This window comes from Jaculus jaculus, chromosome 7 (assembly GCF_020740685.1).
Source record: "Jaculus jaculus isolate mJacJac1 chromosome 7, mJacJac1.mat.Y.cur, whole genome shotgun sequence".
Taxonomy (NCBI): Eukaryota; Metazoa; Chordata; class Mammalia; order Rodentia; family Dipodidae; genus Jaculus; species Jaculus jaculus.
In genome coordinates, this window is record NC_059108.1 from 97,778,519 (window position 1) to 97,850,607 (window position 72,089).

Sequence of the window (72,089 nt, forward strand, 5' to 3'; positions counted from 1 at the left end):
AAGCTTAGTCTGTAATATAATAGGTCTAATATAAATTCAACCACTAGCTAGTGATATAATCTTAATATTGGTGTAAATATGGACAAACAGTCTATATCAGGGTAGTACAGAAACATTGCAATTACAGTCCTTGTTTCTGTAACTGGTCACATGGCCTTGGCTGGTATTTGTGACTACCTTCTTCTACTACCCATTTCTGTATTTCCTCCACCTTCATTAAGCACCTCAGCAGGTCTTGGTTCTTTACCTGGAGGGGTGACCCATCCCTTCATTCCTGAAGGATCTGGGCCATTTATCACACTACCTCTATTGGGTTGTTGCACTTGCCCATTGACTTTGATAATAGGGCATGGTAACACTAAGAGACACCCTAAATAATCTCATGCACTCCAGACATACTCTTCTTTACTTCCATTGTGGAGCAGCAGTCCTATTTCCCCATTGTAGTCTGAATCAATCACCCCTGCTATCATTGTAACTACTTTCTCAGCCTGTTTATTCAAGGGAACTTTGTTGATGGGCCCATTGGGAAATGACAGGGATGGCTGAGCAAAGAGGGTGACCACTACCACAGAATGGGTCACTTATCTACTTGATTATTAAAGTCATCCTCTGATTAGGTCACCTTCTGATGAGCATTAACATGGGACAAAAGTATCTTTATATCCCTTGCCCATTCAGAGAGTTCTATCCACATACCCCTTCCTCAAATGTCCTTCTCACCAATTTTCCAATTGTGCTCCATCCAAACCATTGGTCACAGCCCATGAATCAGTATATAACTGTACATCTGACCATTTTTCTTTCCAAGCTAAAAAAAAAAAAAAAAAAAAAAACAAAGACAAAAACATGTGCACTGCCCAAATTTCTTCCCATTGTGAAGACTTCCCTTCACAGTCCTTCAGAGTTATCTCCGAAGGGAGCTGTAATGCTGCAGCTGTCCACTTCTGGGAGGTGACCACATAACATTCTGAGCCATCTGTAAACCATGCCCTTGTCTTCTCCTTTCAGCCAATTTATCATAGGGCACACCCATGATGCCATAGGTGCATGCTTAGGAACAGAAGGCAATGTTACAGGAGTAGACACCATAGGCATTTGGGCAACTTTCTCATGTAACTTACTTCAGGGCTGACTCAAGCCCAATCACGTATATACCACTTCCTCTTGATGATGGACTGCTGCTGCTGTGCACATCCAACTTTATGGCCTGGTGGGTCAGGTAACTCCCAGCTCATAATGGGCAGCTTAGATCGCAGAGTAACTTGATTCTCCATTGTCATTCAGTTTCCGCTAAGGTCCAATAGAGGCCAAGAGCTGTCTTTCAAAGGGAGAATAATTGTCCACAGATGACAGCAGGGCCTCGCTCCAAAATTCCAAGGGCCTCCATGTGATTCCCCTATGGGTGTGTGCCAAAGGCTCTAAACAGCATCCCTATCTGTCACTGACACATCAAGTACCATCACATCTACTGTATCATATGGTCCAAGGAGCAAAGCAGCCTGCACATGAGTCTGGACCTTTTGAAGAACCTTCTTTTTTTCTGGCTCCCACTGAAAACTAGTAGCTTTCTGAGTCAGTTGATATATGGGATGGAGTAAGACACCCAAGTGAGGAATGTGCTGTCTCCAAAATCCAAATAGGTCCACTAGATGTGCATCTTTCTTAGTGGTAGGAAGGGCCAAATTCAACAACTTACACTTCACCTTAGAAGGAATATCCCTGCATGCCCCACATCACTGAACTCCTAGAAATTTCACTGATGTGGAAGGTCCTTGAATTTTGGATGCATTTATTTCCTATCCCCTGATGTACATATTCTGTACCAGCAACTCCAGAGTGGTTGCCACCTGCTGCTCATTTGATCCAATCAGCATAATGTCATCAATATGATGAAACAATGTGACACCTTGTGAAAGGAACAGGTGATCAAGATCCCTGTGAACTAAGCTATGACACAGGTCTAGAGAGCTAATATACCTTGAGGGAAAACAGTAAAAGTGTATTGCTGACCTTGTCAGCTGAAGGCAAATTGCTTCTGGTGGTCCTTATGGACAGCTATGGAGAAGAAAGCATTCACAAGATCAATAGCTGCACAGCAGGTACCAGGAGATGTGTTAATCTACTCAAGTAAAGAAACCGCATCTGGTACAGCAGTTGCAATTAGATTCACCACCTGATTAGGTACCTAATAATCCACTGTCATTCTTCAGGATCCATCTGTCTTCTGAACAGGACAGAGAGGTGAGTTAAAGGGAGATATGGTGGGAACCAACACCCCTTCATCCTGCAAGTCCCTTATAGTGGCATTAATTTCTGAAATCCCTCCAGGGATGTGATACTGTTTTTGATTCCCTATTTTCCCTGGTTGTGGGAACCTCAATGGCTTCCATTTGGCCTATCAAACTATGATAGCCCTCACTCTACAAGTCAGGGAACCAATGTGGCAGTTCTGCCAACTCTTAAGTATATCTATCCCAGCTATGCATTCTGGGACTGGGGAAATAATCACAGTGTGAGTTCAGGGACCCACTGGACCCACTGTTAATCTAACATTTGCCAAAACTCCATGGATAACCTGACCTCCATAATCACCTACTTTAACGGGAGGACCACAATGCTTTTTGGGGTCTCCAGGAATCAATGTCAATTCAGAGCCAGTGGCCAGTAGGCCCTAAAAGGTCTGATTGTTTCCTTTTCCCCAGTGTACAGTTTCCCTAGCAAAAGCATGTAGGGCCCTCTGGGGAAGGATAGGAGTAACTTTAATATTGAAATTTTGGGTTGTGAGAGGGTCCTTCCTCAAGGGGACCTGGCTACAACTTAATTAATGGGATCAGGATCTGTAAACTGTCTCAGGTCTGGAAACTGATTAAGAGGCCTTGATTTTGTTGCTGTGATGCAAAGTGGCTTTATATTCCTTTGTTCTGGAACTTTTCTACTTATACAGATCAAGGAGGAACTCAGTAGGCTTCTTATCTATTTGACTTCTGAGAACACCATGATTAATCAGCCAATGCCAAAGGTCCATATGAGTCATACCTTTAGTGCATAATTTTGCCTATGCTGTCTATTATGAAAAACACATTCACCCCGCCTTTGGTGGTTCAGCATTGCCACATGGCCCTTGTTACCCTGAAATACAGTTAGACCCATTGCATCCAAGTCACCTAATGAAGTAACTACAGTTTCCACCATGATGTCATCTTTACATAAAATACCAAATGTTGGGGGACTTTAAGTATGTTGGTGCTCTCCTCACAAATCTATTTCTTATAGTCTTAGTGAAGGGCACATCTTCTGTATTCTCCCATTGTGGGGGCAAAAATGAGTTTACATGGCAAACCCACTCCACAGCATTTTAAATTCACTGAGATTTTTAATCCCTTCATTAACATTAAACCAAGGGATATCAGGCAGCTCAAGCTCATTCACAGCAGGCCATCTTTGGATCCATACTTCAGCCAACACATCAACTAAACTCTTAGCTCCTTTTTCAACTGCATGAGCTGCAGTGTTAAATCTAAAATCTTTGCTCAATGGGACCATTTCAATCAATTATGCCTGATTATTTTCCTTCCTCCATTATCTGACACCCTTAAAATCCATTCCCACACATATTCCCCATGCTTCTGCCTGTACAAGTTAGAAAACTCCTGAAGATGTTTAGGGGTGTACCTCACCTCTTGTGTCATACTTTCTATCTCTCTTTTAGGGGACTGCCTAGACTTTTGTCTGGTTATAGGCTTAGAGGTGAAAATGGGTGGGAACTGAGAAGCATCAGCACCTCCTGCTAATTCCTCAGACAAGAAAGGATTAATTTCCTCAGGCAAGGGTGGGGAGGGTAATACTTCAGGCTATGGATGTGAGGATACAACTGCTGCTAAGGGAGAGCAGGTCATATTTTCATACAAAACAACTTCTTCAAAATCTGACACTTCAATGTCCCCAGATTCTTCAGGATTTCCCACACATCACCATCCCAAGTCACAGGATCCCACTCTTTTCCAATCAGTGCCCTCACTTTAACTTCTTATAGCTGGTGAGGGGGGGATTTGAGTTTACATTGGAAGTTAGCCAATCTTACAATAAAAGCTTGAATTTGTTTTTCTGAAATTTGATCCCTGTTCTGAGTAGAGAGGACACTCCTCCAGAGCATCCTTAGAAAACTTCAGATCATGTATGTGGATCTTAAGCTTGGAATTTGCCTTTTTGAGCATCTGTTGCTCCCTTACTAGTTTGTTGAAAGATACAAGAACAACCAACCAGCCTCATCATTTCTTACTTGTCCACAAAGATTCAAATGTTTTAAATACAGAGTCACTAAATTCCTTGCTCTTCACAAGACATGACTCAAGATCACCAAATATATCTATCACATGGAGTTCTTTAAATATTTCACACCATGGATTATTAGTGCCCTCCTTATTTTCAGTAAAAGTGCTCTCCTTATCACAAGTAGAGCCTTTAGTAGCATTGAAGTTGGAAAGCCAACCCCATATAGCACAAAGTACACTAGAGAAATCTATCGTTACATTTCTGTTTCTCTAGACCCACCCAAAAGGACTTTTTGTGGATTACTAAACAGATCAAGTTGACAAAACCATAACTATCTCAAGTCTTTACTGTTGCAGTCAGGTTCACATTGCATGTAGAAATCACCTGACCAAGACCAGCTTGTGGGAGAAAAAAGAGGTTTGTTTTTGTTTACAGGCTCGAGGGGGAAACTCCATGATGGTAGGGAAAATGATGGAATGAGCAGAGGGTGGCCATCACACCCTGGCCAACATCAGATAAACAATAGCAACAGGAGAGTGTGCCAAACACTGGCAAGGGGAAAGTGGCTATAATCCCCATAAGCTTGCCCCAACAATACACTCCCTCCAGGAGATGATAATTCCAAATCTCCATCAGCTGTGAACCTAGCATTCAGAACACCTAAGTTTATGGGGAACACCTAAATCAAACCACCACAAATAGCAAACATTAAAAAATCAAATAAGGAATGGGGAGATGGCTTAGCAGTTAAGGCATTTGCCTGCAAAGCCAAAGGATCTTGGTTCAATTCTCCAGGACCCACATAAGCCAGATGCACAAGGAGGCACATGCATATGGAGTTTGGTTGCAGTGGCTGAAGGCCTTGGTGTTCCCATCCTCTCCCTCTCTCTTTTTCTCTTTCTGCCTCTTTCTCTGTATCAAATAAATGCATAAAATATATTTTTTAAAAACTCAAATGAAAACAAATTCTGGTGAGGGTGTGGAGAAATAGGAACCCTCATTCACTGTTGGTGGGAATGTAAGATGGTACAACCACTGTGGAAATCAAGGTTGACTATAGAGTCACCAGTAGACCCAGTTATTCCTTTATTGGGTATTTACCCCAAAAGCTCCATGCCTCAGTTCAGAGATATTTGCTCAACTATGTTTAAAGCTGCCCAATTCATAATAGCTAAGAACTGAATTTGTTCCTCTTTTTCATATGGACAAAGATCCTGAGGAGAGAATCAGCCCATTGTACCACACCAGGGCCCCACCTGAAACCACAGAGTAATTAAAGAAATGAGTACTTGATGACCCACTAAAGATTAATGGCAAAACCATATTGCTAAAGACACAATATGCTGTTGTTACAGAACAGGGAGTGACTTGGCTAGAATCGGGAAGAAAGTCTGTCCCCAGTTAGCTTGTCTAGTGCCAGAAGGTGCTACATGAGTGACTAGGGAAAATGACCAACATCTGTCCAAGCAACTCATGGTGTAAGCTACTCAGCAGCAAACAACCTAATGTGCTGCTCACACAAGGCAATAGTGGTACACAGCCATGGTGGGTAACCAACGGCTCTTGATTTGGCTAATAGAAACCATAGCTAGATCTGGGAAACAAGTCAGAACCATACCAAAAAATGAGTCTGCTCTCCATTATCAAGCTCCCACTAATCATGAGCTACAAGAGGGCCTACACCTATTAAATTCTCTCTCTAAAATAATAATGGTTTTTGCATTTATCGGGTGCTGATTTCACTCTCCATTGGAGAATTTGCTTCTCTTTTTCATATGGATGCAGATCCTGAGGAAAGAATCAGCCTGTCACACCTCATCAGGGACACAGCTGAAACCATAGAGCAACTGGGGAAATGAGCAATAGTGCTGCTTTCTTGGTGAAGCTAGTACCAGTAAAGCCTAAGAAGAGAACCACCCCACCCATCACACCTCAAAAGGGCTCCAGCTGAAACCGAGAATAATTAGGGAAATAAGCAAGAGTGCCGTTTTCTTGGTGACTCTGGTACCAGCACAAAGGTGCAAGAGATAGACACAGAGAACACTCCTACCAAACTAGATATCCAGAGACACAGAGGCTACCAAGATCTCATCAAGAAGCAGACCTAAAATGAACCCAACATGGCTCAGGGATATTCACAGAAGAGGGGGTAGAAAGATTCTTAGAGCCACATGTTGGGACATTATGCACAGAGACATTGCCTCCTCCCCATAACTGATGGCTAACCCCACAATGCATGACCCACGTTCCCCAATGAGGAGGGTCCCTTCGGAGGAGGAAGGGCAGGGAGGAGGGTAATGATGGTACCAGTTTGGCTGTATATACACTGTGTACATAACTAATAAAAATAAATAAAGCAATGGGGAAAATAATTCCCAAATCAATTTGCTTTTGTTAGGAATAAATTTTCCATATTTAACAGAAAAAAATCTTCAAGAATCCTGAGCTTCATAATTAACAATATTTTCAGTCTTTCTAATCATGAATGGCCATGAAATAAGTACTTCACATTTGTAGGAAAACATTTGATATCAGTGATGTCAAAACACATGTGAAGCTATAAGAAGAGCAACATGCATACTGACTAGCAGAATGTAAAGCCAGGCATGATAGCACACATCTTTAATCCCAGTCCTCAAGAGACTGAGATAAGAGGATTCCCATAAGTGTGAGGCCAGTTGGGGGCTACAAAGTAAGTTTCAGGTTATCCTGGGCTAGAGTGAGTCTCTGCCTCAAAATGCAAGTAAAAGGAAGGAAGGGAGGGAGGGAGGAGCAAAAAGAAAGAAGGAAAAGGGAGGAAAGGAACAAACTAGTTGCCATTTTATATGAGGTAATTCAGATTAGACTTAGAGGACAGAGAGCAAGCTGGGCTACAAGACAGTCTGGAGATGACCAGTACTCTTCTCCAGCCAAGAAAAAAACAGGACTTGTTCACTCCCTAGGCACCATTTGCCTAAATTCTCTATATTGTTTGTTTTCACCTTATTGACTTTATTGACTAAAGATATATTTTGATAATTTAGGGCATTACTGAAAAATAACCTATTTATTAATGTATCAAGGAAAAGGTAAAGCATTTCATGTGAACTGTTTAGTTACTCAGTGTCTACTGAGTATTCTAGAAAGATAATGGCCCACCTGAAGAGGTCTATGCCCTGATATCCAGAACTTGTGAACATGTTTGCTTACATGGCCAGGGAAAATTAAAGTTGTGTATATATAATTAAGATTGCTAATCAGCTCACCTTGAGATGAGTGGTTCATCTAGGCAGGGAAAAGTATCCACAGAACTTTTATATATGGGAAGTGAGGCACGAGAGAGAGGTTTGAAGATGCTATGCTGGGAGCTTTGAAGTTGGAGAAAGAAGACATGAGCCAAGAATTAGAGTGGCCTGTAGCAGCAACCAGAGAGAGACATAAGCCATTCATAGAGCCAGGAGAAGTAAAACAGCCCTGCTTGCTCTGATTTTAGCCCAGTAAAATACAGTTCAGGCTTTTAGAGCTTACCTATATTTACATATATTTTCTTTATTTATTTTCAAAGGGAGAGAGAGAAAAAAAAATACAAGCTCACCAGGGCCTTTAGCAACTGCAAATGAACTTCAGGTATATATACCACTTTTTTTGGGGGGGGCTGTTTGATTATAGTTTTAATTATATGATTGTAATTGTACAATTTCTACCATTTAGTATTTTTATAAAACCATTTACAATTATGTAAGATTTTCAAATGCAACAATATATATCAAAAACTACATATGTATGCAAAGTTTACAAGCCATTACAAAGCTTTATCTTAAAAATACCTTCAGGAAAATAAAACATTCAATCAGTTCTCTCAGCTTTAAAAATATTATTAAAAAATATACATTTTAATAAAATATCAAGACGATCAAATACTGATTGATCAGTTAACATTTTAAAACTTTTACTAATCTGTACATGAGTGCACATTACATAAAGTCTGCAAACTATTAATATAAAACTAGTACTCTGATGGACATATCTGCTGACAGTGGGTTGTACTGGATAATTAAGGAGGTAATATCCTGCACAGTATAGGTAAGTCATCCAGTCTTTCAAATACATCTGCACTATCCCCCTCAGTGATATGGAGAATGCTCAGATTTAGGGAAAAGGGAAGGACAGCAGCTACCCTCACTAGGACATTTCAGTGTTGTGGGAAGAAAACTCAAAGAAATAATCTATTATGGATGTTTTGGTTGACCACTGCTTTCCAAAATACAGTAAGAACTTTTAGAAAACATACAAGGAAAAGCTGTTGAGTTACTTCTAGAACTCACACCAAAGGAGTCCATTACTTATTGTCACTAGAGCAATTCAAGCAAGGGAAGGCTTGAGGAATTCCAGGCACAAGTTAACCATAAAGCTCCAAGGTCCACCACACTTTTTGCATCTGACTTCACTGGGGACTTGAACGTGAGCAAGCAGGCTTCATAAGCCAGTACCTTTATCTACTGAACCATTTACCAACTCCCTAGTTCAGACTTCTGACTTCTGGAGGTATAAGAGAACACATTTGTATTAATGCATAAAATCTGAAGTAACTTATCAGTGCAATAATAGGAAACTACTTCATCATACCTTCTATTACAACAGTTAATACTTTCAAAATGCTACGTATTCTTATTACTATTGCTATTTATGAAAGAACTTAGTATTAGAAGATTTAGATTACTTGTTAAATTCACCCAGCTAGTAAGTGCCTGAGTGGGGTTCAAAGCTATTCTAAATTCAAAATACACTCACTTATATTATACTATCACCCTTCTTACATGGCTTTATGTGCCTATAAACTCAATATTCCAACTCCCTACAATGTATTTATGCCAGTAAAAGCTTCCACTGATTCTAAGCACTTGATCTCATAGAAATTAGGGATACAAGCTGAGTGTGGTGGCACACACCTTTAATCCAAGTACTAGGGAACAGAGGTAAAAGGGTTATCATGAGTGCAAGGTCATCCTGAGACTACAGAGTCCATTCCAGGTCAGCTTTGGATAGAGTGAAACCCTACCTCCAAAATACCAAAAGAAAAAAGAATCCCTTTTCTTCAGCTTTTTCTGCTTTCTGTGTGCTCTTGGTGCTGGTCATCTGCCCTGTCAGTGCTGCTGTGCCATGCCTCAGAAAACTGAGGAAATCAAGGAATTCCTGCTCACAGCCCGGTGAAAAAAGATGTCAAGTCTGTCATGATCAAGGACCATGGGAAATTCAAAATATGCTGCAGCAGATACTTGTGTACCTTGGTCATTCCAACAAGGAGAAAGCAGAGAAGTTAAAGCAGTTCCTGCCCCCTGGTTTGGCAGTGAAGGAGCTGAAATGAACCACACACTACATTCAGACTTATTAAAATTGTGAAAAGCCAAAAAGAAATTGTGAATACCACAATTGTTACCAGAGAAAACAGAACATAGGAGAGGGAGCAGTGAGAAGTCTGGAAAAGTTAGAATCAGTAGAAATAAGTTATGGTGCTCAGTTTCACAGTAGGTTAACTATAGATACTGGACTGTTATTTTTTTAAAGGCAATAAAAGAAATATTTTTAAGTGTTCTCACCATAAATAAATAATAAATGTTTGGGGCGGTAGATATGATTAACAAGAACCTATGCATGTATTGAAAGATCACATGACACCCTATTGGTGTGCAACATATTTATATGTTTATGCATCTGTCAAAAATAAATTTAATTTAAAAGAAAAAGCAAAAACATACATGAAAACACATTTTTACAGGGCTATGTCACTGCAGCTCTATTCTGTGTCTGTACATGATGCAGCTTCCAACTAAGAATGAACAAGAGGGTAGCATAAAGCAGGGAGAGGGTAGCAAAGCAGGCAGACGCTGGGAGCTTTGTCCATGCCATTGTGAGCAATGAAACAGAAAGGCATCTGACAGCGGCTGGTGACAAGCAGATCATCTGCTGCAGCTCACCAGCATCCATAAATGACAACAGGACTTTCAGTAATGGTTCCTACCAGTAAAGGCAACAGACACCATTTTTCAGTGTTGACAGACTTAAAATAAACTTTCCAGGTTTTGATGACTTGTTGAGCAGAGTTACTGTGACATATGGACTGACACCAACTGGACAGAGATTGCTCTGCTGAAGAGCATTAATACATGTTACACTCTTGATATCAATCATTTAAAGTGTCATTTTCTTCTTCCAAATTTTATTGTTTTTCATGGAAATTGGTATAGAATAATACCTCATGGTGTGCATGACTACACTCCACTCCAAGTCTCAAGTTCACCCTCTTTCCAATCATCTTATACATAAAAGACTCAGCAAAATTGTAACTTGTGTTGTAGCTCTGGAACATATAAATTATATTTTGTGCCTGATTTTTCAGAAAGGTATAATAAGAGATCCCTTTATCAACTCCCTGGCTCCCTAATAATGACTTTGGCTAAGAGGGGGCGGAAAGAATGTCAGAGTTACATGTTGGGTCATGATTTTAAGAGACATTTATCATACTAATAACTGGGGGCTAACTCCACAATGCACGACCCATTTTCAATATCAAGGAGGGTCTAATGGGAGGGGGTAGATCACAGATGAGCCTAAATAATGGTACCAAACTGCCTGTATTTACTGAAAAGAAAACTAATAAATTAAATTAAAAAAAAATAAAAATAAAAAAAATCTTGACAAATCTTAAAAAAAAAAAAAAAGAGTTTAAAGGCCTGACCTTAAATTTCTTGTAGGCATGCTTCAGTGCATTTAAAGGAAGCAGTCCCATACACAAATACATTCATCATTATAACTTTGGATTTGGTCAGTAGCTACTAATGCTTTTGATTATTAGACACTTGAACACCATAGAAGATGAAAATTACATTAATCCTGGTTACACTGTCTATCAAGGATTATTATGCACACAGAGCTTAGCACGATACTCAAGCTCAAGGACAAAACAAGGCCAATCTATAGGTCTCATCTTGGAGGGATCAATAAACTTTCACTGTTGAAGATCTATGTCCCAAGACTGCTCTTAGTGTCCACACTAGCTGGAAAACAATCAGGTAACATAAACCATACCAGAACAAAGGCAATGTACAGCTACCTTGTTTTAGACAAGAGAAATGAGAGATAATCATCATAAGCAGCAGCTACTACTCACAACACTTGGATAAGCAAGGAGAGCAGGATGTAATGACTAAAGCTTAGATGCTTACAGGTTGGAACTATATTTCTGAAGATACAAGGCCCCCTGAACCTTGATGCTGAGCAGGGGTACTGCTCAGCTAATTCTGGTGTCTCTGATAATGCAGCTAATTTTATGAAAACTTCAAACTGGAGGCAATCACAACTGCAAGAAGAAACTTCTAGGAAGGAAATCATGCTAAATTAAGAAAGATTTTCTGAGGTAATACTCTATAATAGAGTATGCAATTGTTGCAGTCGGGCTCACATTGCTGTTAAAAAATACCTGACAAAGAGCAGCTTGTAGGGGAAAAACATTTTATTTTGGCATACATACTCAAGGGGAAGCTCCACAATGGCAGGAAAAAATGATGGCATGAGCAGAGGGGTGGACATCAGCCCCTGGCCAACATCAGGTGGACCATAGGAACAGGAGAGTGTACCAAACACTGGCAAGGGGAAACTGGCTATAACACTCATAAGCCCGCTCCCAACAATACACTGCCTCCTGGAGGCATTAATTCACAAATCACTATCAGCTGAGAACCTAGCATTCTGAACACCTAAGTTTATGGGGGACACCTGAATCACACCACCACAGCAACGGAGAGGGAGGATTGTCACTATACCTACACATCTTCTTTTCTACAATTGCAGATTTCTAGTGCTTCCTAACCCAGTCCTAACAAGGAGCTGGACTATGGTGGCAGAAAGCAGTTTTGTAGCACAGTGGATCCATCTGATAAGCAGGTACTAGATAATCACTCTACGATGTTCTATTTGTTCATTTGCTATTGCATTCATTCATTCACCAAATTCACTTTAAATATATACTTTAGTCTGGGCACTTATAAGCACTGAACAAAAGACAAAAGTCTTTGCTTTCATGTAGCAAGGACTTTTCATCCTGGTAGGTAAAGAAAAACAATTTGACAGTATAGAAATATTTAATAATTCAGGTGCTTAAAATGCTTTGAAGAAAAATAAATCAGGGTAAACGGGTGGAGAGAAACAGGCAGAAGCAGTATGGATGGAAGTGGAATAGATAAACCATGGACAGCCAAGCATGCTACCAAGCTTGGAGGCCCAACTCTACTTCTTATTCATTCTGTTATCTTAGGCAGGCTCCTTAACTCACTGCTCCTCAATTGCTTTGTGGCAGAGATAATGATAATTTTAAAAAAAATCTTATGGAAGGATGGTGAGATGACTCAGTCAGTAAGGAACTGTGTTTGATTCCAAATGCCCATGTAAATAAAAAACCAGAGATGATGGTGCATGTTTATAATCCCAGAGCCAAGAGGTAGAGACAGCCAGATATGTCAGGCTTACTGACCAGCAGTCTAGCCCCCTTGGTAAGTTCTAAACCAGTGAAAAGATCCTGTCTCAGAAAACAGTGAGCAGCACCAGAACACCAACACCTAAGGTTGCTCTCTGGCCTCTACATGCATACACGTATACGTGTATCTACACACACACACACATGAACACATAAAAAACAAAACCTCGTGGAACTTCTATGAAAACTAAACATCACTTAGAGTAATATATAGCATGGAGTAAGTGTTAAAATGTTTTTTATAATAATAACTATTACAAATAACCTAGACTGATGGCTATATGAAGGAATAGATAAGGATGGGCAAGTAGCCATGAGTAACAAAAAAGACACATCTCTTCTCCAGGAAAGTAACACTCTTCCAGGTATGAGGGATTTAGAAAACTGCCGCCCTCAAGAGGTCTTCAGGAAATACCACTTTTTCAAAAGAAAGAAATATATGTTACATTAAAACTGAGAAGGTGCAGCTGCAGAGAGAGTTAGTGGTTAAAGGCAAGCTTGGTAGCTTGAGTGTGACCCCCCCAACAAACACATAAAGTGGATACAAAATGGCACATGCATCTGTGATCCCAGCACACCTATGGCAATGGGAGGCAGAGCCAGGAGAATTTGGATGCTCATGAGCCATCTGGACTTGCACACATTAAGCAATGTGGTGATAAAATAAAAAGTAACACGTGAGACCGTCTCAAGCAGAGTAGGGAGAGGACAAATACTCCAAGGCAAGTGCACAGGCGGGCACTTGCGCACACACATACACATACACAGACACACACAACACACATCATGCACATCCACACACAGATACTTTTTGGGGGAGGGGGTTTTTCAAGGTAGAGTCTCACTCTAGCCCAGGCTGACCTGGAATTTACTATGTAGTCTCAGGGTAGCCTCAAACTCACAGTGATCCTCCTACCTCTGCCTCCCGAGTGCTGGGATTAAAGGCGTGCGCCACCACGTCTAGCCTACAGATACATTTTAAAAATGTGAAAGCTGTATTCAGGAAAGGGGTTGAGTTTGCTATGCTAAATGGGAACATTTTAGAGAATGGGCACACATGTGAGAAAGATACATTTACCACTTACTACTTCACTTTTAACAAATATAAAAGCACCACATTAGAATGAACATGCTCTATCTCCTGATGGTAAGAACACTAAAACCATTATTATGTGCAATAATAGGTATTTTCCTTAAACAGCCCAGCTCACAAAATGTTTCCCCATCCACTCTCTTATTTATTGCTCAAAATAAAACTGTGGAAGTGGCAGACAGATTATATCCAAAATCAAAAGTGAAGAGACAGGCAAGCCTTGATTAGTCCAGTCTCTTAAACATGACATTTGCTTGGAGTCTAAATCTCTACAAGAAGCTAATATAAGGCCCTAGAAAAATCATACAGACACTGAAAAGTTTTCATGTTGTGTGTTTGAAACTCACTGGGTTCTGAACTGGTGGTATAGTTAAATTCAAAGGCTCTTAGTAAAACAATGCCCTAGTTAAACCACAAATTACCTGGGCAGACCATGTGGCACTTTGAAGATTCTATCACATGTGCGCTTCACAGAGGTCCTATCATGTTGAAAAGCAGCTTGTAAAACACGACTCTTTTGTGTATCTGTTAACACACTGATAGCTCAAGCTGACTGAGGCTCCAGGAGCATGCCCACTGTCCTCCTGCCCAGCTGTGACTCATAGCATAACGTCAAACTCCTGAGGAATGGCATCACATGCTTCAATCACTAAGAATTCTAGTGTCACAATAGCATTCAAATACAGCCTTTTTAGATTTTTTTTTTCAAGGTAGAGTCTCACTCTAGCCCAGGCTGTCCTGAGATTCACTATGTCATCTCAGGCTGGCCTCAAACTCACTGTGATACTTCTACCTCTGGCTCCCAAGTGCTGGAATAAAGACGTGCACCGCCATGCCCACTAATACAGCCTTTTTAGGATACCAAGATAAAAATTAGCTTCCTGGAGTACTATGGAACTTTTCTCCAGTCTCTCCATTTTTCTGATTGTTAATACTGAAGTAAAGTGACTTAGTCAAGAACACAGATTCATAGCTACTTTGTAGCAGGAGGAAATCTAAATTCTGGTTTCCTGAACACTGAGCCCAATATTCTTTTGAGAGTTCTGTGGGTTTCCTAAATAGCATATAAAGACTTACACAAGGAGAATCAACATGGAATCAAACTGATGTACAAAAGGAAGGAGTGAGCCAGTATCTGTCATAGGCAAAGGCTGCTCATTTGTATATTTAATCATTTGTAAAATGCAAACATTTTTCAAATGATTCCCTAAAAGAATTTAATTTCCACAGCTTCTACTACTTTCACTGGTTATACATTTAAACTAATTTGTGTATTGGATGAAAGGTGGCTCCATCTTCTATGTTTTGGTATTCTCTCAAAGCCAGTACAAAACTGGGGACACAGAAGTTAATAGGTACCACCTATGCATGTGATTACAGTACTTGCCAATTTATTCATTTCAATATACATTTTTTTTTACAAATCATATCAGTTTATTTCTAAAATTTATAGCCTTTATAAATTAGCATTATTATTTTTTTAAATTTAATTTATTAGTTTTCTTTTCAGTAAATACAGGCAGTTTGGTACCATTATTTAGGCTCATCTGTGATCTACCACCTCCCATTACACCCACCTTGTTAAGGAAAATGGGTCGTGCATTGTGGAGTTAGCCCCCAGTTATTGGTATGATAAATGTCTCTGCAAAGCATGACCCAACATGTGACTCTGACATTCTTTCTGCCCCCTCTTCCACAAAATTTCCCTGAGCCATGTTGGGTTCATTTTTGGTCTACTACAGCGCTGAGGTGTTGGGGGCCTCTGAGGCTCTGGCTCTCTGATTTGGTAGGAATTGATTTTTCTCTGCATTGGTCTCCTTCCCCTTTGTGCTGGTATCCAGTTCACAGGAAAACATCACCCTTGCTTATTTCGCCAGTTGTCCTTAGTTTCAGTTGGGCCCATTTTGAGGTATGTTGGGGCAGCTCTCCTCTTATGATCTGCATCTATCTGGAAAAGAGAAGTAGATTCTCCAATGGAGAGTAAGTTAGGACCCAGAAAATTGAGATAACACTTACTTTTTTGATAGACAGTATGATAGGTGTAGGCCCTCTTATACCCCGTGATTGATGGTAGCTTGATATTGTAGAGTGGGCTTGTGTTTGGGTATGGTTCTGACTTGTTTCCCAGCTACAGCTATGGGTCTAGTACCACTGAGTGGATCAGTTAGCCAAATCAAGAGCAATTGGTTCCTCACCATGGCTGTGTACCACTATTGCACTTGTGTGGGCATCACATCCGATTATTTGTTGCTAATTAGGTTAAACAATGTGTTGCTTGGACAGATCTTGGTCATTTCCCCCAGTCGCCTATGTAGCGCCTTCTGGCACTAGACACGCTGACTGTCTGGGGACTGACTCTCTCCTGGCTTCCAGCCATGTCATTCCATTTTATGTGTCAGCTGCGTATGGAGTCTTCAGCAATAGGGTCTTACCACTGGCCTTTGGTGGGTCATCAAGTACTCTGACAGAAGTCTGTCATTGTTTTGGGAAACCTTGTAGGTTTCTCTGATCAAAAGCTCATTGTGGATGGTAGGCCCAAGCTGGAAGTGGGGGTTACAGGTCAGTGTCCACTAAGAAATTGAGGAAAAACATAACTAATATACAAGAGTTAGAGAGGAGACAGATAGAAGGTAGAGGGGGAGAGGGAGGGAGGGAAGATGTAGGAGATTTAGGTCAGTCTTGATCCTACCCTCTCCAGTGTCTTGTGGTTCAGGTGTTTCCTGTAAGGGTCTAGTGAATGTTCAGCCATTTGGTCTGTCTTTTAGGAAGTAGAATTTTATGGTACCCTTGCCATTTGGGTCCGGATTATTGTTTTCCACCCTTTGATTCCCTCCCTGCCCTCCCATCCATCTTATTATCTAGTCCATGAGGTGCTTGCTGGGTATGTAAGGCATCTTCAGCAGATTCAGGTTAGGTGTTACAGATGAGTGAGACTATGTGTCGATTTTTTTTCTGTGATTGGGTAAGTTCACTGAGAATGATCTGTTCCAGGTTCAACCATTTTTCCTCAAATTTCTTTATGTCGTTTTTTCTTACTGCTGTATAGAATTCCATTGTGTAGATATACCACATCTTTGTTATCCATTCTTCTAATGATGGACATCTGGGTTGATTCCAGCTTTTAGCTATTATGAATTGAGCCACTACAAACATGGTTGAGGAAATCTCTCTGGCTTTTGGTTTGAAGGTTTTAGGGTAGATGCCCAGTAAGGATATAACTGGGTCTGTTGGTATTTCTATAGTCAGCTTTTTCAGGAGTCTCCATATTGCTTTCGAAAGTGGTTGTACCATCCTGCATTCCCACCAACAGTGAATGAGTGTCCCTGCTTCTCCACATCCTCGTCAGCATTTATTTTCATTTGACCTTTTGATGTTGGCTATCCTTATTGGGGTAAGGTGGAATCTCATAGTTGTTTTAATTTGCATTTCTCTGATGATTAGGGATGATGAACATTTTCTTAAGTGTGTGTTTGCCATTTGTATCTCTTCCTCTGTGAATTGCCTGTTTAACTCTGTGCCCCATTTTGTGAGTGGAGTATTTGTCTTCTTATTGTTTAGAATTTTGAGTTCTCTGTAAATTCTAGAGATAAGGCCTCTATCAGTTTGATAACCTGCAAATATTTTCTCCCATTCTGTGGGTATTCTATTGGCTTTGCTTATTATATGCTTGTCTGTAAAGAAACTCTTTAGCTTCATATGATACCAATGGCTGAGTAACTGTTTAAGAACTTGAACCACTGGGGTTTTGTTCAGGAAGTCTTTTGCCATTCCTATATCATGGAAAGTACTTCCTAAATTTTCTTCCAGTAGTATTCGAGTTTATGGTCTTATGTTGAGGTCTTTGATCCATTTGGATTTGAGTGTGGTGCATGGTGAAATGTGTGGATCAAGTTTTAGTTTCCTGCATGTGGTTATCCAGTTTGTCCAGCACCATTTGTTGAAGATGCTATCATTTTTCCAGTCTATATTGTTTGGGCCTTTGTCGAATATCAAGTAGCTATAGTTGCTTGACCTAAAATCCAGGTCCTCAAGTCTATTCCATTGGTCTATACTCCTGTTTTTATGCCAGTACCATGCTGTTTTTATTACTATGGCTTTGTAATATAGCTTTATATCAGGTATGGTGATGCCACCAGAGGTATTTCTTTTGCTGAGGATATGTTTGGATATGCAAGGCCTTCTGCCTTTCCATATGAAATTTGAGATCATTTTTTCTATCTCTGTGAAGAACACTGTAGGGATTTTAATTGGAATTGCGTTAAATCTGTATATTGCCTTTGGTAGGATTGTCATCTTCACAATGTTAATTCTGCCTATCCAGGAGCATGGGAGGTCTTTCCATCTTTTCAAGTCCTCTTCAATTTCTTTTTTGAGAGTTTTTATATTTTCATTGTATAGATCCTTTACTTCCTTGGTTAATGTTATTCCAAGGTATTTTATTTTTTTTGTTGCTATTGAAAATGGGACTATGTCCTTTATTTCTTTTTCTGTGTCTTTGTCATTTGCATACAGAAATGCTACCGATTATTGTGCATTGATTTTGTATCCTGCTACTTTGCTATAGGAGTTAATCACCTTCAGGAGTTTTGGGATGGAGTCTCTCGGGTCTCTTACATATACAATCATGTCATCAGCGAATAGCGCTAACTTAACTTCTTCCTTTCCAAATTGTATCCATTTATTTCTTTCTCCTGTCTTATTGCTTGGACTAGGACTTTCAGAACTATATTGAAAAGCAGAGGTGAGAGAGGACATCCCTGTCTTGTTCCTGATCTCAATGGGAATTCTTCCAGTCTCTCTCCATTAAGTATTATTTGGGCCTTTGGAGCTTTGTATATTGCCTTTATTATGGTAAGATGTGAACCGTCCATGCCGATTCTCTCCAATGTTTTGATCATGAAGTGATGTTGTATGTTGTCAAAGGCCTTTTCTGCATCTATTGAAATGATCATGTGGTTTTTATGTTTAAGCTTGTCTATGTGGTGTATTACATTGACAGATTTTCGTATGTTGAACCACCCTTGTGTTCCTGGGATAAATCCCACTTGGTCAAGGTGGATAATGCTTTTGATGTGTTGTTGGATTTGGTTTGCGAGTATTTTTTTGAGGATCTTTGCATCTATGTTCATTAGGGAAATAGGCCGATAGTTTTCTTTTCTAGTGGCATCTCTGCCTGGTTTTGGGATTAGGGTGATACTAGCTTCATAGAAGGAGTTGGGTAGCTTTCCCTGTTCTTCAATTGTGTGGCACAGTTTTAGGAAGATTGGTTTGAGTTCTTCCATGAAAGTTTGATAAAATTCGGCTGGGAATCCATCTGGTCCTGGACTCTTCTTTTTGGGGAGGTTTTTTATTACTTTTTCAATCTCCATGAGTGTGATGGGTTCATTGAGGTGGTTGATCTGCTCTGAGTTTAGCTTTGGTAGATGATATGCATCCAGGAATTTATCCATCTCCTCCACATTTTCCAGTTTTGTGGAGTAGAGGTTTTTGAAATAAGTCCTGATGATTCTGCCGATTTCACTCATATCTGTTGTGATCTCTCCTTTTTCATTTTCAATTTTGTTAATTTGGAGTCTATCCTTTTTTTGCTTGATCAAATTGGCCAGAGGTTTGTCAATCTTGTTTATTTTTTCAAAGAACCAGCTCGTTGTTTTGTCAATTGCCTTGATTGTTTCGAATTCATTAATTTCTGCTCTGATTTTAATTATTTCCTTCCTTCTGGAGCTCTTTGGATTGGATTTTTCTTGTTTTTCCAATGCCTTTATGTGGATGGTTAGGCTATTGATTTGGGATCTTTCTGTCTTTTTTATGAAGGCATTGAGTTCTATGAATTTCATCCTGAGGACTGCCTTCATTTTGTCCCATAAGTTTTGGTATGATGTGTTCTCATTGTCATTCAATTCCAGGAATTTTGCAATTTCATTTTTTATTTCATCCACTATCCATTTATTGTTTAAGAGTGTGCTATTCAGTTTCCAGTTGCCGTTGGGGTTCTTGTTGGATTTTTTGTTGTTGATTTCTAGGAATATAGCATTATGGTCTGATATCATGCAGCGAATTATGTCGATTTTCCTAAATATGTGGAGGCTGTCTTTGTGACCCAGTATATGGTCTATTTTAGAGAATGTTCCATGGGCTGCTGAGAAGAATGTGTAGTCTGTGGATTTGGGATGAAAAGTTCTGTAGATGTCTGTTTGGTCTAAGTGGTCTATGGTTTTGTTGAGCTCTCTTACTTCCCTGTTGAGTTTCTGTTTGGATGATCTGTCTATTACTGATAATGGTGTGTTAAAGTCCCTAGCTATGATGGCGTTGGTCGTTATTTCTGTTTTATTGTCAAGTAGGTTTTGTTTTATGAACTGTGGTGCCCCTGTGTTTGGTGCATACAGATTTATGATTGTAATATCCTCTTGATGGATTTTTCCCTTTATAAGTAGGAAGTAGCCTTCTTTGTCTTTTTTGATTGTTTTTGGTTTGAAGTCAACTTTATCTGATATTAATATAGCTACACCTGCTTGTTTCTTATTCCCATTTGTTGGAATATTGTTTTCCACCCTTTCACACTGAGGAGGTTTCTGTCTTTAGTGGTAAGGTGGGTTTCTTGAAGGCAGCAGATTGAGGGGTCTAATTTTTTGATCCACCCTGTTACTGTTAGCTTGTGTCTCTTTTTTTTTTTTTTAAATTTTTTATTTATTTATTTGAGAGCGATAGACACAGAGAGAAAGACAGATAGAGGGAAAGAGAGAATGGGCGCGCCAGGGCTTCCAGCCTCTGCAAACGAACTCCAGACGCGTGCGCCCCCTTGTGCATCTGGCTAACCTGGGACCTGGGGAACCGAGCCTCGAACTGGGGTCCTTAGGCTTCACAGGCAAGCGCTTAACCGCTAAGCCATCTCTCCAGCCCTCTTTTTTTTTTAATTTTATTTATGTATTTATTTGAGAGCAACAGACACAGAGAGAAAGACAGAGAGAGAGAGAGAGGGAGAATGGGCGCGCCAGGGCTTCCATCCTCTGCAAACAAACTCCAGACGTGTGCGCCCCCTTGTGCATCTGGCTAACGTGGGACCTGAGGAACCGAGCCTCAAACTGGGGTCCATAGGCTTCACAGGCGAGCGCTGAACCACTAAGCCATCTCTCCAGCCCAGCTTGTGTCTCTTGATGGGTGAATTAAGGCCATTAATGTTTAGGTTGATGACTGTGAGATTTGATTTGATCCCTGTCATGTTGTGGTGGTAGAGGTGTGTTGGCATTTCCATGGAATTTAATTTTTTTTTTTTCTATCTACTCTGGGTTTGGTTGCTGTGATCTGCTTCTTGTAGGCATTTGTGTTTGGTTATTTGTTTCTTCTCTGTGGATAATTTCCTGGAGTACTTTCTGTAGGTTTGGTTTTGTGTTCATATAATTGTAAAGCTGAGTTTTGTCATGGAAAGTTTTCCTTTCACCATCTATTATAAGGGAGACTTTTGCCGGGTAGAGTAGTTTGAGTTGGAAGCCATAGTTTCTTAGAGTTTGGAGAGTTTTATGCCAGGCACTTCTAGCTTTCAGGGTTTCCATTGAGAAGTCTGAAGTAATTCTGATGGGGTTTCCTTTGAAAGTGGTAGGCTGTTTTCCCTAGATGCTTTTAGGATTTTTTCCTTGGTGTCAATGTTTAGAGTCTTAATGATAATATGTCTTGGGGAGTTTCTCCTTTGGTCTAGTCGGTTAAGAGTTCTGTTTGCTTCTTGAAACTTGATGGGCCTTTCTTTTAAGAGATGGGGGAAGTTTTCTTCAATTATTGTGTTAAATAAGTTCTCCATGCCTTTCGTCTGAAATTCTTCTCCTTCTGGTATTCCAATGATTCTAATATTAGGACATTTAAGTGTATCCCACAATTCTCTCATGTTCTGTTCACAGGAACTTTTGAACTTACTGAGATTTTTGGACTCTCAAACTGTTTCTTCCATCCTGTCTTCCAGATCAGAATTTCTATCTTCCACTTCACTGACTCTATTCTTGAGAGCCTCTAGTGAGTTTTGGACTTGTTCAATTAAGTTTGCATTTTCTACTACTTTCCTATGTATCACTTCCATTGCTTTGTCCAGCTCCCTTTTTGTCTCATTTTCTGATTTTCTTGATGATTCTTGGTAATCATCCTTGCATTTCTTTATGTTTTTATTTAGTGTGGCCAGCTGATTTTTAAGGTCCTCTTTTTTTTCACTCTCCCTCAACACTCTTAGCTCTCTTTGAATTCCTTCCAGTGTCTTATCATATTGCTCTAGCTTAGTGATGGTAGCATCCACACAATTATCTATCCTTTGTAGCTTTCCTGCCAGTTCTAGCAGTAGTTTGTTCAGGGTTGCATTGTTCATTGCTTCCACTTGATGTTCTGATCCTAAACACTCTTCTATGTTTTGGTTAGTTGTGATCCTTGTTGGACTGGGTGATCTGTCTGGATTTTCTTGCAATTTATTTTTCATGTTATTTCTTTTGCGCTGTGGTCTACCCATGTCAGTGTATGGGCAGGTAGGTGGGTGGAGCAGCCTGGGATCTAGCTTAATGCGAATACAAGGCAGCCTGGGGCAGTTGCAAGCAGCCTGGGTTTTTGCTCACTCTTGCCAAAGCCGCCTATCTATAGCCTGACAGGGGCGCCAAAGTTGCCTGAATTCTCACCCAGTAATGCACCTAAGCTGCCTGCCTTCGTGCTTGAAAGGGGACTGAGGTAGCAATGCCTGAAGGCCCAGACTCTGGCTGGGTACACTGGGGTCTGTAAAAAGTCTGCACTCTCCTGCCTCAGGGGAGTGGGGGATGGGTTGCGATGTACAGGTAGGGGATGGCACCTGCGCTGGCGCTAGTGACTCAGCGTGGACTTGTGTGGCTCTTACTGTGGGAGTGGGCCCACTGCACGTGCAATTGTAGTGTAGAGGCAGATGATGTGGGTACGGGATCAGGACACAGCAGAGGCTGACTGGCGGCAAGTGATGTGAGTACAGCAGCAGGGGATCTGGCAGCCACATATTCACGGCAGGGGTGGCCCAGGCCTGCGAACTGAGCACCACATGGCTGGTCTACTCACAGGGTCAGAGAACAAGAGCGAGGTAGGGGGTCTCAACTTCAGTGCAGCAGGCTTGCAGGCGTGGCTAGTGGGTGCCCGATCAGAGTACAGTCACGCGGGTCGTGCGGAGGGTGCGCGGGTGGGGGGGGCGGACGGGGGGCATGGCATACGAAGGAGTGTATGGAGCAAGTGGGGCACGCGGCAGGGAGCGCGCTGGGGCACCGGGCAATCAGGGCGGGGTGTGTGGGAGGCTGCAGGGCGCAGGGGGCGTGGGGATTGGGCGCTCCAATTGGTCGGGGGGGCAAGGGGCACATGGTGGGCACAGGGGGGCATGTGCGGGGAGCGGTGGGGTCGCGGGGTGCCCAGGGGGGGCAGGGGGGCGTGGGGCGCCACAGGGCACACGGCACGCGGGATGCGCTGGGACGTGCGGGGTGGGCACAGGGCACGCAGTGGGGCGTGGGTGAGTGTGGGGGAGGAGCAGGACGTGTCGCGGGGGGCTAGGGGTGTGGGGCGCGTGGGAGGGGGTGCAGGGTGCACTGAGGGCGCGGGGCATGCCGGGGTGCGGGACGCCACCCGACATCACGGGGCGCTCTGTACACGTGGGCATGGGGGGCGGGGCATGCGGGGGGGTCACTGGGGTCGTGGGTTGCGCAGGAGGCGCGGGGCGTGGGGACAGGGGTGGGTCACGCTGAAGCACACCAGGGCGTGGGACGCTGTGAGGCACTCTGGACATGGGGGGGGGGCATGGGGAGGCAGGGCGCTCGGGGGGGCATGGGGATCCCGTGCATGTGGGGGGGGGAGAGCGCACAGGGTGGGCGCGCGGGGAGTGGGGCACGGCACGCCTGGGCGCACATGGGCGCAGGATGCTGCGGGATGCTGCAGGTTCTCTCAGTGCATGGGAGGGGGCGCTTGGTGCGCGGAATGGGGGGGCAGGAGGCGCCGGGGCGGCGCGGAGCATGCTGAGGTAAGCCCTGGCATGGGATGCTGCAGGACACCGCGTGGCGCTCTGGACATGCAGGGGGGGGGGGCGGGAGGCGCCCCGGGGAGGCACGGAGCACGCTGAGGTAAGCCGGGATGTGGGATGCCGCGGGACGCCATGGGGCGCTATGGTCTCCCGTGGTGGAGTTGGGGGGGCCGAGGGTGGGTCGCACGGGGGGGGTGGGGTCTTGGGTCAAGCGGCAGGGGGGAGGGGGGCGGCGTGGAGCTCACTGAGGTTAGCTGGGGTGCGGGATGCCGCGGGACACCACGGGGCGCTCTGGACGTGTGGGGAGGGGCTCGAGGCGAGCGGGGGTGGCGCGGCGGTTGCGTGACGCTCAGGGCGTGCGGGCCGCGTGTGGATAGGGAGCGTGGGGCGCGTGGGGGGGGTGTCGGGGGGTGTGCGGTGGAGGGGTGCGAGGGCCGCCAGGGCATGTGGGGCTCGGTTTTCGCTGGGCCGCTGGGTTGCCGGGCCTTGGTGGGTCTGGACAGGCGGGGTGGCGTGGCGTGGGTGGGGGGGTGTGTGCTTCCCTCTTTTACCCCAATCTGTGCCCTCCCTCCAACAAAAAATTCTTAATTTTCCTAGAATACTTGCTTTTTTTTTTCCTTGTTGTCTGTAATGCAGCTAGGTGGTCGCCATCTTGACCGGAAGTTCAATATACATTTTTTACTGTAGTTTAGCAAAGCAACATTCAGTCTGTTTTCTCAGTTAGTCACTGATACCTGATTTTCCTACTTAATTTCAACTTTAAAGACTGTTGATTTATTTTTTTAAAAAAAAGCAATTGTTTTATGTCATGAGTTACCTTTTTAGACAAACAGGATTAAGGTCAGTGTAAAATAACACATTTGAAGGATATAACATTTTATTTTATGAAAGAATTAAAGTTTTAAATAGGGGTTATCCTACACAAAATGCCACAGAGCAATTTAATAGATTTAAAAGCCAGAAAGGAGCAGAATATGCACACAAATGGAAGCACTTCTAGTTTCTATGGTAACCAACATAAATACCCTTTTTCTGAAAATGAACTAGCAAAGCCAATGAGATGTAAATTTACAAACATAAAAACTAAAGACCCATTCCAATCCTCTGGTATAGTAGGAAGTTCATACTTTTTCATAAATAGAATTGTACTTTTCAAAAAAATGCTTAATACTAATAGGCTATTCACAGGATTAAATTCACTCTTTTTCTTATGGACCTTTTCTACTGGTAAACATTTTTTTCCCATAATTACAAATGGCTTCGTGTGTGTGTGTGTGTGTGTGTGTGTTATATACAATTGTATATGCATGTTCACAAATGTGTGGTCACATGTATGTGCAGGTGTGCATGCACATATGTGTGTATGAATGTCCTCTCTCACTCTCCACCTTGTTCTCTGAGACACTTAAATCTAGAGCTCACCAATTTGTCTACACTAGCTAGCCAGCAAGCTCCATGAATTCTTGAACTCTACTGCTCCAACACTGGGATTAGAAGGCACATAACATAACACCCAGTATTTTTTTTTTAATTTTTTTTAATTTATTTATATGAGAGCGACAGACACAGAGAGAAAGACAGATAGGGGGAGAGAGAGAGAATGGGCGCGCCAGGGCTTCCAGCCTCTGCAAACGAACTCCAGACGAGTGTGCCCCCTTGTGCATCTGGCTAACATGGGACCTGGGGAACCGAGCCTTGATCGGGGGTCCTTAGGCTTCATAGGCAAGCGCTGAACCACTAAGCCATCTCTGCAGCCCAACACCCAGTATTTTAAAAATATTTTTATTTATTTGTATGAGCAAGAGAAAGAGAGATAATAAACTAATGGACACACCAGAGACTTCTGTTGCTACAAAGAAACTTCAGACCCATTACCACTGTGCATCTGGCTTCACTGGGGGAAAAAACCTGGGCTGTCAGGACTGCAAAAATGCTCCTTTAACATCTGAACCATTTCCACAGTCTGACACCAAGTATTTTGCATGGCTTCTGGGGATCTGGGCTCAGATCTTCAGCCTTTCTCAACAAGCTCTTCACCCACAGAGCCATATCCCCAGCACAAGCATAATTATTATTGCTTGCTAAATCAATGATTATAGTAGTGGAGATGCTAATGATCCTCTAACAATCCCATCTTCCAAAGTATATGGCAAACTGAATACAGAGACCAGAAAACCTAGAGAATAACTGATGAAAGTAATTAAAATTAACAAAGAAATATAAAAATCAGTGTCATGAGCTGGGCAGGTGGTACCACCTTTAATCAAAGCACTCGGGATACATATGAAGATCACCATGAGTTCAAGGCCAGTCTGAGACTACTCATTGAAGTTTACATCAACCTGGGCTAGAGCAAGACTCTACCTCAAAAAAAAAATCTGAGTCTACATATCATTTGTTTTTTCATTATCCAAGCAAGTAAATAAATCCCTTTGTTATAGAAGCTTTGATGAGTATGTTTTAGGTTTTACAGATATGAAAGAGAGAAGACCATAAGCAATTTCCAGGTTCAAAATAAAAGCCAATGATTAGGTACCCTATTGCTTATCTAATTAATATATCTTTAGCCTACTCAATACAGTACAATTGCAAAGATAAACAACATAAACACATTTAAACATATTTTATTCCTTAGGTAAATGATGGCTGAAATGGCATTTATCCAAAGGATCTTCTTTATGGGACTATGAATTACAATGTTGAAGAAAAACAATGACCTTAATCTTCTACAGCCTCTCTCTCTCTCTCTCTCCCTCTCTCTCTCTCTCTCTCTCTCTCTCTCTCTCTCCTCTCTAACTTTTTTATATTAGTGATTTTTTCTTCCTTCTCTTAGTGGGCACTGATCTATAACACCTAGCACTAACATGTGGCTATCATCCACAATGAGCTTTTGATCAGAGAGATCTACAAAGTTTCCTAAAAGAAAGATTTGTCAGAGTACTTGATGACCCACCAAAGGTTAGTGGTAAGACCCTATTGCTGAAGACACCATATGCTGTTGACATGTAAAATGGAATGACATGGCTGGAAACTAGAAGAGAGTCAGTCCCCAGACAGTCAGAACGTCTAGTGCCAGAAAGTACTACATGGACGACTGGGGGAAAATGACCAATATCTGTCCAAGCCACTCATGGTCTAAACTACTTGGCAGCAAATAGCCTGTTGTGATGCTCACACAAGTGCAATGGTGGTGAACAGCCATGGTGGGAAACCATCTACTCTTGATTTGGCTAACTGATCCCCTCAGCAGAACAGGACCCATGGCTGGAGCTGGGAAACAAGTCAGAACCATATCCAAACATGAGTCTGCTCTCCATTATCAAGCTAATTGTGGGCTACAATAGGGCCTACACCTATTAAATTTTCTATTAAAAAAGTAAGGGTTATCCCATTTGTCTGGTGCTAACTTTACTCTCCGTTGGAGAATCTGCTTTTCTTTTTCAGATATAGATGCTAAGGAGACAGCAACCCCATCATAGCTCAAAAGGGCTCCAGCTGAAACTAAGAATAATTGGTGAAACAAGAAAGGGTGCTGTTTTCTTGGTATACAGGGTACCAGCACAAGAGTGAAGGAGGTCAACACAGAGAACAATCAACTCCTACCAGATCAGATATCCAGAGACCCAGAGGCCCCCAATACCTCATCACTGAAGCAGACCAAAATTAGAGCATGAGTTGCTTGGACAGATATTGGCCATTTTCCCCCAGTTGCCCATGTAGCACCTTCTGGCACTAGAAGTTCTGACTGTCTGGGGACTGAGTCTCTTCCAGCTTCAGCCATATATTCCATTTTACATGTCAACCGAATATTTTGTCTTCAGCAGTGGGTCTTACCACTAACCTTTGGTAGGTCATCAAGTACTCAAACAGAAATCTGTCTTTCTTTTAGGAAACCTTGTAGGTCTCTGTGATCAAAAGCTCATTGTGGATGATATACCACATCTTAGTTATCCATTCTTCTAGTGATGGAAATCTGGGTTGACTCCAGCTCTTAGCTATTATCAATTGAGCCACTATAAACATGGTTGAGCAAATCTCTCTGGACTGAAGCTTGAAGGTTTTAGGGTGTATGCCCAATATGGGAATAACTGGGTCTGGTGATAACTCTATAGTCAGCTTTTTAGGAGTCTCCATATTGTTTTCCATAGTGGTTGTACCATCTTACTTTCCTACCAACAGTGGATGAGGGTTCCTATTTCTCCACATCCTCGCCAGCGTTTGTTTGCATTTGATTTTTTGATGTTTGCTATCCTTATGGGGTAAGGTGGAATTTCATAGTTGTTATTAATTTTCATTTCCCTGATGATTAGGGCTGATGAACATTTTCGTAAGTGTTTTTTTTCCATTTGTATTTCTTCCTCTGTGAACTGCCTGTTCAGCTCTTTGTCCCATTTTGTGAGCAGGTTGTTTGACTTTTTATTGTTTAGGTTTTTGAGTTCTTTGTAGATTCTAGAGATTAGGCCTCTGTCAGTTGGATAATCAGCAAATATTTTCTCTCATTCTGTGGGTAATCTATTGGCTTTGCTTATTGTATGCTTGTCTGTGAAGAAACTCTTCAGCTTCATGTGATCCCATTAGTTGTGTAACTGATTTAAGATTGTGAGCTACTGGGGTTTTGTTCAAGAACTTTTTCCATTCCTATATCATGGAAAGTTCTTCCTATATTTTCTTCAAGTAGTAGCCAAGTTTCTGGTCAGAATCTTCAACAAATGTTGCTGGACAAACTGGATAACCATCTGCAGGAAATTGATACTTGATCTACACATCTTACCATGCACTACACTCAAGTCCAAATGGATCAAAGACCTCAATATAAGACCAAATGTACTATTTTCTTCATCCATTTTTATGTGGTACTGTGGAATTAAATCCAGCCCATCAGGCCATTTCTCCAGCCCACTATTTATAATTTTTGAGGAAAGTGTATTATTTGTTAATTTATATTCCTACCAACAAAAAACTTCATTCCTATTTATCTAAATCCTTGCTAACATGGATATTTTTGTCTCATAACAGGTGCAAAATGTGGTCACATTTTTGTTTAATTTGCATTTGCCTGGCCATTAGATATATTGAGCACTTTTCCATTTACCTGTTGTCCATTTATATGCCTTTCTGAGGAAATAAAATGTCTATTTATATATTTGTCCATTTTCAGTTGGGTTTTGTTTTGTTTCACAGTGTGTGAGTTCCACATCCATGTTAAATATTTTCCTTGTTAAATATATGACATGAAAATGGTTCCTCTCATTCTATGGATTTCATTGTCATTTAATTGATTTTTAAATATTCATTTACTTATTTGACAGAGAGAGAGTATGGATGTATCAGGACCTCCAGATGCTACAGACAAACTCCAGATACATCTCCCACTTTGTGCATCTGGTTTATATAGATGTTGGAGAATCAAACCCAGGCAATAAGGCTTCACAAATGAGCATCTTGAATCACTGAGCAACCTCTCTTTTCCTTTACAGAAACTTTTTAATCTTATATATTTCCACCAATTTTCTTTTTTAATGATTTTTTTCCTTTAAAAATATATTTTATTTTATTTTATTTAAGAGCGAGAAAGAGGCAGACAAGGAGAGAATGAGTGCACCAGGACCTTTAGCCGCTATAAACAAAATCCAGACACATACGCCACCTTGTGCATCTAGCTTATGTGAGTCCTGGGGAATCAAACCTGGGTCCTTTGGCTTTGCAGGCAAATGTCTTAGCTGCTGCGCCATCTCTACAGACCCCAAATTCCACCAACTTTTAGTTACACCTATATCATGGAATATTTTGTTTTCTTTATCCATGATATTGTAAAAAGTAAGTATAGCATGATGTTAAAAATAACTGGGCTGAGCCAACAAGAGTTGAGTGATAACCCATCCCAAAATATTAATATAAATAAGATTTACAAAGAATTTCACAGCACTCAAACCCCTCACTCATATTGATAGCATAATTTAATATCAAAGGTTACAGACATAGCTGTTTTTCCAAATAAACAGTCTTTCATTTCAGAGAAAAGGATTTTGGTGTGTTACTTTAGTATTCTTAACATGTGTCCTTTGCAAGGGGAGAACTTAGTGGTCTATGTTCATCCATAGCCCTGTGATCTACAATGTGATTTACTCTGGTTAGTGGCTCTAGTAACAGAGTAAGGGACAAATTCCTGAATAGCCTGTTTCTTATATTCCCAGAGAATGCAGAATGGTCTCCCTTGAAGATGAGGCAGAAAGAGCTAGCATTGATTTTAGAACTTGTCCAAAATAATCACCTGGGAAAGCAAAGTAACTCTCAGCAAACCTGAAGGTACATTTGAAGTTGAAAATGAAGTAAATGGCAAGCTATAAATTGTAGGTATTGTCAACAAGAAGGAAACTGGATGGTCTTAGGGAAAATATCCCTAATATTTGTTTGTTTGTTTTTTTTTTAAAGATCAAGCTTTAAACACCCTTTAAGCACAAAGAGAATAGTGGCCAGATCAAGATGGCAATGCCAATCTAAAAACAATGACTTATTTCTTACCTCTGTACTCCCTGGAAGACTATAGACAAGGTTTATCAAATAAGGAAGCAGTAGATAAAGTGTTATTTAGGAAAACCCTGAACTTTAAAGCAGGTTTGGATATTTGATTATAATAACAGAAAATTTTGATTGCTATATTTATAATCCTTATGTGACTACTGTTAAGTAGTGTAACTTTTATATTGCATTAGAACCAAATATGACATGGGGTCTATCCAATTTCTTACATAGTGATGAAGGAAAAAGTATCTCCACAGTTAGATTTAAAAAAAAAATGTAAAGATGAGAAGAGCCATATACAGGATGAGCTGTAGGAAAATGTCACAGATTATTCTTGTTCTATATAAATGTTGTACAAGAACCTATGCAATATAAGCCAAGCCATAAATGAGAGATAGATACTAGATATATAAATCTAAACCATCATTCTGCTACATAGAGGCATGTTACAGTAATTAATGAAAGAACTGTTTATTTACAAGCTCATATAAACATGTACAATAATGACAGTTTTACTCAAGAGGGCAATTAAACTGAAAATAAGAGAAAAGCCTACTACAAGATCTTATTTACAACTCTTCATGGTGCCCTTTTAAATTGATTTTAATTTTAGCAATTCTATTCCTTTTGGTGTAAACATTTTAATTCTAGCAACATTTCATAAAATCTCTCCAACTCCAACATGTACAATCACATTAATACAATGCCTGATTAAATTGGATTTTCAAAAAATTTTGTGTTCATTATACAACAAAATGCACTCCAAAGAAATAAGGAATTATCACATTATGTATTACAGCCATTTATTTGTGGAAATGGAGCATGAAATAAACTATTTAGTTCATTAGCTCAAGTAGGAGAGCATTGTTCAAGCATGTTATCCATTAATCACTGATAACTAGTGTTTAGTATGCAGACACGCGTCACCGCTAATGTGACTAATGTGGAATACTCTTCATAAAAACCATAGTATGTGCAACTTTTATATGTGATTTATTATAGTACATTAGACAGAGCTTACAAGAGCTTGAAATTTGGATTAATTAGAGAGTAAAATTCACATTTCTTAGAAAACAGATTTTGAACATCTCAAATACTTTACAACTCCTTTTCCTCTTATATTCATTCAAATAAAATTTGGTAAAACATCTGTATGACTAATTAAAGATCTTGCTCCCTTTAGAATCAGGGGTGTAGTATGTTCCTAGTAGAATCTTATAATAAATACTTAATTTTCTGTCAAGAATCATCTCCTAATGAACACTGTTTAATATTCATCAGTAACACTGAATGTAGGTACGTCATATACACAGTGTATTTAAATCACAATTTTTTCTTCTGGACTAAAATAATAAGAATAATGATACTTCATAAGTAGAGAACTGGATAGCATTTAGTTCCCTAAAGCTACTGATAAAACAACTTGTATTGTAAATTCTGCCACTTAGTAAATTCACACCCTGATTTTAGTAGTAAAGCTTTCAATTCTTTGTTGTTGTTGTTGTTGTTTAAAGAAAATAGTCATCAAAATAGTGGTAATATGGAAATAAAAAAGATCCTATGACACCTGAGTAAAAAGTTGGTATAGTCAAACAATGTAGTCCCCAGAGTCATGTTCTGACAAACATGTTAAGCCAGAGAAGATACTAAAAAGTATATACCAGATTGTTATACTTGAAAAGCCAAATTCTGCAATTAGAAGTGAGGATGTGGTTACTTGTGGAGAAGGCAGCAGTGATGAGGAAGATTAGTGATTGGAAAATAATGTGACAGAGACTGTAGGAGGCTGGTCGTAATGAGTCTAAGAAGCTGGATGCTGGGTGTTGGTTTATGGATATGTTGAGCTCTTGTATATTCACTGGGTTGTACAATTGTAATATGTGATTTTTATATATGTTTTATATGTTAAACATCAACTAAAACTTAAATATTTAAAATATTTTTGTTCTATAGATACAGAATAAAATATATAGGTCATGTAAATAATGAAATACATAGGTAGTTCAAGACAAACTAGAACACAAATGTTCCAGTCGAGGACAACAAATAGTATGGAAAGAAAACACCAACCACGGGCTGGAGAAATGGCTCAGCCATTAAGGCACTGGCCTGCAAAACCTAATGTCCCAGGTTCGATTCCTGAGGATAGATACACAAAGTGGTATGTTCATCTGTACGAGCAGCTGAAAGCTGTGGAATGCCGATTCATTCTCATTCATCCTCCCTCTCTCTCTCTCTCCCCCCTTGCAAATAAGAAATTTTAAAAAAGACACCAGCCAAGGGTAGAAGCAACAGAAAGCCCTGTGCTATCTATAGATAGCCCTGGCACTATAGAAACATCAATTCATACATGTGAAAATGAAACAATGAGTGGTCATCATCAATCGAGCTAGATAATGCCCTGTGGTTCTTATTGTTTGTTTGTTTCTAAAAAGAATGCTTGCAATTGAGGAAAGTAGTAACATTGCTAGAAGATACATTTCTCAGGTGTGTGAGAGAAAGTGTGTGTATGAAGAAAAAGCTGCAGCCTTAGGAAATGTGATAAAAGAAAAAGGTAACTCACCATGTCTTTTGGATTTCAGGTACCCAAGACTGTTATTTCTCTTTTCAGGTCACAAGTAATTTAACATCAGTCCCTGCATAATATATTTGAGTAGATGAAGCCTGCACAGGATTTGCTTTATTGGAATATGTAAAAATCACACTATCAGCATATGTTGTCTGTGGAGTTCAGATATTTTCCTCAAGCTTGCCACTTAACTGTCTGGCTAAGTCCTCTAAGACTAATGTCATCCCATATGTCAGCCTCTGCTATTCCACCTCTGCTCTTCTTCAAATAAGATCAATCTTGAATGATTTCAATTTGACCTGAAAACTCCTTTAATACTTGTAATACATGGGTGTTTTTTTTTTATCTCTTTTATTAGTAGATAAAGTTCCAGTTCACATCTTGCTTTGCAGACATATCTTCCAAATATCAAGTATTCACCAAGACAATCTTCTTCATCATATCAGAGAATGATATTAAGTAACAACAGCACCCAAAAAGGATATACTTGTCTTAGTAAATTCAGGAAACTTGAAAAACATTTGCTTTGGTTTTTGATGTAAACTTTCTCTAATCTACATACACTCATAAAATATCCAAAGGTAATCATAGTTGATTTTAAGAATAATAACTAGCATTTGATTAGCCTTTGTTATGTACTAAAGTATAGCTAATATAATGATAGAATACACTAGCACAGTCACACAATGGAGTACACACAGTAATGAGGATAAACAATCTGTGAAATCTTTACTTTAAGCCTCTTAAATGACAAAAGATTTTTCTTTACCCAATCTTTAATTACATTCTCCTCAGTCATCTTGACTGGGAATATGCACCAACCTGCATGTGTCTTAATATAGCATAGTTATAGAAAGAATTCTGCTAGATCAATTTAATGAGAATCCTTCTGCTGCTAAAAATGAGATACTTCCCTATGAGTTGCTAATCAGAGAGTCCATAGGTACCTCTAAACCACTACAGCTTATTGCTAGTGTTATTGGTTGCCCACAAAAGTAGATGACATAGCCCTGGAGCTAAAGGCCACATGCTTCAGTTGCAGGACATAGAGAAATCAAGTTGAAACTGCACTGGAAACTTCCTTCCTTGTAGCTAGCTTTCACAGTGCCAGAAGGTGCTATGCAAGCTACTGGGGAAAAAAGTCACCAATATTCTTATCCAACTTTGAATCCTGTATGATTCAAGCAGAGAGCAGTTTGCTACCCCCATAAAAATCAGACTACCATTGCACCATTGGGCACATCTTTCCTGGCTGGTCAGTAATCAGGATCTTAATGGAAATATTTTGGAATGCTTTGAGTTTTTCTTTGTATTGCATGATGTCAGCTATAGATTTGTCACAGATAATTTTTATTATGCTAAAATATGTCTACCCCATCTGTAGTCTCACCAGAACTTTTATCATGAAGAATTGTTGAATTTTGTCAAATGTTTTCTCTGCATCTATCAGGATGATCATGAGATTTTTGTCCTGAATTCATTAATGTGATGAATTACATTTATTAATTTGTATCTGTTGAACCATCCCTGCATCTCTGGAATGAAGCCCATTTAATCATATTGAATGATTTTTTTTTTGATGTCTTCTTGAATTTTATTTGAAAACATTTTATTGAGATTGTTTTGTATCTACATTCATCAGGGAGATTATTTTATAATTTCCTATTTTTTGTTGAGTATCTGGCCTTGTGTCAGAATAATACTGGCTTCATAAAAATAAAAAATTTTCATAAAAAATGTGATATAGCTCTTTGTGGTAGTTTGAATAGATGGCCCCCAATATATTCAGTGTTTTATTAATTTGTAGTTTTCATCTGAAGCCACCTGGATGGAGGCAATGTTGCTCGGCAGATCTTATAGGTTTGAGATTTCAATCTAAAGATATGCAAAGTGTGCCTAACTGGAGTTCCTGAAGTGTGCTGTGCTGTGTGGTATTTGGCTTGTGCTCCTCCCTCCCTCCCTCCCTTTCTCTCCCTCTCCCTCTCTCTCCCCCCCCCCCCTCATTGGTCCCGTGAAAGCAGGCCAGCTTCTTCTGCCATTATGGAACTCTACCTGAATCTATAAGCTTCAATAAATATTCCTTTCTCCATAACTGTACCTGGTCTGGAAGTTCATCTCAATGAACCTGAAGCTGTCTGCTATAGAAGTTCATACCAAGGAGTGGGCTGAGATGAACCTAACCAGGTGGATGTTGGACTTTTGGAACCTTTGTTTTGTTTGTTTTGGAGGAATGGGTATAGACTTGGTGCTTGCAATAGAACATGCCTTCTGGTGTGGTCAGCCAAGTTTTATGGACTATTCTGATGAGAGTTTGAGAAGGCTAAGTACACACAGTATTAAACTTCAAGGCTTGGCTTATGAGCTTTCTAAGGGGACTTTGTTGGAAGTAGGCTGCTGGCATAAGGGCTGGGTGTGTTCTACTGCCCAAGCACAGACTTAGATCAAGGTTAAGTTTGTTATGGACTGATGTGCTTGGCTAAAGATATTGGACTGGGAGATACATATTTTTTTAATTTTAGTTTTTTATAAAATATTTTTTGTTTATTTTTATTTATTTATTTGAGAGTGACAGACAGAGAGAGAAAGAGGCAAAGAGAGAGAATGGGCACGCCAGGGCCTCCAGCCACTGCAAACAAACTTCAGACGAGTGCACCCCCTTGTGCATCTGGCTAACGTGGGTCCTGGGGAATTGAGCCTCAAACTGGGGTCCTTAGGCTTCACAGGCAAGCGTGTAACTGCTAAGCCATCTCTCCAGCCCAGATATAAGATTTTAAATTGAAAAATCTCAAGCAAGTTAAAATTACAGGCACTGAGACTGATTTTAGGTTTCTAAACCTGCTATTGTCAAACACATTAGCAATCTTAAGGAAGGTGGCCCAGCTGCTTTACATTAAAACAATGGAAAAGATGGCTGAGGAGGGACTATCATAGAAATGCAAACTCTTCTGGAAAGAGTTGACTAGAGCAGGATTTTTTTTTTTAATTTTTTTTTTGTTTATTTATTTATCTGAGAGTGACAGACAGAGAGAGAAAGAGACAGGGGGGTGGGGGAGTGGGCAAGCCAGGGCTTCTAGCCACTGCAAATGAACTACAGATGTGTGTGCCCCCTTGTGCATCTGGCTAACATGGGTCCTGGGGAATTAAGCCTTGAACTGGGGTCCTTAGGCTTCACAGGCAAGTGCTTAGCCACTAAGCCATCTCTCCAGCACAGGAACCTGAATTTTAAGGCTATGATTTATTTCATCCCTGAATTAAGAATATGGCTGTGTCCTGCACACCTGATATTGGTTTTAGAAGCTTGAAAAATGTGAGGAGTGCTTTTGAATTGCACATGATTCCAGGAGCCACTGCTGAGATGTAGCATGAGATGGGGCCTGATGTCCTGATAGGCAGAAAGAGCCTTGAAAGATGGACCATGGTTTGCATGAAGACATTTTAGATATACCAGCACTATGTAAGGGCTACTATATAGTGCACTGTTGGCCTAGAATGGAAGTGTTCCCTGGCTACTCTGCCCAGCTGGAGGGGCAGAACTGGAAAATCTGGAGACTGCTAGTCTCTGGTTATATTGAACTTGATCTGCAGAAGTTTGATGATTGTTTGAGGATGGTTGAGTGTGTATTGTTTTAGTCTCCTTGCTATGCATTATGCCAGTTCAAACTGTTTACTCTGTGCCTTTATATGCTGGAAGTATTTAACTTGTTTGATTTTACAGGAATTGCTATCTTAAAGTGGTCAAGACTGTGGGGACCTTTAAAATTGAACTGGGTACAATTTACAATCTGTGATGGTTATAAATCTATTAGGGGTCAGGGGAAGAATGTGGTAGTTTGAATAGATGGCCCCAATATATTCATTGTTTTATTAGTTTGTAGTTTGCATCTGCAACCACCTGGCTAGAGGTGATGTCACTGGGTTGATCTTAAGCTGTGGTGGTGGGTTTAAGATCTCAATCTAAAGGTATGCAAAGTGGTCTACTTGGAGTTCCTGCAGTGTGCTGTGCTGTGTGGCTTTTGGCTTATGTTTTTCTCTGTGCATCTCTCTCTCTCTCTCTCTGTCTGTCTGCTTGGTCCTATGAAAGCAGTCTAGCTTCTTCTGCCATTATGTAACTTCCACTGGATCTGAAAGCTTCAATAAATATCCCTTCATCCATAATTCTGTCTGATCTGTAAGTTCATCTCAGTGAACCTGAAGCTGTCTGCTACACTCTTGTACCCCAATTCAGCCACAGAAGTAATCCTAGGTGTTGAGTTTGCTTGCTAAGCAAGTATTCTAGTGGACTGGGTGGAAAAATTCACTAGCAAATTCTAAACTTCAACTGAGCAATCTACACATTCAACAAAAACCAGCACAAAGTATGCAATTGTGGGGATTAAAACAAACAGCTAGTTTTATAGAGCCAAAACCCTAAGGGTATGTTTTGTTCTACACTTTTAATCTTGTCTGCCAGGAGGTAGAGATTTCTGTTCTGAATTGGGTTCCAGGTCAGCCTGGATCTGGATCAGACCCTGCCCACAATAATGATAGAAGCAAAAGATAAAGGCCCTATAAATATGACAGCATCAAAGGCAACAATATTCAACCTCTAAATACAGATTATTTGAAAATGGTAAAGCCAACCAAGCATATATAACCCATAACCTGCCCTGACAAAGAAAGAGAGATTAGTCCTCCCAATGCAGGCCTATCTTGATCCATCCATGTTGTGCTGTGGAACTGGACCTCTAATCAGCTGTGCTCCTGCACTGGCGCTGGGGTGAATGCCAGAGGTTCATGGTTCTGATGGTGGGGGATGGGAGAGTTCAGACTTCTGGAGTTGCTCACACAGTTCCACCTGTATCCCTGTCAATAGCTCCTTGGTTGATTTTCAGATTTCATTTTCTTTATTAACAACTTCCATGATTGTAATCAATATTCCATGGTAATGCCCTTGCTCCCCCCACTTTCCTCTTTCAAACTCCATCATATCCCCTCCCCCCCTCAATCAGTCTCTTATTTTATGGCATAATCTTTTCCTCCAATTATGATGGTCTTGTGTAGGTAGTTTCAGGCACTGTGAAGTCATTGATATCCAGCACAAAGGGGAAGGAGACCAACACAGAGAAAAATAAACTCCTACCAAATCAGAGAGCCAGATCCTCAGAGGTCCCCAACACCTCAGCACTGAAGCAGACCAAAAATGAACCCAACATGGCTCAGGGAAATTTTGCGGAAGAGGGGGTGGAAAGAATGTCAGAGTCACATGTTGGGTCATGATTTGCAGAAACATTTATCATACCAATAACTGGGGGCTAACTCCACAATGCAGGACCCATTTACATCAAGGAGGGTCCAATGGGAGGGGGTAGATCACAAATGAGCCTAAGCAATGGTACCAAACTGCCTGTATTTACTGAAAAGAAAACTAATAAATTAAATTAAATTAAAAAAAAAAAAAAACCACACTTGAGAAAACTGCTGTTAGAGGAAAGGGTACAATAACCTGTCTATCCAGCTGAATAGGGTCATGGAAGATGGCAGTTAGAGTCTCTGGTGGGAGCTATTAAAAGGTTCAATAGAGCTCCCCGCGCTCCCGGCGCTCGGGTGCAAGGCTGCGGCCCTTGGCCATGACGGGACGCGCAGTCGGAGCCGCTTCCTGGCCGCTGTCCTCCACAACAGCCCGGGTCGGTACGAGCTGCAGCTGCAGCACCGCAGCTTCAGCCTCAGCGGTGGCGCAGCACCAGGTGAGGCTACCAGAAGCGGAGCCGGGGATAGGGTTGACCACCCGGGTCGAGGTCTTCCCCCGGTCGGGGGTCGACCTGCTCACCTTCGCCGGGTCCCCCAGGGAGTTCGTGGAACGGGAGGTGAGTGACTTCGCCCGAAGGAACCCAGGGGTCGTCATGCACGTGAACCCGCGGCCTTGCTCCGTGCCCAGAACAGTGGCCCAATACCTTAACGGGGCTGTGCGTGAGGAAAGCATGGCTGCAAGTCCGCGGAGATCACCACGCTGGTGCAGAAGCTGGCCGACCAGTCAGGTTTGGAGGTGATCCGCATCCGCAAGCCCTTCCACACGAACAACCCCAGCATCCAGGGCCAGTGGCACCCCTTCACTAACCAACCCATGACCTTCCGGGCTGCGGCCGCGAGAACGCCGGGATCCTGACCAGCAAGTGCCTTGAAGAGTTAGCTGCCTCGCAACTGCAGCCCCAGGCCTTGTGCTGTTGCTACAGTCGAGTTGGTTCCTCCTCTCTGGGATTTCAAGCTCAGGCAAATACGCGGAGCCTGCCAGTGGGGGCTTGGCCTGGGATAAAGAATTGCTTTCTAACCAGTGCCCACTACAAGGGACAGTGACCTTGTGAGTCCCCTAATTCTAGTTCAGTTGACCTCCCCAAAATCCGAGATGAGGAAGCATCCACGTGTTGTTCAGGGTTCTTGTTTTCTGAAATCCAAACTGGTCATCTCAAAACAGTGAGGTGTGTCAGTGCTAGCTTCTGACGAATCCACGGTGTCCTGTTGCCACAACCATTGCACTAGAGAGTTCTTCCCTGTGGCCTGGCATTGGGCAAGGCTGTTTATATCTATGGATGTGTATACATTTTAAGAAAATGAAGTAATTAAACAATCTAAAGTCATACAGTCTTACTTCAAAATGTGTGCATAAGTTTAAGCTTACGCCCCTTTTTCCTTTTCCTAACACCAGAAGCAGAACAGTCTTTCAATGTGGTGAGTGTCAAAGGCAATGTGACTAATAAATGTAGATCTGATTTGGAAAAAAAAAAAGGTTCAATAGAGAAACCTGTGAGTCCGTCAGATGTCCCACTGTCATCTGTATGTGAGTTTTTTTTGTGTTTTTTTTTTTTTTTTGACCTGGTGTAAAAGAGTTATGCATGTTAGTAATGTAATTGGAGCCTATCTCGAGGTCTAGAAAGTGTAACATTTTGAGAGTAGGGATGGTTGATTTTCCTGTTAGAAGTGGCAAGTGATAAGTTCTCAAAGGGTGAGCTTCCTGTAAATGAGCAGAGATAAAGTCAAAGCAGCAATTGAGTATATAGGGTGTAAAGACTAACAGAATAACTATGAAAATTATAATAGGTATAATCTTTTACCACCATGAAAATATTGAGACTCAGTCACATAACTGTTCATTAAATGGCACAGTACTGTCTGACTAGTTTTCATTCAAACTCTGTTTTATCAGATGTTAGAATAGTGGGCTGGAGAGATGGCTTAGCGGTTAAGCACTTGCCTGTGAAGCCTAAGGACCCTGGTTCAAGGCTCAATTCCCCAGGACCCACGTTAACCAGATGCACAAGGGGGTGCACGTATCTGGAGTTCGTTTGCAGTGTCTGGAGGTCCTGGCATGCCCATTCTCTCTCTCTCTCTCTCTCTCTCTCTCTCTCTGTCTCTGTCTCTGTCTCTGTCACTATCTCTATCTCTATCTCTATCTCTATCTCTATCTCTATCTCTATCTCTCTACTGTCGCTCTCAAATAAATATAAATAAACAAAAATATTTTTAAAAAGAATACTGTCACCTGCTTGTCTCTTGCTTAGAGTACTTTTTTCCCAGCCTTTCACCTTAAGGTAGTGTATATATTTCATTGTGAGGTATTTATATTAGAGGCATCAAAAAGATAAATCCTGTTTTGTAATCCATTCTGCTATTCTGTGTTTTGATTCAGTGATTGAGACCATTAATATTCAGAATTATTATTGAAAAGTATATGTCAATTTCTTGTCATTTTCTAGTGGTATTTTTTTAAATTTTTTTATTCATGATGAGTATTTTTTTGTTGTTGTTGTTTGGTTTTTTTTTTTTTTTTTTTTTTTGGTCTTTCGAGGTAGGGTCTCACTCTGGCTCAGGCTGACCTGGAATTCACTATGTAGTCTCAGGATGGCCTTGAACTCTTGGTGATCCTCCTACCTCTGCCTCCCAAGTGCTGGGATTAAAGGCGTGCGCCACCACGCCCGGCTACGTGATGAGTATTTTTTAATCCTCAGTTACTTAACAACTGCACAAGCATTGTTGATTTTTTCTTCCCTGTAGGTTCTTGGATGTTATTTATCTTTCTCTTCTGTCTGAAGTATTCCTTCCCATAACCTTCTAGAGGTGGCTTGGTGGTCATACACACTTTTAGCCTGCTTTTATTATGAAAAGGTTTTCTTTCTACTTCAACACAACTAATAATTTTTCTATTATAATAGTTTAGGTTGGCAGCTTCTCTATTTCAGAACTTGAAATACATCATTCCAGGCCCTTCTGGCTTTTAAATTTTCCAGTGGAAAAAGCTCTGTTATTATTAAGAGCCTGCCTTTATCTGTGACTTGGTATTTCTCTTTTATAGCTCTCAATACACTTTCTTTGTACTGTATATTTAGTGGTTTACTAAAATGACATGGTGTTTGATCAATGAACATGGTCTGTGATGTCCATATTTTGTTTGTCAAATGAGTGAGTTTATTGAGGATAAGAACAGGAAAGTAACAAATAAAGAATAGAATGAAAAACATCAAGCTGGACACTGAACGACATTCATCAGAAATTATTGAAGTAGCCCTGCTGAAAAATGGAAGAAACAGATGGCAACTGGCAAATAAATAACAGAACATCGGATTGGACATTGACCAACATCCAGCAGAAATTATTAGAGTAGACCTTAACTACTGGAGGAACAGTCGGCTGGAATTTGATAAAGGGTACCAGACACAGGTTTTTTCCTCAGGCAAGACTTAAAGTTAGCAGTTCCCAACAAAGGAATTTTTAAATTATGGGATGAACAACAATGAGCTCTGGTCAAGACTCAAGATTTGAGAGTACCAGATAGCCAAGGAATGTTTAACCATCTGTCTATCCTAAAAGAGCATGATATTTTCAACCCTTGGGCTATAAGCATACTTGGGTCAGAGAGAGACCCCACTCCCGAATCAGCTCTCATCAAGCTGCAACAGCATATGACAAATAACAACATAACATAGTACACATGAGTTTATTTTCCCATCCTCACTACTTGGTGCTCTGTTCCCTCTCTGACCTAGATGGACATCCCTTTATACAGATTGTATTTAAAATATTTTCATTTACCATGGACTTCTTCTCTTTCTAATCCCACAATTCATATTTGATACTTCCATCATGTCTCAGAGATTTTATCTTTTATTCATATATTTATTTAAAGTTCATCATTGTCCTTAAGTGAATATACTAATTGTTCTACCTTGTCTTCAAGCCTTGATGTTATGTCCTTACCATGATCCATATTATTAGTGAAACTTTCCATTGAGCATTTTATTTGACTTACTGAATTTTTCATTTCCAACATTATGTCTAACTTGCTTTTATCGAAAATTCCATTGGAGGGGCTGGAAAGATGGCTTAGTGGTTAAGGTGTTTGCCTAAAAAGCCAAAGAACCCAGGTTCAGCTCCCCAGGACCCATGTAAGCCAGATGCAAAAGGGAGTGCATGCATCTGGAGTTCATTTGCAGTGGCTGGAGGCACTGATGTGCTCATTCTCTATCTGCCTCTTTCTCTCTCCTTCTCTCTCTGTCTCTCAAATAAATAAAATAAAATAAATTTTAAAAATCCCATTGGGTGGCTTGAGAGATATTTTAGCAGGTAAGGTTCTTGCCTGCTAAGCCAAAGGACCCAGATTCAATTTCCCAGCACTCATATAAAGCCAAAAACACAAGGTGGTGCATGCTTCAGAAGTTTGTTTGCAGTGGCTAGTGGCCCTGGTATATTCTTTCTCTCTCTCTCTTTTTCTCTCTCTACAATAAATATGTAAAATATTTACATAAAATAAATCCCATTGGGGGCCTGGAGAAATGGGCTCAGTGAGTAAAGTGCTTGAGTATCAAGCATGACAACCTGAGTTCAGATCCCCAGCACCCATGCAAAATGCTGGGTACGGAGATATGTGTCTGTAATGCCACCACTGGAGAGGCAGATACAGGAGGATTTAGTGGCTTGCTAAATATATTTGCTAGCTAAATATGTGAGCTCCAAGCTTAGTGTGAGACTTTGTTTAAAAAAGCGTGGAAGACAAAGCGGCATGTACAGCTGGAATTTGTTTAAAATGGCAGGATGCCCTGGCATACCCATTTTTTCTCTCCTTTTTCCTCTCTGTCTGCTTCTTTCTTTCTGTCTGTCTGGTTTTTTTTCTCTCTCTCTCTCTCAAATAAATAATAATAATAATCAAGGTTGAATGGAAAATAAATAAATGTTGGGGACCACCCTTAAAGAAATCCTTCATCTTTCCCTTACCCCCTCCTCCACCCCTGCTGCATTCTGGCTAAAGAATAAACATTCTGCTCTGCGCCTGCAGTATCAAGGCCCCTGAGTTTTGACTTCTCAGAACAACCACAATGTCTCTGGCCTGAGGCCAAGAAGAGTTTGTAACCTTCCACCACCTAGGTCGCCCTGACCCCCTCCCATATGATCCATGCCTTGTGCAAGAAGATTCTGTACTGTCTCACCCTCTACTCCCCTTACCCCTCCCCTACCTAAAACTGACTTTAAAAGATGAGCCTTCTGGCTGAATAAACAACTCTCGACAAGCGTTGGTTTGCCTGAGTCCATTCCCCTCTCTCGCCCATTTTCTTCACAGGCTAAGGTCCTCCTGGTGCCCTCACGAATAACTAGGTCCCGCGGGTCAGGGCAAATAAATAAAAGAGAGACTGATTGAGATGGGGAGGGGATATGATGGAGAATGGACTTTCAAAGGGGAAAGTGGGAGGAGGGAGGGCATTACCATGGGATATTTTTTATAATCATGGGAGTTGTTAATAAAAATTTAAAAAAAAAAAGATGGAAGAGTTATCACAAATGTTATGACAAAGTCATGTGGAAACATACTTCTTTGATATCTAATTAAAATATAATCTTAAAAATAAAATGTTTGGGCAGAAATAGCCTACATGAGTGGATAATGTGCCCCCAGAATCTATAGGCTGTTATTGGAAAAGTGACAGAAGTAGGATATCTCCTAGTGAATTATTTGTCATAGAGGCCCCCGAGGCTACCAAAACATGCAAGCTATTGTCCTGAGGACAACCAGAAATAGGTGGTAAGAGCCTGTTATTGAATACACCACATTCTTCAGTTGCAGAACACTAAGAAATCAAGCTGAACTGAGTTTAGGAGCTCTCTCCCTGCTGGTTACCTTGCCATAGTGCTGGAAAATACTATGAAGCCTGCTGCTGGATGAGAAAAATTATCAACCAATGTACCCAACAAATGGGTTATGAGATACATAACTGAAAATCCAGGCAAGGAAGTAGTGCTTTGGAACACTATCTTCCAGACATGAAATGGCCATTGCATTCATGACCTTACAGCAGCTATAGCTGCTGCACAAGACCTGTACAATATTGGGACCATCAACATCCATCATGGATGGTAGAAGAGGGAAAATAAAACACATTAAAGTGGAGTAGCCAGAAAGAAGACAGGGTTCAGTGGGAAGGAACTGAGGGAGGGGAGACAAAATAAAGTTAATGGGAGAGGATTGGATCAAAATACATTATGTACACATATGAAAAATTTCAATGAAAAGTTTAGAAAATAAAATGAGAGGTACAGGGGGTCCAATATCAACTTCTGGCTTCCACATGCATGTGTCCACATGTATATATACATGTGCTCACAGGCATATGAACATGGATAATACATATAAAGCCATACCACACACACACACATATATGCAATAAACATGAATCTTATTAAAGCAGTTTAATAAGAATTTCTCTTTCCTTGATATTGTCTGTTGATTTTTCCTTGAATATGCCTTTTCCCTTTGCTCACTGGCTATAATCCTTAGCTCTCTGCTAGTTTCACAGTGAGCTCTATGACAATAATCTCACATCAAGTCTTCCTTAAGGCTTTAACAAGTGTAATGCAACCACACTAACCCCACTCTATGAAAAGAAAACTGGCACATCAATTCAAATTAAACATTTAAGCATACACAGTACTAGCCAGGATTTGAAGCCAGGCATGGTGACTTCAGAGGCTGAGCTTAGCCTTTGCTTTCTACTCGAAAATGCTATTCAGCTTCAAAAAAATGTTTTAGATGAAGAAAGAGTTCATTTGGCATTATGTTAGGTGAGGACTTGGCGGCTTATGAAGATGTGTTAGAAATACAGAAAAAGACTCAGTTGATCGTTCTCAGACAACTTCATTTAATGAAAATGGTGCTACCTGGACTCCCATGGAAACAGAATTTTGTACCGTGAAAATTAAGTAAGTACAGGAAACACTATTTTAACAATATCCAAGGATACTAAACTTTCATGTTCACTAGCCTTTTCTTGACAAAATGGAGACTCTGCTCTTGAGAATTTTAATGAAAGAAAATATATTAACTTTTAGCCTTAGGTAAGTGAAGCACACAATAGGTAGGGACCACTTTTGTTTCATATCCAAAAGTCCTTTCATTAGGTAGAATTTAGGTTTCCTTCTTTCTCTCCCCCCTCCCCCCCTTTCTCTCTCTCCTAGACATTTTGGGAGGTTAAAACAATTTAAAATATTTGAAGGTCATGACTGAGATTAGAGTTCAGCTGCCCATAAGAGGAGCATAAAGAATCGTCCTTCTACTCAGCCAGCCTCTATTAAAACTAGAGCCAGCAACAATACAATGAGGGTGCAGTTGTCACAGTGTCACTTGTGAAGAAAAGTGGCAGCTTATTAAAGATAGCTGAGGCAAAGAGAAGAAAGAGAAGCTTAGGAGGATGGAGAAAAATAAGTGTTCTCATTCCAGGTGTGGTGGTGCACGCCTTTAATCCCAGCACTTGGAAGGCTGAGGTAGGAGGATCACCATGAGTTTGAGGCCAGCCTGAGACTACATAGTGAATTCCAGGTCAACTTGAGCTAGAGAAAGACCCTACCTCAAAAATCAAACAAACAAACAAAAAGTATTCTTGACCCATTACTGCCATGGCACACAGGACAAGTGTGTATTTTGGAGAGCTCCCCAGGAAGCTGAGCTCAAAGAACGTTTTGGGAGAAAGGCTATGAGCTTCAAGAAGGTTTCATGCCTTAACATTCAGGATATAGATCACATATTAATGAATGTGGCTCAGGATAGGAACAAGCCATATCTCATCTCAATCTCCCTCTTGGCAATGGATATTTGCCTTCTTGCATATGGAACATGAGAAGGGACACAACTTCTGGAACTTGTTAATAAACCAAGGGGAGGGGTGATTTTTTATTCCTCATTCCAGTTTTGGAATATGTGAAAGGTGTAGGCAAGCCAGCTTCCTTCAACTGGAGAAGGACAACACCACAGGGTAGACTTCCATAGTAATGTTTCCAGATAAGGAGCATTAGTATCTCCGGGAAATGTGATAGAAATAAAAATTCTCAGGACCTGTGCCAGGCCAGACCAGACCAGAGCAGCACATCTTTCAGGTGATTCTAATGTCTAGTAGTTACCCAAGTGGGGAAGAGAAGAGCAAGGCCATAAAGAACTGAGGCCAATGAATGACTTTGGGGAGCAGATCACTTATCCACCCTAAGTTGTGAATTTATTTCCAGACTGATACATGAAAGACTGTATTTTGGGTCTCTCTGTTTTACCAAGTAAGTTTGCATGCTAATTAATAGATCAAATCAAAATTTTTGGCTCAACTCCAGTCAACATGTCAAAGAGATTCTGGGTTTTTTGGCAATTCAGCTTCTTTCTAGTGCCCCAAAGGGCTCTGTGTCAATTTTAATTACTACTACTACCTACAATACATATGGGGAATTCTTCATTGCTCTGAAAATAACTCTAGACGTTGCTTCCAACACAACCCAAAATTTACTGCTTTTGTTCCCAAAATGGAATGTGAGGACAAAGATATCCTTGATGATTACTCACAGATCTCAGCCCTCAATTTGCTCAACAAACAGGAAGGACACAGGCATTTCTTCCTGTCTTAATGATAACCAGTCCATAGATAGTCAAATACCTTTGGCACAATTGCAGATTTACCCCAACTGAACAGCCCATAACTCAGAGGCCAATAACATTTTATCAGCCCCTCATTGATGTAGCAGTGAGGGTGCAGTTGAAAATCTCTCACTTAAATTCAACACCACCTGAGTACTAACCACTGTACTATTTTTAATATATTTTATTTATTTATTCATTTATTTAGGAGAGAAAAAGAGGGAGGAAGAGAGAGAGGGAGAGAGAATGAGTGTGCCAGGGCATCCATCCACTGCAAACGAACTCCAGACACATGTGCCCCCTTGTACATCTGGCTTATGTGAGTCCTGGTAAATAGAATTGGGAACCTTTGGCTTTGCAGGAAAATACCTTAATTGGTAAGCTATCTTTCCAGCCCCACTGTACTATATATATATTTTTTTTCTTCGAGGAAGGGTCTCACTCTAGCTCAGGCTGACCTGGAATTCACTCTGTAGTCTCAGGGTGGCCTTGAACTCTCAGTAATCCTCCTACCTCTGCCTCCCGAGTGCTGGGATTAAAGGTGTGTACCACCACGCCTGGCTCCACTGTACTATTTTTGAGCTACATTAAAGTCCCCTATTCAACAGATATTTACAGATATCTTCTATAAACCAGGAAATTTGTCCATTTTGTATAGGTACAACTAAATATCTGAGGCTGAATACAATAATAAAAAAGATTTATTGAGCTCATTGTTTTAGAGACTGAAAGTCCAGAATCAGGTAGCCCACTTGATCACCACAAGTGAGGGGCTTTGAACTATATCACAACATAGTGGACAGCATCACAAACTAGGAGCATTTGAGTGGCCACATATCAAGAAAAGAGTAAGAGAATGGGAAATGTTCAGGCTCACTTGTTTGTAACAACTCCGTAGTGATAGTTAATCTAGATTTGCAAACCAATTGGATCTAGAATCACTTCAGAAATAAATCTCTGAGCATGAGGAAATTTATAAATTAGGTTAATTGATATGGGAAGACCCACCTGAACTGTGGGTGGCACCATCCCATTGGCTGGCATTCTGAACTGAATAAAAAATGAGAAAGCAGAGGGGTGTGGTGGCGCATGCCTTTAATCCCAACACTCGGGAGGCAGAGGTAGGAGGATCATCATGAGTTTGAGGCCACCCTGAAACTCCATAGTGAATTCCAGATCAGCCTGAACTAGAATGAGACCCTACCTCAAAAAAACAAGAAAAAAAAAAAAAAAGAGAGAGAGAGAGAGAAAACAAGCTGAGTACCAGAATTCATTTCTCCTTTCTTTTCAGCACATGAACTTTTGGGGTTCATAAATCACAGCAGCCATCTATTGCACTAAGCACTTGGAATTAAAAAAAGAATGATAGACCATTCTCCTCTCAAAGTGAAAAGGCCTGTGGAGAAGAAAATAAAATTTAAAATGAAAATATGCTCAGTTATAATGTAGTAAAATAATGACTGGCATATTTGTTCACCAATATTCTTTAGGACTAGAGCAAGGGCCAAAAATATCAAAAGGTCAAGGCAGACTGTTCAGAGATGTTGGAACCTGTGTTAAATCTTGCAAGAAGATCAGGAATGAGACAAGGGAGTGAGGTAAAGTCATTCCATTAGCAAAGAAAGTAGGCGTAGAAATCACAAAATGAATCAACAGCTTTTAGAGACTATACATGGTGGGAGTGACTTGCACTTTATTATACATTATGAGATATAGCCAAGGACAGGGAGAGCAGACTACGTATTTGTCTTTTAAGACAGGATCTCATGTTTCCCAAGCTGGCCTCAAATCACTATGTACCTTAGGATGGGCTCATACTCCTCATCCTATTCCTTCTAACTCCTATGTGCTGGGAATATTGGAATGCACCACTATGCCCACCTGGAAGGACCACTGTGGACTATGGCATATCATTTTAATTTATAAAGAACCTTTAGAATTTTCAGTTGGAAAATGACATCATTACCTTGAAGCAAAATTTAAAATAAATTGATAACAGGATTTATACTGAAGGCAGGATAGCCAGGTAGAAGGCTAAGTTAACTTGAAGGCAACACAAAGTAGGTCTGTCAAGACACTGGCAATGAGAGGAAGAGATCACATTGAAGAGATAATGAAAAGGTAGACTGTTGGATTTAGTGAGCATAACTGAAGGGATAATAGACAGCCAATATGCCTCTGCATATACAGCTGCCAAGATGGCAATGCCATTCACTCAGATAAGAGCAACAGGCTTAAAGGATTCAGTAGAAATCTCAGTTACTTACCATACCAAAGCTAATGCATCCCACAAATGAATGGAGCCACATTCTTCTTAGCAAAGAATATCATTGCTCTCCAATATAGAAAAATCTGAAACAGCTCTCCCAAGGACTAAAGGACCTCAAGCCAATAACAGAAGCCACAGAGGTACCTGCACCAGAATGCAGATCAGCTGCACAGTCACTGTCACATGTAGGACTCTACTTCTGCATCTGAAAACTTCTCCCTTGAAAGCACTCCAAAGCCAGGGGGACAGGAGGAATAGAGCCCAAGAAGGTATGCAGTGTAATTCAGAAACAAAAGAAAGCATGAAAAGTACATGCTATGGGTCCTCCAGCAAGAAATGAAGGTGAACTCTCTGTGATGAGAAAATTGCAACTTTAAATGTTCTCCCATTTGTTCCCAGGAAAGTACTGATCTCCATACCATTCACCATTGTTGGTTCTCCTCCCCTGCTGTTTTAATAAAAAACATGTGTTAATAGTGCAATCTCTGCTATCTGAATTAGAAATGCAGCTACAACTCCAGTAGGAAGAGCCTATCAGTGGTGTTTACTGTGTGGTGATGGATGGAAAAACTGAATTTGATGGACAGCTGTGTCTTCTAGACCAGTACCTGGCCCATTACAGTGTTCACAGCTCAGTAGCACACACATTTTATATCTAGTTATAGGTAGCTTATCACTCCCAGTTCCACCTTTTTGTGTTGAAGGGATATAAAGGGATATTAAGTATAGTACTGCACTGACAAGATGGACAGAAAAGTTGTCTGCCCTTTAATAATCACAAAACAAAATACGAATTCAAAATACATAGTTTTCAGTTTGGTGGGTACATAAATTTTGCCTCACCTTTTACCTTAGTGTCTGAGTTTCTCAGAGCCCTAGAATTATATCAAGAAGTACCATTAAGAATAAATATGAACTCTGGATTCAGATGATATGAGTTCAAATCCCAGTTATACTACATGGGCAAATTTCATAAGTTCTGTGTTATGGATTCCTGTTTATTCTTCTTAACTCTAAAACCTGAAACCTTTGGATATGCCAAATCTTAAGAAATATAAGGCATCACCTAGAAATGTGTCAAATGTGGGACTAAACCAAACTCAGGCATGTAAACATGTAGGGCTCCTCTAACACCTCATGAATCTGGAGCCATTGCAGCCTGAGAGTTACCTCACATTCCATCCCATGGTCATTGCCGTGCCCTCAAATCGGCTCATATCTTGGAACTCTCACAAAGTGCTTGCTGCCTGCATGTTCACTGGGCATCTATTGCCTCCACAAGATCATGACCAGATGGCTTTGTGGCACTGACTGTAGTTTGTTTAGTATTTTTGGAAAGGCTGGTTCCTTTTATGTCAGTACAAGTGCATTTATTACTATATTTCTCTATATTGTGCCATGGAACATCTCACATGGTACCAAACACAACCCTTCCCCACTGAGTTCATCGTATTTATTCTAATTTGACCCCTATTTCCACCCAAACTAGGTATTCTGGTCAGGGTGTTTTGAGGTCCCCACAAATTCCATCTCCTTCAGCAGCTTGGAGGAACCAAAAGAAAGAACCTTTGAGGAGTTGTCAACATAAAAGGGAAACTGGGGCTGAGGAAATTGCTCAGTAGTTAAAGGCATTTGCTTGAAAGACTGCTGGCCTGTGGCTCAATTCCCAAGCCAACCACTTAAGCCAAATGCAAAACATGATGCAAAATTCTGGCAGCTGTTTGTTTTGGCAAGAGGTCCTGATGCACCCATACCACACTCACACACACATACACACACACACACACACACACACACACACACACAGAGAGAGAGAGAGAGAGAGAGAGAGAGAGAGACAGACAGACAGACAGACAGACAGAGACATAAGCAAATGAATGAATAATGAATAAATATTTAAAAATAAAAATAAAATCCAATAATTAAACAAACATGTCGATCCCATCCAAACTTCTAAAAGAATAGTTACTTCTTAAACTTCAATACAAACATTCATATAATTGACAACTCAAGTAGGAATAGCCTATATAGAACCATAAAAAACCTACTATAGAACCATAAAGTCCAAACTTTCCTACATGGGTTAAATCTTTTTTTTTTTTTTTCTATTCAATTGTTTTCTTTGCTAAGCCTGACAACATCACACTGTAATATATTCACTTTCTTGATGAGTGATTCATGTGTTTAAAATTCTCTGCAATCTGCAAGCCCAGCATCATCAGAGCTACCTCCAGTACCTTACTAATTGGAAGGTAATTGAGGCCAGAGCATATTTTCAAGTCATTATAGCTGTCTCAAATCCAGGCTGGCACCATGCACAACACATTAGCTGTGACATGAAGCATGGAAACATGTCAAAGCCCCAAACACCAGTGGTCATCATGCCCCGGACAGCATCTGCCAGTCTCCAAACTCAGGTTGATCCACATCCAGAACTTTAACTATGGATGATCAATATAGCTCTCTACTAAGTTCCTATCTATTCATTTTTTCTCCTATCTCTTTCTCTTTCTCCCTCCCTCCCTCCCTCCCTCTCTCCCTCCCTCTCTCTCTCTCTCATTCTCACACACACACATATATCCACACATGCACACATACACACACCACCCAACAGGTTAGATTTGCTCAGCCTCATTCATCCAAATAGAAATATCTTTTTATCTTGTCGTGTCATCATTGAAAGACATACCAGTACAACTTGCCACATTCTACCACACTTATTGTCTTCATTGCCAGTCTTCAAACCCCTTTCCACTACATCTTAATGTAATTCATTTTTTAATTTATTTTTAATATTTTATTCACACTATCCACACATACAACATACCATGACCATAATCCCTTCCCATCACCCTCCCTTTCCCACATCTCACATGCCCCATCCACTGACTCCCTTTTTCCAACTAGTTCATCTTCTTTTTTTGACAATTTTTATGTATGTGAAAAATGTATTTAGATCATAGAAGAAACCTTGCCTCTCTCTGTCTTGTCCCTAATATGCTACATCTTTCTCTGGCCCCTTCCTTCCTCCAAGTTCTTCTACTATATATTTTTTTCTAATATATTGTGAATTTTATTGTATAAGCCTATTGGGTACTGGTCATATTGCCTCAGGTTATTCTCTTATAACTTCCCCCCTATGCTTACAATCCACTGAGGGTTTCCTGGGGTCATGAATGCATCCATCAGTTTCTTCGGCAGGAGGAGACAAGTCACAAGAATGCCTTTGAGACCTGGAAAAATGTGATGGAAGTAGATTGTCTTATGCTAGGCAGTCAGCTATCTTCTCATCATATTGATGAATCTTGGTTCTCCCTGGCTTTCACTGCTTTAAAACAAAACAGATTTTCCAAACAAGAGTGAGAGCAGCAAGGATTAAATAGGATAAGCCTGGTCATTTAGAAGACATTTGAATAGGTATAGCTATTCTTCTTGGTCAATGGCCAATAAGAGCATCTCTCTAAGGTCTATAGCCTTCCTATCCATGGGGTTATGGCTTGGTTCTCAGTACCATGTATGAGTTTTCTCCCAAGTGGACCTCTATCTAATGACAGAACCACTGACTGCCTTCATAGGCCACTATTGCACAGGTAGGTACATCCTGTCTGGCTGGTTGGTTTCATAGCTTGTGGAGTCCTCTGCTTGTTCACATTTTTGGTAGCTATTATCTCTCTGTAGCTTGCATAGCACTTTCCAGTACTAAGGGCTAGCCATTAGGGCATTGATTTGATTCTTGGTTCCACCTAGATGATTCTACCTCATGATGTCATGTATTCGGAGTTCTGTAGTACCTTCACCAATAGGGTCTTACCATTTAGTTCTGGTAGGTAGCCAGGTACTTTAGCAATATTTGGTGGGTTCATTTAGCAACACATAGTTGGATAGGCCTATGTGTCTCCCTGGCCAACAGCTCACTCTGAGGTTATCCCAGTTCTGGCACTGGAATTTATAAGTCAGTGCTCATGGTTTTAGGGTTAAGCTCTCTATCCTCTATGAGGCCTTTATGCCTAGGCAATCTCCCCCATTCAACCCTTATTAACAGATATCTTTTAGCTTGCTATCCAGGAAGAAGGTTTTTATAATACTGAATCATGCTTTAATTGGTTTTTTGTATACTCCACCCCATTTTCACTTCCCCCATCCTCTCTAGACACTTCCATTCCCTATATTCTTAACTTTGACTTGCTTGTCAAGTAACCCCTGCTCTCTCCCTCCCTATTTTCCCATTCTCCTACCTTAATTCTAGTTTAATATCAATACTCCTGATACTTACTACCACTTACAATCAACTCAAGCTGTCCAAGTTAGTATCCTCATATGAGAAAGAATATGCGGCATTTGTCTTTCTGAGCCTGTGTGACCTTACTTAGTATTTTTTTCCAAGTCTATATATTTTCTTGCAAAATTTTATTATTTCATTTTTTCCTTTCTACTGAGTAAAATTTCATTGTGAATATGTACCCCATTTTCATTAATTTAACGATTCATCTATTGATAGGCATCTAGCCAGTTCTTAGCTGTTGTGAATAGAGCAGCAACAAACATGGTTGAACAAGTGTCTCTATAGTAACTAGCATAGACTTTAGGGTATATGCCCAACAGTGGTATAGCTGGATCTAGTGGAACATCTATTTTCAGATTTTTGAGGAGCCTCCATGCTGATTTCCAAAGTGGCTGTATAAGTTAGCACTCCCACTAGCAGTGGATAAGTATTCCTCTTTCCCCAAAACCCCCACAACATTTGCTGTCATTTGTTTTTTTTTTTTTTTTTTTGATGATTGCCATTCTGACTGAAGTGAAATGAAATCTCAAAATAGTTTTAATTTTCACCTCCCCAATAGCTAAAGATAGTGAAAAACTCTCTAGGTGTATATTGGCCAATTGTATTTCTTCCTTTGAGAATTCTGTCGAATTCCCTGGTCTACTTCTTTAGTGGGTTGCTTGATTTTTTTTTTTTTTTATTGTTCACGTATTTTGAGTTTTTTGTAAGTTCTAGATATTAAACCTGTCAGTTTACAGCTGTAGGTTGTCTATTGACACTGCTGATGATTTGCTTATCTGTACCATAGATTTTTAGTTTCATAATGTACCAATGGTTAAGAGTTTGTCTAATTTCCTGTGCTACTAGCGTCTTCTTACTCAGAAAGTTTTGCCTTATAACCTATATCTTTTAAAATTTTGTTTATTTTTAATTATTTATTTGAGAGCAACAGACAGAGAGAGAGAGAGAGAATGGGTGTTCCAGGGCCTCCAGCCACTGCAAGCGAACTCCAGATGCATGCACCACTTTGTGCATCTGGCTTACATGGGTCCTGGGGATTCAAGGCTTGAACCAGGGTCCTTAGGCTTCACAGGCAAGCATTTAACTGCTAAGCCATCTCTCTAGCCCATTATAACATATATCTTGAATATGTATGAAAGAATACCTTCCATATCATTTTCCTTTTGATAGCTCAAGCAGGGCCTACTGAGTAGAAGCACGAGAAGCTCCTTGCTCCCTCCTACCTCTCTACTGAGGTGTCTTCTAGGTTAATGATTCCTCACACACCTTTACTTTTTTGCATTAAGCGTGTGTTGCTATGTGATATCCTGCCTCCTCTTTGTCCAGGTTTCTTTGGTATAGCTCCTAGTCTGCCATCTTAACTGGAAATCATAGAATTTATTCTGCATGTTTTAAGAAAATCAGAATGAATGAGTTAACTAATTCAAAAAATATTCCAGGATCATAGCTATCATAAAAAGCAAGACATGTCTTCAAATTTCTCCAGAAACAGTGACAGGATCATAAAGATAGATAGGATAGTGTCATGGTATACAGCAAGACTTATAGATCACGCTGATGGATCCATAGTCAAGTCCTGGTACTTGGGAGCTGTTGCAAATTGTCTGACTTGCCTGTGGTTAGCTCTTTATGCTCAGTAGCATTTGCACCATGGGCTTATTATGAAGGATTCTCTGTTAGTATATCTAAAGCAGCACTTGACATGTAGAACAAACATTAGCTTTAATTATTGTTACTGACAATCACTGTGTCATGAAGTTTCTAAGATAGAGAAGGTAGAGAAACACCCCACGGTATTTGAATCCTGACTCTGCCCTTCACTGAAATAAAGCCTTAGACAAGAGAAATGATGACAATGATCATGACGCCTTCCTTATAACATTCTTATAACAATTATATGAACAAACAACAATAAGTACACTCCTTAAAAACATATGGCTATGATTGGTCTTAGCAGCACTCTCAAGATACAAAGAAAAGGAGAGGTAAACAAAGAAAACATAAAAATGTATGGAACCTATGCAACACCTACTGTTGCAATTGCAATTGTTTAAATAAGAGAGTTCTGTTAAAAAAAAAAAAAAAACACAAGCTGGGCGTGGTGGCGCACGCCTTTAATCCCAACACTCGGGAGGCAGAGGTAGGAGGATTGCCATGAGTTCAAGGCCACCCTGAGACTACAGAGTTAATTCCAGGTCAGCCTGGACCAGAGTGAGACCCTACCTCGAAAAACCAAAAAAAAAAAAAAAAAAACAACCACAAAAGGCAAAAGGCAAGTGATGGTGGAAAATAGGTAAATAGGTAATAGCAATGAATGATGGATAATGCTATTGTATACAAAATCTCAGCCTCTGTTCTCACTGTCTCTGTGTAAATTCAGGTTCTTCCCTCATTCCAAGAAGCAAATTAGCATGCTCGTTATTATGTACCAAATGATACCAGTTGTGAATGTTAAATGACAACTTACCATGAGGTTCTTCCTTCTAAAATGAGCTTTTAAAGCTTTGTTGTCATTTTAAAAAGAATTTGTCTACCATACTATAAAATTAAGTTAGATTATCTAAATAGCCTTTTTACTTTTATAATGTAATTGAGAATGAGGTTGAATAATTTACCCAAAGTCATATAATTTAAAATGACAATGCTAAAGTTAAATTGTTCAGATTTATGATTCACTAATCTTTCATCTATATGTTTCTTGCTTCGCTTTTCTCTGCCTCTTGTTTAATCTTGTACCAGAAAGATGTTTCTCCTCTTTTATTGATTCATTTCTTTGGAATGCACGCATCTCTTTATCTCTGGGAAGGTGAAAGGAGCACATACAGAAAATGGAATTAAATGCAGGAACACAGAAACTGGCCATGCTTCATTAAGAACAAATGGAGTAAACCTATGTGTGTCAGAGCAACCATTTTGCCATAGCCATCTGATTTTTCTGTCTTACAGAATCTGTATGTTCCCTGCTCATGTCTCATTAAAAGTTCCTTTTGGTTCACTGGGATAATTTTAACAGTTCGGAAAACATGGGCTGAAGTTACTGCCCTGTGCATGAGAACTTAATTACACTTGAGGTTTGTTGACCTATTTACTTCCTTCAATATATTTTGTGCCTATGGTAATGAGAACTTGGAATAGACCCTAGTCAGTAGGAAAGACAACATCATCTGCTTTTCAATTAAATTATCTAGCTCAACAATTTCTTATTTACATGCATCTACCACCAGATGGAGGGGAGGATCTATCATATCTATAGTTAAAACTTTATTTTCTTTTCCAGATTCTAAGCCCTTATAATTTTTCTCATTCTAATCTGCTGAAGGAAAATGTTCATTTTCTTACTTGAACAACATTATTTTCCAGTAAGAGTAAAATTAAAAATATTGCTAAGGGATTAATTTTTCTAAATGTTGGTTTTAAAACAACCCTAAACCTTTCATTGTGATTGGGATTACTTTCAGAACAGCCAAAAGTTGAATATACACTAGCATTTCATCCACACTATAGGCAAGGAAAGAAATTCTTTTATTTAAAAAAATATATAGTTTAGAACTATAAAGAAGGTTTTCTAACAAAACATGCTTTTTTTTTTTAAGTAAAATGGCAGAAATGAAAACCAAGTTCTCACAAATAGTGCTGTATTTTCAACACTAATAGTGCTGTGACTGTGACTGCTTGACAGGGCTTCATAGTACTACCTGGCTTCTCTACTAGCCTGCATAGCATTTCGCAAAGATGAAGGTAGGTGATAACCACAGGCCTGACTGCAAGTCAGAGTTTCTGCACCCTTTTATTTACCAGAAACTTAGAGGAAAGAAGAATTGGGGAAAAGAAAGAACTTGGATAAAACAACTTTGGTAAGATTTGTTTGAGAATGTTCTATCTAAATTCAGATTTCTGAGACACACAGTCTCTATAGGTAAGTAATAGCTTTCTCATTGGCTAAGATAGCTAAGGAACCCATATCTGGAATTGGAAACAGATTGGAATCCCATGGAGAAAGATTATGTTCTCCAGTATCAAGCTCTCACCAGTCTTTGGCTAAAAGAGGGGTTAAATACATCAAATTCTCCCTAAATTAATAATGCTTATCCGATTGAAACTATGCTAAATTCACTCGCCATCTGAGAATCTGTTCTTTTTCAGAAGGTAGTGAGACTGGAGGAGATAAACTACCCCTCTCACTTTAGCCAAGCCACAGCTGAAACCACAGAGGAATTGAGGAGACAAGTAAGAGTGCTGTTTTGATGCTGAACCTGATAATCAGCGCCAGGGTGAAGGAGACAGACCCTGAGGATACTCAACACCTACCAAAGCAGAAATCCAGAGGTTCCTAAGAGCTCATTACTGAAGTGGACTTAAAACTCACCACTATGGCTCAGGGAACTCTGCTGAAGAGGGTGCAGAAAGATTGTAAGAGCCACAGGTTAACACATCATATCCTGAGGTACTCACTCCCCCCAAAATAACTGACTACTGCTCCCACATAAACCATAACCCCATAGGGAATACCTGCAACCCCTGCTGAGGAGGGTCCTCAGTGGAATGGGGATAGGGATGAGGGAAAAGGGGGTACAAATACATGATGTATCCATACAAAAATATGTTGTTAGGGCTGGAGAAATGGCTTAGCAGTTAAGGCATTTGCCTACAAAGCCAAAGGATCTGAGTGGATTTTCCAGGACCCACATAAGCCAGATGCACAAGGGGGTACATGCATCTGGAGCTCATTTGCAGTGGCTGGAAGCCCTGGCATACCCATTCTCTCTCTCTCTCTCTCTCTCTCTCTCTCTCTCTCTCTCTCTCTCTCTCTCTAAATAAAAAATAAGTAAAAATGAGACAAAGCCTATCCTTTGTTTTATATCATGTGATTGTTGATTTATCTATTTTATTTTCCTTTTTAAGTAAATATTTTACAATAATTAAAAAAACACCTGTCCTACCTTAGTAATAAATGATATACATTCATGTCTTCTAAAAACTAAGTTAATGTGCTAGTTACTATTTTTGGAATGCCTGAGAATTCTTTGCTCATTAAGAAGTATTCCAATGAAGATATTTGGTTCAAAGCAGCATCTTAGAATGGAATTTCAAAGGGGAAAGTTGGGGGGGGGAGGAAGGGAATTAACATGGGATTTTTTTTTATAATCATGGAAAATGCTAATAATTAAAAAAAAAAAACATCATCTTAGTCGGGTGTGGAGGGAATGCATTTAATCTCAGTATGCTAAGGTAGGAAGATCACCATTAGGCAGAGGTCAGCTTGGACTACAAAGTGAGTTCCAGGTCAGTCTTAGCTAAAGCAAGACCTTGCTTCAAAAAATATTCAGCTATGAACTAACTTAAACTCCACAGAATGTCCGTCTGACCATGGCTCTTCCAGCCTAACTGGTAAAAATCATGGAGAGCATAACCTCAACCACCATACCTTCATACCTTAATATGAGACTATGTGACTTACATGTGGGCAAAAATTTAGAATTATATTAGATGTGTATTGATTTCCTGTGCCCTACATAAAATCCTTCTTATTCACATACCAACATTTGGGAATATCATTCCTCTACCCTCTCTCAGTCCTTGAAAGTGGATTTTACCTGTGGTTCTGTGCTTGCATGAGCCTAGGCCCTGCAGTCAGAGGGCCATACCTGATGAGCACAGTGGTTTAATTTAAGATGCACAGCTACAAGTTATGAGTACACAACTCAGTCACAAGGACATTTAGTTATAATTTCAGGAAAGGGAAATGTTTCCCCTCAAAAGGCAGTGGAGCAGGGTTGGATGGAGGAGGAAGTAGTTGGTTAGTTGGCCAAAAATGAGAAACTAACTCTTGAGAAATTTTTCCCTCAAATACAGCTCTGCCATGAATCTGACCCATTCCTGGAGATCCTAGTGACATCAGTCAATAAACCCATTTCCTCTATAAGCCAGGTTTTATTATATATAATAGAGCCCTCCCACATAATTTTATTAATTTTTTCTAGCTATATTTCAATCATTCTTTTCAGGTGAATCATAATGCAACCTTAAAGGAAGCTAATTTTGGTAATGACTACAAATGGGTAGACAGCATGTCTATGCATCATAAGTGTACATCATTGACCAGCATTTCCAAGGAAAATAAAAGGAGTGTTAATGTGATTACCAGTGCTGCATTAAGTTTTCCTGGGGAGATGGGAAAAAATGTCTATTCAGCACAGACAGGGCACTGACAACAGACCAAAGTAATGATTCTCCACAACTATAAATTGGTGATTCAATAAATGTATTGTATTTACATAGAGGAGGATTAGTGTAGGTTACTAGTGTATGTGACGCCAAAGCAACCAGATCTTCAAAAAAAAGTCTCACCCCAGCATGGATAACCACTTTCCCATAGCTGCAAAAATGGAGCTCCATAGTAACAACTCCCAAAATCATGAACCCAAGTTCAGTGAAGCAGAATTCCATATACTGGCTGAAAGGTACACAAGAAGGTGACTGAGCCTTCAGGTGAGTGTTTCATGATACTCTCCACACCAGCCTTGCTTGAAAGAACATCAACAGGCTTAATCTTGAGGGCCTCCTAACCATGCTTACAGCTGCTCTGATGAGGACAGACTTCCACAACAGCCACACAACTGAAATCTTTTTGCATATCTTAAATTCAACCAAAAATGTTTCTTTGAAACACATATAAGATTTTTCAAGATAGCATTAAAATTTTTAATATCAAGCCAAAGAATCTCTTTTTATCATAATAAAGCTTCCTGAATTGCTATGAAAAAAAAAAACAATCAGAAAACTATACATTAAACAGTAACAGTTTTACTCAAAATACACAAGCCCTCGTCAGTTGACGTTTCAGTTTTTAGTACAGTATGTCCTACCTTGTTGACATTCTGCAGGAAACATGGTGTGGAGAACACAAACCTCTCTCTTCTAAAGCAGAAAATATTTGCATCCACACTAATAATTTTCTGTCAAGCTAAGAAAAAGGATGATTTTCGTTCCTTGTATTCTCTTTAAAGCTGGCACAGAATGAGTAGCAAATGAAAAAAAAAAGTGTTTTGAAGAGCTCGTTTTCATGCACTACAGATTCTAACCTTGTCTTCAAGAGCCAAGGTTGATGCATCTCATGCCAAATTAAATCTAAGATGTATGCTGTAATGAAAAGGGTAGCATTCCATGAAAAATTCCAATTTTCAGTTATAAGTACCTAACTTTTATTAAATATGCAAAAATTACAATGTCAATGTAACTTTGCAAATTGGGGTTTTCTATTTGAATGTTTAAGCACTGTACTGTAAAGAATGAAACAGATGAAGACTTTCACAGCTTGTTACCTGTATCTTTTTCTCAAAGCACAAGCACTAATAAATAAGCCACACACTTCCCAATGATGAGGAATTTTTGTTCATATTCCAGTGAGCAGTTTACTGGATATATTTGAGCAAATAGTCTTTGTTCAATGACCCTGACTAACTCTCCCACCTGCCACATCAGTGTTTTCTAAGTCATGGTACTGTATGCTTCCTAAACATTATGTTTTTGAGCTGGTATATCCTCTCACTGAGCACAAAGACATTTTGTATTAGAATAATATGCATCTTTTTGAACACTGTGATTTGTAAAGTCTTAAAAGAACTGAAAGCATTAGTATAAAAGATCCAAAATAAATATGGGTTTAAATATAGTAACAATGACTGATTTTTCTGTGTAAATAACTCATTTTTTAGACAAATATAATAAAGTTGCAGAGGTGAGATATAGAAGATATAAAAAGGCATAAAGAATAAAAATCCTATGTAATACCTATATCCAGACATATTACAATTCTGGAAACTTATAACTCTTTTAAAAATGTAAAAATGTGGGACAAAGAGAAGAATTCTTCCAGACTTTTCAATATGGAAATAGATAATAGTTTTAAACTAGAAATCTTATGCTAGATATTATTTTGCATTATTTTTATATTACGTGTATTGTGACTTTTTACATAATTATAAAGCATCACTTAATCACTTGTTAAATAATATAGTTCAATGTATTTTTATTTATTTATTATTTATTTGAGAGAGAAAGAGGCAGGTAGGAAGAGGGAGAGAGAGAGAAAAAAAAAAGAGAGAGAGAGAATGAATGTCCTAGGGCCTCTAGCACTGCAAACAAAACTTCAGACACTTGTGCCAATTTTGTATCAGGCTTTACATGAGTAACTAGGAAAATGAACCAGGTGCCAGCAGGCATGGCAAGCAAGTCCTCTTTCCTGCCCCTAGTACAATGTAGTTTAGTAACATGCTTACCACAACAGCACAAATTGCAGATATTAAAAACATGCTCTAGGTCTGGAGAGATAGCTTTGCATTTAAGGTGTTTGACTGAAAAGCCTAAGAACCCATGTTCAATTCTCCTGTATCTACATAAGCCAGATGTTCAAGGTGGCACATGTGTCTGGAGTTCATTTGAACTGGCTAGAGACTCTGACCTGCCCATTCTCTATATATCTGCCTATTTCTCTTTCTCTATCTCTCTCTCTCTCTCTTTCTCATAAATATATAAATAAAATATTTTTTAAAAGCATGCTCTTTCAAATAGGACAACTCAGGAAAGCTCAGTGAATGGACAGAATCTACTGTGGGATAGAAATGCACCCAACACTCATTTAGATGTCATAAGTAAGAAATTTACTTTGGAAAAATTCAAAATGTTGGAATTATCAAGAAAAAAATGTTTATTTACATTATTATAATGTCTAGCTGCTGAAAATTGGTCACTGAAACATCTGACTTGCATTATTGCTTCCATCCCCACATTTTTAATAAAATTTCACACGTGAATTAAAATGGAAAAAAGTCAATAATTTCTACTCCCTATTTTTCTGCTTGCAATTGCATAGGTACCTTTTGATTCCATGGGGATATATACAGAACTACCAATAATGGTAGAGAAAAAATATCATTTAAGAATGATGGTGCTGGAGCAATGGCTTAGCAGTTGAGGTGCTTGCCAGTGAAGCCAAAGGACTCATGTTCGACTCTCCAGGTCCCACATAAGCCAGATGCACAGTGATGCAAGTCTGCAATGCATCATGTGTGCACGTGGTGGTGGGGGGGGGAGGAATGCATGTGCCCAGAGTTAAACTGAAGTGGCTAGAGACCCTGGCATACCAATTCTCTCTCTCCTCTCTCTCTCCCACATAAAAACAAAAAAGAATGAAATGAAGCCAAGCACAGTGGCTCATACCTTGAAATTCAATATTTGAGAGGCCTCACAGGTAGGAGGATCACTCTGAGTTCAAGGTCACACTGAGACTACATAATGAATTCCAGATCAGCCTGTGCTAGAGAGAGACCCTACCTCAAAAAAAAAAAAAAAAAAAGTTTCTGCGGAGGGGAAGAAGCTCAGTGGATAAATTTACTGCTGCTCAAGCCATAGTTGGAGACCCAGACCTCACCTAAAATACTTTTGTAATCACAGCATGATGATGGTAAGATGAGAACAGAAACAGGGGACATTCCCAGAAGCTCATGGCGAACCCAGCAAGGAGAAATAGCACAGCAAGAATCCAGAGAAAGAAACCTGTCTCAAACAAAGTGAAAAGGCAAGGACTAACCCAAAAATCCTCCAACCTCCATAGCTGTGCCATGACCCAAACTCATGGGCACATGCATGCACATGGGCACACATATACACATGTTTTTAATTAAAAAAAATAGAATTAAATGTTTCTTATCATAATGGATCCGTAAGCACTTTCCCCATGCACCAGTGGCACTCATTAGATATGTTTTGGCATAAATGTTACATGTCTGTCATGGGTTGGTATATTACAAAAGGCTAGCCAAGTAGGCCTCATTTGCCCCCTTCAGAGGTCTAGTAGCTGCAGTACAGAAGTGCAGACCTGTTTTAAAGTCTTGAGCAGTTTCTCATACCAGATGCTAGAAGGGAAGTTTGAAAATTTGCTTAATCATCTTCTGATAGTATCGAATTTCACAGAGTGCCATAGTACCAGGCCTCTACATTTGAGGTTCTTTTACCTTTCTGTAGCAGGCTCACCTTTGCAAGTGGGTTTGTAGCCAATTTTCTCTTGGTGCTTCATCACTGGTGGATTTTCAGGCAGTCTGTTTTGTACTAGCCATGGTACACAGACCTCCTTACTTATGCCCTCTTTTTTGTGCCAGAGTTTAGAGAACTAGAGCTGGGCATTGGTATTAGAGAGTTGTAGCATCATAGTAGTGGTAAAAAGCCTTAGGATATTTGCCTGCTAAACTAGACCCTTGCTACACATTCAAAAAATGAGATCTTGTGGGGAAAGAAGCACTGAACCGTTAGTTACATGAAACTACATGAAAACTCTGATATTTTAAAGAGGCATATGAGGTATCATGAAAGCAAGATAGAAGCTCAGCCTCGGTTATCTGGGAAATCAAGTAAAGCCTCCCTGATTCCTTCTGAAAGCCCAGTTAGAGTTGATGGCTGAAGGAGGAACAGGGCTCAAGTCAGGTAAGAGGAGAGGGGAAAGTGAGCAAACAAGACAAGATGTATGAATTCCCTTACCTGAGAAAAAGCTGCAGAATGTTTGAAGGCCAGAAAGATCAGAGCGGTGGGGAAAGATGCACTGACAGGGCAATGCACTTCAGCAAAGATTAGGCGGCAGGGCTGTCAGGAGAGCTCTCAAGATCTTTTAGGTCAAATTAAAGACTGTGGGTTTTATCCTAGAAGCAATGAGAAACTAGATGAAGGGATTTACACCAGAGAGTGATATGGTCACATTTGCATTTTAAAAAGTCCTCTCTGACTGCCAGGCAGGCAATGAATTCCAGAAGAGTAAAGTAGAAGAAAGAAACAATGAGGGAAATTGTAACAATTCTCCATTTCTGCTTAGGACCAAATCAGAGACAAGCAAAGAGAGTGGAACCAAAAATACCAAATGTGCTTGGAAGTAGAGTCAACAGGAATAGATGGCATATTTACCCCAGAAGGTATGCAAAAGGCAAAATCAGGATAACTCTTTACTTTCTAGCATGAGAAATTGAACAATTAAGCCCCATTTACTAGTATGGGACAGGCTGGGAGAGACAAAGAATGAAAAGATGACCATCAAGAATTCTTCCTGGAAACAATTTTGAGTTGCTCAGATCCCTAAGTAAAAATGTCAAATTAAGATCTGGACAAGTAGGGACTAGAGATGTAACACAGTTGTTCAATGCTTGCCCATCATGCAAGGGCCTTTGTAGCAGTCAGCTGGCAGAAATCACCTGGCCAAGAGCAGGTGTTGTGGAAAAAAGGATGTATTTTGGCTTACAGACATGAGGGGAAGGTCCATGATTTCAGGGAAAACAATGGCATGAGCAGAAGGTGGACATCACCCACTGACCAAAAAAGGTAGACAACAGCAACAGGAGAGTGTGCCAAACACTGACAAGGGTCACTACCTATAATATTGATAAGCCCATCTCCAACAACACACTGCCTCCAGTAGGTGTTACCTCCCAAATCTCCTTCAGTTAGGAACCTAGCATTCAGAACACCTAAGTTTATGGGAGACACCTAAATCAAGCCACCACAGCCTTAAATCCATACTTTATAATCCAGACATGCCTGTAAATCTTAGCACCTAGAGGTGGAAGCAGAAAAGAAGACCAGAACTTCAAGGTCATTTTCTATTACATATGTGAGGCCATCCTGGACTACATGAGCACTTCTTTCTAAATAAAAACGTAATTTAAACAAATAAAATACCATAAAGCCTTTAGGCCTCAGTCCAGAAGGATCTGCTCAACCATGTTTATAGCAGCTCAATTCATAATAGCTAAGACCTAGAATCAACCCAGATGTCCATCACTAGAAGAATGGATAACTAAGATATGGTATATCTACACAATGGAATTCTGCACAGCATTAAGAAAAAATGACACAATGAAATTTGAAGAAAAATGGTTGAACCTGGAATACATCATTCTCAGTGAATTTACCCAATCACAGAAAGATAATCACCGCATAGTCTCAGTCATCTACAGCACCTAACCTGAATCTACCCAAGATGCTGACATACCCAGCAAGCATCTCAAGGACTAGACAATAAGGTGGGTGGTCTAACCTACTTAGCAGCAAATAACCTGTCATGGTGCTCACACAAGTGCAATAGTGGTACACAGCCATGGTGGGAAACCAACTGCTCTTGATTTGGCTAAGTGATCAGATCAGTGGGACAGGACCCATAGTTGGAGCTGGGAAACAAGTCAGAACCATATGCAAACATGAGACTGCTCTCCATTATCAAGCTACCACCAATCGTGGACTACAAGAGGGTCTATGCCTATTAAATTCTCTATAAAAAAAAAATAAGGGTTATCCCATTTGTCTGGTGCTAACTTTACTCTGCATTGGAGAATCTGCTTTTCTGCCCTGGCCAGCGGGGAATTGAACAAAGAAGCGAGGTGAAAATCAACCTGAATGAAAGTAGGCAAACAGACACAAGAAGGAGACCATGCTAGATGTTGGTCACAGCCTCGAGAGTTTATTCTTACATGTAGGTTTATATAGGGTTGTAGGGGGAAGGGGACGTGGTCAGGGCAAGGAGTTGTAGGGGGAAGGGGACGTGGCCAGGGCAAGGACTCGTCAGGAAACCTAGAGGGGATGTAATTAGGTGTTCATCTAATCTTGCCTAAGTGGCTTAACATCCTGACTGCACCAGGTTTCACATCCTGACCATAAACTGGCCTTTTGCAAAAGATAAGATTCTGTAAGCAGTCTGCTGACCGGTTCCAGAAGTACCTAACAGAAAGCTGGATGGACCAGCTTTCTGAGTAATGAGTCAGCTTATGAGCAGGCCCAGGTAAAATGGAGAGGCTTTTGCTCTATGGCTCCCCACATCTCCTTTTTTATCTTCTTTTATACAAAAGAGGGGGAGGACCGCTATTCAGCGGTAGGCTGCAATGCCTTTATTTCTTCATCAGCTACCGACAGCATTGGAGAGTATTCAGCCAAGCGTACGATCCCCTGGTAGTTGAATATTAGGTAAGGAAGTAGAAACTTAACTTGCTATATGGCAGTCTTTGTATGAGGTAAGGAAGTAGAAACTTAACTTGCTATATGGCAGTTTCTGTTAACATGGCCGAGGTTTGATTCATAGCTCCCAACATCTCCTCAGGGGAGGCCCGCTTTGCAGCGGTGGGCATTAACCAACTGGGGGAGTAGGGACCCGACTCCTCCCATGGGATGTCTTTTTCCCACAATCTTTGGCCCTTGGTACCTTTTGGGGAGGGGAGGCAGGGCCTATGTGGCTGGAGGGTGACGCACGGCCTTAGTGATAACAGTTATGGTACCATCCTCCATGCAAGCCAGGTATACCTCTCAGCGAATCCAGAAGCGGTCAGATAAGGACCTTCCCCTGCAGTGCTTTGCCTTGCACCCACGTTGGTGCCCATATCACTCACTTCATTGTGAGCTGACATGTATAGGTCTGGATCCTCATGCAGCTCCCGTAGGAGGGGTAGCTATTTGGCCAAGGCAGGTAGACCGCAGCAATAGCAGAGGTGTAGAGGACAGCAGTATAGTAAATAAGTACAGAATGTAAGATCAAGGGAGAGTGACAGCTGCAGGTGGTAGGTCTTCAGTGGCAGTGCCTCGATCCGCCAGCTCCAGTCTGTGATAATGGACCTGTAAAGGCTACACCTTAATGGCTTTAATCTGTTGACATATAAAAGACATGATTTTAATTATTATAACGGATCTGATTGTGAGTGAGAGGATTAAGATAAGTAGAGGTCCTTCCAGCTTTGTCCTGTTAGGGAAAAAAGGGAGATTCTCTCAGGGAAGTGTTTCTTCCCTGGATATGTGAGATGTCACTGGAGGATCATCAGCTTGTTTTACAAGTCTCTCTGGTCAGACAAACATATTGATCCTTGGCCCCAAATGAGTACTGGGTCTGGGCCATTCCATTTTAAAGTTAAAGGATCTTTCCACATGGCTTTGGCAAAGGTATTTTTTGTATTTGTGTGCCAAAAACGATCAGCTGCTGACTTTCCTTGAGCGTCAAGAGTTAAGAAGTTTAGGACAAACAGTGCATGATGAAGGATATTTCTTAGAGAGCCTTTTATGGGATATAAATCCCCCGTTTTTAACTTTTGGAGGGTAAATGGACCCAGAAGAGGGGCCCCTCCTGCCAGAACACCCCAGTGGGTGGAAAGTCAGTAGCACAAATGACCAGGAGAAGAGGCTTTTTATAAGAGATAAAAGTGACTCTTTGGCTCAGAATTGTAGCCTCCACTATCTTTAGGGCCTCTAAAATTTACCACAGGTGAACTAAATGTAAAATGCTGATGAGGAGTGTAAGGGAATTGTAAAAAAATAAGGCAATCCTTTAGGTCAATAATGATTTTACAATGTCCTACAGGAATTGCTACTGGAGTGGAGAGGCCTGGTTGTAGGGCCACTATAGGTGCCATGGCCTTATTAATTTCTCTAAGGTCCTGGAACAATACAAAGATAGGAGTATTCCAAGGAGAAGTGGTAGGTCCAATATGGCCTGCAGCAAGTTGTTCCCATACTAACATCGTGGCTGTAGCTAATTTCAGAAGTTAAGGGCCATTTATACATTTAAGGTATTTTTTTTTTTAATCTTTGGTTACAGATTTCTCTCTGAGTGTTTAAGACCATGCAGATAGCCAAAGTTAATTGAGGATTAATTTTAGAGGTCATTAATGGCTCTCCAAAGAGACTTTAGGGACACAGGAGTAGCCCCATAGTTTACTGGTGTCTTGCCTGTTAGGATGAGTCAGGGCCATGCTAGCCAAGTAATTTTCCCTTCTTTGGGAAGTCAGGAGGGCTGATTGTTCTTCAATTGTGACTCTCCTGTTTTAGACTGTACATCAATTTTGTTTGGGTCTTCATATCCTCCCTGCTCATGAAGACAGGTGACTTATTAGGGGGCCAATGTAGAAGTGTCCCATCAGCTCCAGTGGCCTCATGACATGGGAGTACAGGCCAAAATATTGACACTTTTTACTCTAATGATTCCAGTTGGCTTTGGCTTATACATAGGTGATTAACACAATCAGAAAGGAAGTTACATCAGCCTGGATGTGTGTACATATAGAGCGCATTTGATTACTGAAATAGACTTAGTTAAAGAATGGCACAAGGGCTTCTAAAATCATTTTGTCCTATCTTTAAAAATTTTTGTTGTACTGTGGCAGCATAAGCCATATATCTGAGGCATAGGAAGTACACATCTCACATTTTAAATATCTAACATTTATAAATATAGGCAGAACCTGTTACCAGTCTTGAAAACAGTACCAATTGATTTATAAACTTAACTAATTTAACCTAGAAATTATCAGAAAGAACAAGTAAGACAGTATAAGGTCTTAGCACCTGTGTGAAAACATCTTTGATTAGTTCAGATACCTGTGTGGGTACAAATTACCCAGAAAACATTGGAAACAGAACCATGGAGCTTGAATTACATACATATATTAATTAGATGAGAACCATTGTTTGAGCATGAGGCTGTACCTTAAAGTAGGGAATATGTCTTAAGAGTTAATTTTGTTATAAGCACTGTACTTAAGATGTAAAAATTGAGACAGTTACTTTACATACAATAGAGTAGAATTTGGTCTTTTCTGATCCAAAATAGCTAGGTAAAAATGAATATAACTCTTGATAATTTTTTTTGAAAGAAAAAACATTATTTGACAACCAATGATTTTGGCTTAAACTTGATAGCTATTGATTTTATGTACCACAGAAATTTTTATTAACATAAAACAATTTTATGTTTTACCCATGACTTAAATTTGATAAAGTTTAAGTAAGCTATCCCAACAAATCCAAGGAAGATGAAAGTTATTATTACTGAAATTAAATCACTTAAACCTAAGTGATTAAACTTTGTTATGACCATTCAATAAAATTAGCATAAATAAGACAGAAGCTATCTGTAAAGTCACAATGTCTTTAGGTATGAGTACTTCACCTTTGGAAATTAACCATTTCTATGTGAGCCTTTATCTTTAGACTAGTTAAAACCTTGATGAAAAGCAGAACCTAATTTACTTTACTGAGAGAGTCTTAAAGCCAGTTTTATAACCCTTAAATAATAACAAATTAGCATCAGTGACCTGTTAATGAGTGAGGCCTTATCATAAGACTCAGTTTATCTATTTAACATTTTGTCTACTGAGAGACTTTATCTAACAGATGTGACTTTAGGTGCTCATAAGAGATGAACTAAAGAGAACCACAGTTATATGCTGTATTCCTTTTTCTTTGTCAGAGACAATTGGCCATTTTTGTCTCTAGTCAGGGTCTGGGGGACACATGGCTTAAACTTGCATGGGGTTTGAGATAAAGGGGGTTCCACCTGTTTTTTTTTTAAGAGTCCAGCTTTCCATGAATTTAAGTAGCATATGTTGGAAAGCAAGAACAAAATGAAATTACAGAGCACAGAGATAAGCATCCTGACATATCTTTTCTATTCTGAAGTTGTTTGTTTTTACATAGCAAATTTACCCATTTGCAAAACACAAGGTGATAGACTCTTGTCTATGTTTAACCTAGTTAAACCTCCAATTATATCTATACTTATGACTTTGTGACCCACCTAACATAGGCATCACCTGTGTCTAATGTAAGGTGAATTTAGATTAAGATTATGTCCCTATATAAAACTTTTAGAGTATCCTTAAGAGTCTGTAAACAGTTGAAGAATCTCTAACTTTAGGCATGGCGTTTAGGTTTAGCCTGAAAATTCTTCCCTACATACGCGCATCTTTATCCACATAGTTTAACATTCTTGGTACCACTCAAAAAGCATTTTTTTTTTAATGTTTATTTGAGAGCGACATACAGACAAAGAGGCAGAGAGAGAGAGAGAGAGAGAGAGAGAGAGAATGGGCACGCCAGGGCCTCCAGCCACTGCAAATGAACTCCAGATACATGTGCCCCCTTGTGCATCTGGCTAACGTGGGTCCTGGGGAATCGAGCCTCGAACCAGGGTCCTTAGGCTTCACAGGCAAACACTTAACTGCTAAGCCATCTCTCCAGCCCTCAAAAAGCATTTTTAATGAGCATTTTATGTCCCAACATTGAAAAATTCTTTTCTAGTTCCTTCAATCAACTCATCTCACCCCATCATTAATTATCTTTTCTCTCTCTTTCTCTCTCTCTCTCTCTCTTTCTCTCTCTCTTTTTTTTTTTACTCCCCCGAGGGGGTGCACCATTCCTGGAAGTACTGCAATACTAGGTGGATGCATGGAGTGGACGGAGTAAGCTCCTATTCCAACTCCAAGCTCCAAAAATCTATTTAATATATTGTCCTTGGATAGCGGACATATCAGATATTAAACTGATAAGAATAGATACTACATGTGATCTTAGCCAAAAAGCCGAGAAGTGATTATATTTCTTATAAGGCTATTAAAAAATTACACCAAATTGGGCTGGAGAGATGGCTTAGCGGTTAAGCGCTTGCCTGTGAAGCCTAAGGACCCCGGTTCGAGGCTCGGTTCCCCAGGTCCCACGTTAGCCAGATGCACAAGGGGGCGCACGCGTCTGGAGTTCGTTTGCAGAGGCTGGAAGCCCTGGCGCGCCCATTCTCTCTCTCTCCCTCTATCTGTCTTTCTCTCTGTGTCTGTCGCTCTCAAATAAATAAATAAATAAATAAAAAATTTATAAAAATATTACACCAAATTAATCCTATTACTCACTAACAAGTGAGTAGTCTAACAAAATTTTATGTCATTAATATCAAAAGACACTAATTTAAGGCAAATATTGTTGTTATCTTGAGGCAGGCTGGCCTAGAAGTCAGGTCAGTTACCTCCTCCTTTTAAGTAACAGGACATTACAAGCTTTTTAAAAAATATCTGACAAATTATAAGTTACCTCTTCAGAGGAAGTTTTGTTGTTTTTAATGATTCTCTATGTAAGGTGAACTTGACCTAGAACAAATATCTGGCAAATTTACTCCTTAAAAGACATTTAACTTTTCCTTTTTAATTTCTATGCTTAGGTCTTTGATTTCCTTGAAATCGTTCTCTAGAAGAGAATATCACCTGCGTCCGTCTCATCTCTTTAGTTACAAACAGTCACAAACATGACACGACTAGCAAGCACAATGAGCACACATAAACACATATACACATATACACACACATAAAAAGAACAAATCCTCCTGGTAAAATTAAAAAGAACTTGAAGCAATCTCAATTCCTTGTGTTTTTAAAATATTAGCTCCTTTTTACTCTTTGTTAATTTTTTTTTCTTTAACCTGTGTTCCTTATGCCTTGAGGGAAGTTTTAAGCCTTTCAACAATTTATGCTTACTTAGGGTCTGTCCCATGATGGAAAAGGAAAGAGGAGAAATGGCAAGACCAGAGAGCAACATTCCCGGTCGGAGAACCGGCACGGGGGGTGGGGGGGTTCCTGGTGGGCCTACCATGAGCCTGACTGCAATGTTAAGAGCTGGCAGCCGATCTAAGAGCATTTACTGGCTGTTGCGTACCCAGTTTTGTTGATAGGAAGAGAGGCTAGATAGGAGGTCTTTGCCAACACCCAAACGGGTTGTCGGGATTCGCACAGGGGGCTAGGGGCCTTCAGCCAATGCCAGAGGGTAGCCCTGGCCAAGAGGCTTCAGTTGCCCTGTCGCTATGTTGCAATTCCACGCGATGGCACCAACCAAAAGT

At 40.2% G+C, this 72,089-nt stretch overlaps 1 non-coding gene and 2 pseudogenes across 1 annotated transcript; 2 read left to right on the forward strand and 1 right to left on the reverse strand.

Annotated features, from left to right (window-relative positions):
* The first annotated feature begins 9,414 nt into the window (after positions 1-9,414).
* On the forward strand, positions 9,415-9,619 carry LOC101605925 (annotated as a pseudogene).
* A 14,515-nt stretch (positions 9,620-24,134) lies between these two features.
* Positions 24,135-39,124, forward strand: LOC123462336 (annotated as a pseudogene).
* A 31,488-nt stretch (positions 39,125-70,612) lies between these two features.
* LOC123462385 lies at positions 70,613-70,803 on the reverse strand. Its single transcript, XR_006638214.1, has one exon. It is a non-coding gene; the product is annotated as a U2 spliceosomal RNA (small nuclear RNA).
* Between the last annotated feature and the right edge of the window lie 1,286 nt (positions 70,804-72,089).